The 72,089-nt window shown below is 36.1% G+C and overlaps 1 protein-coding gene across 2 annotated transcripts; it reads left to right on the top strand.

Annotated features, from left to right (window-relative positions):
* Nucleotides 1–6,346: 6,346 nt before the first annotated feature.
* LOC143413302 (uncharacterized) lies at nucleotides 6,347–15,103 on the top strand. Of its 2 annotated transcripts, none has more exons than XM_076876101.1 (4): nucleotides 6,347–6,794; nucleotides 9,632–10,926; nucleotides 12,791–12,883; nucleotides 13,887–15,103. In XM_076876101.1, exons 2-4 carry the CDS (start codon nucleotides 10,909–10,911, stop codon nucleotides 14,202–14,204), a joined length of 429 nt encoding a protein of 142 aa, XP_076732216.1. In that variant the 5' UTR covers nucleotides 6,347–6,794; nucleotides 9,632–10,908; the 3' UTR covers nucleotides 14,205–15,103. Both variants share the same exon structure in this region; 1 of them encodes a protein (XP_076732216.1).
* The last annotated feature ends 56,986 nt before the right edge of the window (nucleotides 15,104–72,089 follow it).

Raw genomic sequence — 72,089 nt, forward strand, 5'->3', positions numbered from 1 at the left:
CCAATCAGCAACACTGAAAATGCTCCTAACAACCACAGAGAGGACAGCTGGCTCAAGCTTTGATCAAAAGGCTGTCACTCCGGGCCTGACACTTCACACCTTCATCCCCTTTAAAAAAAAAAAAAAATCAAAATAAGACGTCAGATGTGAGCTGAATATCATCTGGCTACGTGTCAAAATAGTGAGGTGTGGGATGTTGGAGGGGGCAATGGGAATTGTTCAAACTACATAACAACTCATACCTGCGAGCTCAACAACAGGATGTGTATTAAGACAGTCAAGATGAGCCTACACTCCTAGTCTCTATCAGTACTACAGAACTCCGGAGGGACTAGAAACCATATATCATCAGAGATGGCGGGAAAAAGACAATACTGGTCTTAACAAAAAGCAAGCTTTTATTTAGGGCCGAAAACTCACGGAAAAAAACAACAACAAAGTAACTGAGGGAAAACCTGAACATAGACTAGGAAACTATGACTCTTACCGAGAAAATAGACTATGACTAAACAACATACAAACCATGACTTAATATGGCTGGGAAACTGTGACAAGGGGTAGGGGAGATAACACAGACGACACAACACTGAACACAGCAAGACTGAGGACTAAATACACACATGAGGTGATCAGGGGAAGTGGAGACACATGAGGATACAGCTGACTAGCATGAAACATAATGACAGCACAGGGGAGAGTAAAACTAAATGCAGTGAACAAAGAACACCAGACTCTTTCAAAATAAAACAGGAAACACAGAGAGATAGACATGAAGATAAATCATGACATGAACTTAACATAACCAGACAGACATGAAACATGACAGGTAGATGCACGAATCAGGGAGACTGAGTACAGGGGGAGATGACAGAAACAACTAAGAAATAAAGGACCTCTGGATGTCTGGAGTTTTGATCTCCTCCATACCTGCTTCATACCCTGGAGGACGGGGCTGTGGCTCCCCACACTCCCTAGCAGATCGTTACATGGAGAAACCTTTGGAATGCAAGCATGCTGATCCACACAGGTATGCACACAGGTGTACACACGGGTATTCACAGACGCGGACTACAGCTTTCTTGGATGCTGCCTCAAAGCACATTGTGCCTTGTCTATCTTGCGTGCTGCACAATATCGTTTATTACTTAGTATCTACTGATATTTACTGCTAGCTAGTTTATTGTGATGGTGCCGTTTTTTTTATTATGTTGCTCTTAGTTGTTTGCTTTCTCTTCTGTTTTTTTTTCTCCATACAGGTGATCCAGGTGTTTTGTTTTTTTGTTGTTGTTTTTTTCTTCCCCCCCTTCTCACCGTCTCTTCTCCCCTTTGGTTTTCTTTCTCTCCCTCTCTTTCTTTCATTCTTTCTCCCTGTCCTATCCCCCAGTCATGTCTGTCCCGTTTGTAGCAAATGAAAATAAAATAAATTCATAATTATAATAAAGGTCAATCAAATGGACCAATATGGCAAGGCCATGATGATCCACTTGGTAAAATAAATCCGCCTGGCATCTTTCTTGGCCTTAAGACAACAATTCTGATGGCTAAAGATCCAAATGGGACACAAAAAAAAGAAGAAAAAAAAAAGAAAAAAAAAGAAATAAAGGACTAAATAGCCACCTAGAAATTAACTAGATCAAAAACGGATACAAAATACATAAAACTCAAACACTGGGTCACACGACCCAGCCCATGACAGTTAGTCTCTCATCCAAGATAAGTCTTGCCAGTGTTTAAGCCAGGAGCCATGTTTTTTATTAAATATTCACTAGCTATAGACTGTATGACAGGAACACAGCTGTCATTGATCATCAAATGATATGCATCTGTTAGCTTTAACCTCAGTGGCAAATATTTCCTGGAAATGGATCACAGATCTATGAACATCCATTTAAGAACATTTAAGGCTGTTAAAAAAATGAAAGTTGTATTAGCATCTGGGATGTGGCATCATGTCTGCCGGATGTCCGTATTAGTGTCGCTGTGATGTCTTCCCTGGACTTTTCCCTTTTTGTCAGTACCCAAAAACAAACACACAAAGAATAACAGTATGACCCATGTGGCTCATACCTGACACCAAAGGCCAGTACAAATACGCTCAGCAACAGACAGTCAACAACAGACAGTGCAGATATACATGAATGGTAATAAAGAAAATCATGTTTTAATATTTAAAATCACCTTCTGATGCTTTGAGTGTCACAACAAATGAGTCACTGACTAAAAACTGTTGTATTTAAAAACACATACTTTTCTCATAGCAAGAATATGATTTCGTGGTTGGTAATAGAGCCTCTGACTGGACCGCTACTGGATGTTAGTCGCATCTAATGTTATTTATTTCCCTGTAACTCTGGGTGATAACATTACTGGTTGCTTTTAATGTATTAAACATAGCCCCGGGCTACATTTCCCTAAAACAAGATTTCCTCCTCAGAAATTTGATTCACTCGCCTTCCCTCCTGTCTTTTCTTACTCTTCCATCTGAGCTATTTCCTCCACCCAGCACGTGTCTCTCATCTTAGTCGATTGCCACGCTGACAGATGAAGGGCTAATCTACCAAACAGACCTACTGAGTGAAGGAGTATAAATATACCTGAAGTAGATCTGCACTTGACCATTCGTGGGTCAAATGTTTCAGATTTCCTTGAACATCACATTGAAGCTACTCTCCCATCTGAAGCAAGGAAGATCTTTCATAGATCATATTAGGTTTTTTCCTCTTTCCTCTGTGTTGATTTTACAGTGTCAGCTCTAACTCCTGCCATTATTTTCACTGACACGCAACCCATGTTTTTATGTCATGCCTTTATGGTGTATCGGATGACAGATGAAACAAATTTAATGGAACCACAGATGATGAAACACTATCCAACAGCATGTGTGAGGAAGGACAGAGGGCTTTTTAGGGCTCGACACAGAGCACCTACCTGTCATATCTGTTACAGTGATTCTTCCTCAGCGCAGTGCTGAATCAAGAGCTCACATTTACGCTGAATGTAAAGCAGGCGGCCAGATAAAGCACCTCATTTCCCGCAAACACTTCCCCTATGGCCACAAAATGTCAAACTACCATGTGCTAATTTAGCTCTTTTATGGGCACGCTGGAGCTCTCGGGTGTAGATGCATTTCTAAAGCAGCCACTGAGGAGTGAATTACTTTGCTGTAATGAGATCCCCCCTCAATAACAGGAAATCTGCATGTTTAGTCACTGAACTGTTTGAAGTGCCTGTAGCTGATATTTTCCAGGCAAAAAAAATAGAAAGAAAAGGAAAGAAATGGGATAAAATGACTGTTTCTTCTGACTCAGTAGAAAGGTGACGCATTTGTCCATCAGTGAGCCCAGGACAACATGTCTACAGGGAGTGCAGAATTATTAGGCAAATGAGTATTTTGTCCACATCATCCTCTTCATGCATGTTGTCTTACTCCAAGCTGTATAGGCTCGAAAGCCTACTACCAATTAAGCATATTAGGTGATGTGCATCTCTGTAATGAGAAGGGGTGTGGTCTAATGACATCAACACCCTATATCAGGTGTGCATAATTATTAGGCAACGTCCTTTCCTTTGGCAAAATGGGTCAAAAGAAGGACTTGACAGGCTCAGAAAAGTCAAAGATAGTGAGATATTTTGCAGAGGGATGCAGCAGTCTCAAAATTGCAAAGCTTCTGAAGCGTGATCATCGAACAATCAAGCGTTTCATTCAAAATAGTCAACAGGGTCGCAAGAAGCGTGTGGAAAAACCAAGGCGCAAAATAACTGCCTATGAACTGAGAAAAGTCAAGCGTGCAGCTGCCAAGATGCCACTTGCCACCAGTTTGGCCATATTTCAGAGCTGCAACATCACTGGAGTGCCCAAAAGCACAAGGTGTGCAATACTCAGAGACATGGCCAAGGTAAGAAAGGCTGAAAGACGACCACCACTGAACAAGACACACAAGCTGAAACGTCAAGACTGGGCCAAGAAATATCTCAAGACTGGTTTTTCTAAGGTTTTATGGACTGATGAAATGAGAGTGAGTCTTGATGGGCCAGATGGATGGGCCCGTGGCTGGATTGGTAAAGGGCAGAGAGCTCCAGTCCGACTCAGACGCCAGCAAGGTGGAGGTGGAGTACTGGTTTGGGCTGGTATCATCAAAGATGAGCTTGTGGGGCCTTTTCGGGTTGAGGATGGAGTCAAGCTCAACTCCCAGTCCTACTGCCAGTTTCTGGAAGACACCTTCTTCAAGCAGTGGTACAGGAAGAAGTCTGCATCCTTCAAGAAAAACATGATTTTCATGCAGGACAATGCTCCATCGCACGCGTCCAAGTACTCCACAGCGTGGCTGGCAAGAAAGGGTATAAAAGAAGAAAAACTAATGACATGGCCACCTTGTTCACCTGATCTGAACCCCATTGAGAACCTGTGGTCCATCATCAAATGTGAGATTTACAAGGAGGGAAAACAGTACACCTCTCTGAACAGTGTCTGGGAGGCTGTGGTTGCTGCTGCACGCAATGTTGATGGTGAACAGATCAAAACACTGACAGAATCCATGGATGGCAGGCTTTTGAGTGTCCTTGCAAAGAAAGGTGGCTATATTGGTCGCTGGTTTGTTTTTGTTTTGTTTTTGAATGTCGGAAATGTATATTTGTGAATGTGGAGATGTTATATTGGTTTCACTGGTAAAAATAAATAATTGTTTTTTGTTAAGTTGCCTAATAATTATGCACAGTAATAGTTATCTGCACACACAGATATCCCCCTAAAATAGCTAAAACTGAAAACAAACTAAAAACTACTTCCAAAAACATTCAGCTTTGATATTAATGAGTTTTTTGGGTTCATTGAGAACATGGTTGTTGTTCAATAATAACATTATTCCTCTGTTACGGCCCTAGTTGGGCCTCTTGATACTGCCCTTGTGTGGGTGTGGTGCTTTTCTCCGCCTCCTCCTCTCTTACTCCTACCCCCTCTCTCTCTCTCACTCTCCTCTCTCCCCAGGACACAGCTGCTTCTGATTAGCCTCGTTTGCCACCTGACTCCAGTCAGCAATCACCTCTCTGAAGTCATATAAGCTGGGGATGAGCTGTGAGCAGTGTGGAGTGTCTCTGCTTGGTGTGTAGGTAGCCTGCCTGAAGTGTGGAGTTGTGGAAGCAGTATAGCTGCTTTACGTGAGTAGTGTGGGCTTGTGGGCCTTGGCAGCAGTAAAGCCAGCTGCTGTTAGTGACAGGGTGAGCTTGTGGGCTCCTGGAAGTGCCTCCTCGTGGTGTGGAGTTTTTGTTTGGTTGTTGTGTTCTTTGTTGTTGCAACCTTTTTTCCCTTTTTCGGCATGTTATTGGTAATACGGCGTTGCCGGCTCCTTATGTTATGATTATCTATAATAAAGACTATGTTATTTACTAAGAACACCTGTCTGCTTTCCTTTCATTCTGTCCTGGACTCATTTGTTACTGGTCCCCTCACTCGCATGCCTAGACCCCTTCGGGGGGGACGTAACATCCTCAAAAATACAACTTGCCTAATAATTCTGCACTCCCTTTATGTAAAAAACAAAACAAAAACTATTTTCAATTTTTTGTAGTTTATTGCACTTTTTTGCAATTAATGTAGTTACTATGGACTTAATGCATACATATTATTAAAATATGGGCTATAACAGTTGTATTGATGTATAGCAACTTGAAATGCTCTCACAAATGGCACTACAACATGTAAAAAAATAATATAAGCTCTGGCGGACTTGGTTCTACACTCAAAAAAATGAACTCAGCCTATCTCTGCTTTTACTAAAGTAGATTTTGTTGTTTGTTCTTAATAAACTCGATTTTGCAAAAATTCTTAAAGTGTTTGTGCAAATTTAATGAAATGTTGTTACTTTTTGTTGTTACACAAAGTCATTGAACTGTGTCAACGTAACATTGTTGAGTAAATTCACAGGTTTGTCCCTCTGCACATACTGCTGCGTGCAGAGCCCGCCTAAGTAAGGGCCAATGCGCATGCGCACCACCCTCTTTCTCAAGCTTGCTTTTTCTTTGCCATGTGGACTGGTTCAGCCGCATTTTTGTCCAAAAATCAGGTAAGAAGTCATTTTTCTTGTAAAGCCCGTCTACATATATATGTTCACACGTCAGTTAATGTCGCAAGTGCTACTAAGAAAAGAGTACAGGCAGGGTTTTGCCCGGTAAAGGTTTGCTAACGTGGACTTGCTGCACGTGAGTTTCCAAATGATTTTGGAGGGGACTCCATTGCAATAGCAAAGCTCTGTTTTCAGCCCAAATGTAGTGTAGCGCTAGCGTCGGTATGCGTCGGTACAGGCAGCGCATTCGGTCCGGCACGCACTTTCGCGCCGAGTTTATACTCGGACGCCTGACTGCGTTGCACTTTAGCCAACAACAGTGGAGAAGCGCTCCTCGCTAGCAGACAGGTTAGGGTGTATTTTCTGTCTAATATTTCAGCTTACGTTTTGATGTAGCTTGCAGAAAGCATTTAGTAAGCTGGTGTAAGATGAACTGCATTAATGTTGTACAATGTCCATGGGATTTCTCACTCGACTTTTAATGTCAGATTACACACACATTTACACAATATGCAGTGGTGATGATGTAGATCAATAAATTCATTGTTGTAGCATACAATATTAAAAATAAAACTGATTAATATGAAACATTAACAATGTGCAAATTATTTAGTTTTTTCAGGGACAGTGTAATGAAAATGTCTTTTGTGCTTCTCCCCCAGATACGTTGATGTGGCAGTGCAAATTGTGCAAAAAAGTGGTGTCATCAAGAGCTCTGTTATTAAAACACTACAGGTTAGTTCATAGTAGACAGCAGTATCCATGTGCCTATTCTGATTGTGTCTGTGTTTTCAAAACATGGAATGCTCTACATAGCCACTTAAGCAGATCACATACCCAAAGAACTCTAGACAAGTCTGTGAGTTTGGCAACATTTAACTGCCATTTGTGTTCCTGCTGCAACAAAGCTTCAGAGCAGGAGTATTTTTCTCACATTAACAACCATCTAAAATGTAACGAGACTGTGCATTGCATGTTTGAGGGTTGTTCTTTCAAAACAAATATCTATGGTACATTCAAGTCTCATCGAAATAGGAAACACAATCCTTATACCTTAAAAGACTTTAAAATCGGTATTGCTAACACTATTGTAGGCCAAACATCAGCTGATGACAGTACAGACACTATTGTAGAAGAGGACATAAGTGCAAATATTGATCACGATACAACTACAAGTGAGACTGAAGATTTGGCAAATGTAATAGAACTTAATTTTGCATCTCTTTTACTTAAGTTGGAAAACTATTTTCATGTTCCCAGCATAGCAATTGACGAGTTGCTTTCAGAATTGCACTACCTGATAAGCTGTGCATCAGTGCCTTTGACAAATCAAGTAATTGTAGACATACTCAAGAATCATAACCTTTGTCTAGACCAGCCTGTTATTGAAGAACTGACAAAGGCAGTTTCTTTTAACCCTTTGTTAAAAGCCATAGAAAAGGACAGCACACTTGCCACTGCCTTCAAACGCAGACAGTATTACAGAAAACATTTTGAAGTAATTGATCCAATTGAATACATTCTCGACTCCCAAAGCAAGAGGACCTTTCAGTATATTCCTATTCTAAAATCATTACAGCAGATATTTAAACAAGAAAACATACTGAACAAATTTGTCACTAGCCACAATCAGAATCCTTTTGTAAATAAGGAAAAATATACATCATATAAAGATGGTCTACATTTTCAAAATAATGAGTTTTTCTCAGGCGGTGAACTAAGAATCTCTATTTGTCTTTATGTTGATGATTTCGAAATTTGCAATCCATTGGGGACATCACGGAAAAAGCATAAACTTTGCTCAGTTTACTGGATTTTAGGTAACTTGCCACCAGGTAGTCATTCATCCCTCTCTTCTATTTATTTGGCTCTCTTGTGCAAAAGTGAGGACCTTAGGACCTTTGGCTATCCAAAAATATTTGAGCCACTTTTGCAAGACCTTGTCATTTTAGAGCAGCAGGGAGTGTTCATTGACAATTTAGGGGTCAACTTTAAAGGCACTGTCCAATATGTAGTGGCAGACAGCCTCGGAGCTCATGGATTGGCCGGTTTTGTGGAAAGTTTTTCTGGAGATTACTTTTGCAGGTTTTGTACTGCTACACGCTCAGAGATTGAATCAAAAGCTACAAATAGTGACTTTTCTCTGAGAACTGAGGAGCTCCATCGTGTACACATAGCAACTGCACGTGAGACAGGGGTAGCTTGTTGTGGTGTGAAAAGCTCGTGTGTCTTGGCAGACAGTCTGTCTTTCTTCAAGGTCACTGCAGGTTTCCCCCGTGATCTTGCACATGACCTTTTTGAAGGTATTGTGCCTTTTGAGATAGCTGAGTGCCTTCGAATACTAATAGGCAAGAAGTACATCACTTTTGAAAATCTAAATAGACTTGTTCAGTCATTTCCCTACAAAGGAGGGGATCAGACTAATCGCCCTCAGAAATTGCCTCACAATTTTCATAGTAAAAAAACTGTTGGTGGCAATGCACATGAAAATTGGTGTTTACTAAGACTTCTGCCACTTATTATTGGACAACACATACCTGAAAACGAACCAGCTTGGGGACTTCTACTAGATTTGAAGGATATTGTTGAGCCTGTTGTGTGTCCTGTTCATAACAGTGACTCAGTTGCATACCTGGAGAGTAAGATTTTAGACCACCATCAAAGGTACAAAGAAGTATGCCCAGATAGAAGACCATTGCCAAAACATCACTTTCTGGCTCATTATCCCTCAATAATTCGCCATTTTGGTCCACTTGCCTTATTATGGACAATCAGATTCGAGGCAAAGCACACATTTTTTAAAAAAGTTGCTAGACACACAAACTGCTTCAAAAACATAACCCTGTCTTTGTCAACCAAACACCAGCTCATGATTGGCCATTACATGCATTCATCAGGCTGTAGCAAAGCCACTTTTGAGGTTTCACGAGTCTCGGCAGTCCCAGTTGAACTTCTCAAACGTGAAATTGCACATTGTCTTGCTGAAAAGTACCCTGACACAGCTGTAGTTAGCCTTGCCCAGAGTGTGTCTGTTGCGGGCATCTACTACAGGAAGGGCATGTTAATAGTACATGGATCACTGGGGGGTCTGCCAGAGTTTGCTGAAATCCTGCAGATGTGTATTTTGGCAGATTCGTTGGTGTTTATAGTAAAAAAACTGAGCTCGTGGTACACTGAACACTATGGATCCTTCAAAATTGACCCATCTCCAAAGGAAATTTCTCTTGTTGCACATCAGGATCTGGTGGATTGTTATCCACTTTGTGACTACCAAGTCGGAGCTTCTCGCATTGTTACATTAAAGAGATACATACACTGTTCAGGTAATTTTAATGTCCATGTTGCCGATTTAATTTTTGTGCTGTATAGCAGTTCTTCTCAAAGTTTGGTTCTTAAAAATAGTTGGACCAGAACTTAAATCTACTCGGATATGTTTCAAGCCTTGTAAAAATACTAGAAAAAAAATTGTGCTGCAAAATTCTGAATACCACTAAAAAAATACCTGCTTCACTATTGTAACATGTACTGAAGTTTGGGAACCACCTGCTCATGTTCTTGCACTTATTTTTTAGAGTAACAGTTGGAGATTGGGACATCAGAAATGACAGCCCCAACAAAGCTTCTGATAATCCTGGGGGAGAACAACGCACTCAAGTTAACCCTTCCTTTGGGGATACCAAAGAATGTTAACGAGCTCAAAGCGGAGATTGAAAATCAGTGCGGAGTTTCTGAACAGTTCAGATTGCAGTACATGGACACAGATTTTAATCAGTTCCTTAACATGACATCCACATTTGATCTAAAAGACATGGACAAAATAAAAGTGATTAAAACAGGTGTACCAGAAACATCCACTGGTAGCAATGAAAGCAGTGTGTCCTCATTTAACTTGGGTAGCCCCTGCTCTGGCCACAACCCTGATTATGACACAGATATACTGTCATCGCCAGAATCCAGGTCATCAAGCTCCTCGAGCTCAGCAAACTCCACGCTGCGATCAGAAGCCTGGCCACTGGACTTTCGCATACCTGAGTTTAGCTTCGATGTAGAGCTGCAATTGACAAAAGGCAACCAGGAATTCCAAGCCAATGGAACACTTTTAACCCTAAAACCAAAGCTCAAGTCTGACATTTTAGAGAGCTTGTCTTCAGAAATTATGAAGTACAAAGCTTACCCTTCAGACAGCAATCTTAGTGATGTTTGCCAAGCTTTGGTTGTAAAGCATCCATGCTTGAAAGAGAAGGGTTCAGAAACTGGATTTTCTGCATGGAAGATCAGTTTGAAGTATAAAATGTCAAACTATCGTGGAAAACTGAAGAACTTAGGGTGTAGTGAGTTGCTCATCAATTCTCTCAAAAGAAGAGGGAACAGTAATGTGCATCCCAACCAAGTCAAGAAACCCAGGAGAGCGGAGGTGAATTTCTGCCCTGATTATCCAGCTGGAGAAACCCGAGAGAGTCAGGAAGAAGAAAGGTTGGTGCTGCTTTCAGAGTTCAAGAAGAAGAACAACGATGAAACCATCAAAGCAAAAATGGCCCAAACCTTTCCTCACCGGAGGCAAGAAATTCTTCAGGACATGCCCTTCGTAGCTGACTTTAAAAGCCGATGGCCAGCTCTTTTTTTTTCCACGTGAGGTAACTGAATCAGTTGATCTGCAAATGCACTCCACATGCAATATTTTAAACCCATCACGCTAAACATTTGTTTATTTTACAGATAAATGCTGAATTCCAGCGCATCACTACGGTCCCGCTAACATCCACATTTATGGCTGGACAACAACACAACCAAACTGACCAAAGTCTTCAGAAACAAGGGAGGAACATCTGGACGCAAGATCACAGAAATCATGGCTGCAATTGATGAGGTTTGGAATTAATTTTTTTGAATGCTTCATTCCCTCTTTTAATACATATGATTTTGTTGTCTCCTTCTATTGTAAGGTAAAGTTTAATGTTGGTATTATGGGATTGTTTATTCTTTGTCCTTTTCATGATAGTGTTGTCACAGTAATAAAGTTTTAAGTTGATTTGGATACTTCATAAAAAAAATTGCCAGAATTAAAAGCGGTTTTTACAGGACCGTAGCGTTTCCAAAACGGGATTTGCCGCGGCTCCCTGGGGAGAATTTTGGCATTTACAGTAGAAAAGCTGAAGCTAGAATAAACTGCCATCAGGCACCTTTCAAACCAAGACGGGATAAAGGGAGGTCTCTGAGCGCCCCCCCCCCGCATGTGACGTACAGGGTCACGTATTCAGCGTCAATTGCAGCGACCATGGTAAACAGACAGTAGTTTTAGCTTGGAGCTCACCTGTTGTCTCTCCCGCTCCACGCTCCGCTCTGCGAGTGTTTTTACCACTCAATTGAACCGCTGGCTGTCTCTCACTGTCCCTAAACAGACGAGCAATCTGTCTTCTTAACGGCCAAAAGAACGTAGTATCACTGCGTCCGTCCAGTTGATCATAAACAAGCTGAGCAGCCCATGGTCTGCCTGTGTTATTTACTTCTGCTGTCAACCGAGGCAGCGCGCTGCTCTGGCTCCACTACGGGGGACTTCCCTCTGTGACAAGAACGCTTGATGTGCGTTCAGCGAACAAAGGTGAGGGACTCAAGCGGCAATATTACTACGAGGCAAAACGTATCAGAATCGAGTTTTATCACTTTTCACCTTTGCGCCTTGCCGCATTTACGCGGCTCACAGATTCGGATTTATCACTCTGTAATGATGCGATGGTCTGTCTTATAAAATCAGCTCAAAAGTAAAGCTATTGCACCAACATGCTTTACCTTACAAACAGTTTTGAATCTGGTACTTGTTGGTGTTGTCTGTAATATTCAGATTGTGGTCCTGGATGTCCTCTGCTGTTGGTTGTTTTGTGCCGGGATCACACCGTGCGTTTTTTCGGCCGTCGCACACGGCTGCCCATGCCACACTCTTAGGACTCTAGAGACGTGACACACTGTGCAACACACGAGTTCAGTGACCCAAACTCAAGCAGAGACATGGAAAACATGCAGAACAGTGGGCCCTGAGGACCAGGGTTATGGGAAACCCTGGCTTAGTACTACAACTGTTTTTTCATTTGTCCTTGCAAAACCTCCTGTTCAAGTCCTCCAAACACACCCACGTCACCCCGCTTCTCTTCCAGCGTCACTGGCTGCTGGTTAACTTCAAGGTTCATTTCAAGATCCTGGTTCTGGTCCTTAGGGCCTTACATGGACAAGCACCATCATACAATGGAGATCTTCTCAGTCCCAACGCCCCCAGCAGGTCCCTGAGGTCCAGTGATCAAAGCCTGGTAGTGCACAACAGTCTAAAGACCAAAAGTGACAGATCATTGCTGCTGTGGCCCCCAAACTCTGGAACTCTCCTCCTAAGCCTTAGATCAGTGGACTCAGTGGTTTACTTTAAAAAAAAAATCCTCTGTTAAGGCTGGCTTTGGTGTGACCTCTTGTTCATCCTCTTCCTCACTGGATTCTTCATGCTGCTGTTTTTGGTCGGGTTTCTGGTTTTTTTTGGGATCCTGTGGTTACCTTTTTTTGCTCGTCACATTTTTTCAAATGATAATGTTCCTTCTTTCCTTAATTTTTTTTTATTTTAAATTTTGTTGTTCTTCTGTAGTGTGTCATGGACTTTTTTTCTCAAACCATTATATACATTTATTTTGCTGAAGTTAACTGAAAATGTCTTTAAAGTTTAGCTAAGTCAAATTTGCTTTTATGTTTTACAGAACGACACAGTTGCAATGAGAAGAGTGTGTACGCTGAAAGGACTTGCAGTCTACCTCAATGAAGATCCGAACAGCTTGATCAAAGAATATCAGGCAAGTAATCAAAGAGAAACAATTTCCAGTAATAAAAATTTAACTGACGGTAATTTTTCCTCATACACATTCACTAGATTATAACAAAAAGTTTAAATTAGAACATTATTGGAGATATAAGAGCACGAGCTTATGTGGGAGTGACCCTTGCCATTACAGTTGGGGTGTAATGTGGGCTGAGTGTACTGTCTTTCTGCTTTGTTGCTCTGCCGTGTAATCTAGATGATGGACCAACACCTCTCATCTCGCTCTGAGCTGTCTACTGTTTTGCAGCTTAAAGGGATATTCCACCCCAAAGTGAAAATTGGTCTATTACCATATTACCCAGCGTAAGATAAGTGAGAAAAAATAATTTTGTAACCAGTGTAATAATTCTCCTGATCCGGCAGCAGTCTATTTGCTTTTGCCTAGCATTTAAAAAATGGAGTGAATGGGAACTATAAGCATTTTGGTTGCAAATGACTCTTTAACGGTACGAATTATTCCTGGTGAGCTCAATAATCATGTCGACTTTAAATGAAAAGTAATAAGTAACTTGAAGGATTTGGAGGAGTAGATTTAGACTTGGGAATACATTATGGTTACCACATACAACACTGTAAGCCGCCGCTGCATGGTGCATGGATATTCGAATATGTGTTTATTTATGGAAACCAGAGGCTTTTTCAACCACTGTTGTTGTATCCAAGTGCTATGCCATGGATTACAGGGTGCTTTGGCGTAACCGTAATGTAGACCCAAGTCTAAATCGCCTCCTCCTGCAAATCCGTCGTGTTACTTTTTACTTTTCATTTGCAGTCGACATGATTATTGAGCTCACCAGGAACAATGGGTATAAGATCAGAAATGTACTGTGCTGGTTACAAAATGCTTTTTTCTCACTTATCTAACTCTTGGCAATATGGTAATAGACAAATTTCCACTTTGGGTGGAATATCCCTTTAATTGATAAGAAACCCTGCAACTTGTATTATTATGTTTATTTATTTATTTATTTTTTTAGGATGTGGACTTCCATGAGGCCGAAAGTGAAATGGAGAAGACGCTCATTGGCATCTACGTCATCAAACCAGAAGGAGAGCGTGACCTTGACCCGGCAGAAGACATTGGTATCATAATTGAGGGTGTCGCTGTGCTCAGAGATCTTCCTGATGTTGCCACTGCTGTTGTGTTGTTGTTCGGCCTGATCTACACTTTAAACATGAGCTACCCATCCAACCTCAGGTATACTTTTGAGTTTTTTCAGAAAGTACTGATGGGACTTGATGCTAAGAAGCTATCAAACAAAGTTCAAGTGCTCAGAAACAAACTCCTTGAATAAAGAGGAGGAAGCGGGAGGCCCTTATTGCTTAACTTAGTTTGAATGCTTTACGTTCAGGTATAGTTAAGTTGTTCATAAACACTTTTTTTCATTGTCAGTACTGTTTCTTGGGAACATTCACCAGTTTTAGAGAACAATAATGTTCATTTGCATTTTAGCAAAATACTGTTACTTAAAAAATTGGTGTTGCACTTCTTCTACTGCTACTTGACAACATACAGAAAATGACAGACATTTTAAAAAGTTTTAGCGGTTAGGCCGCTGTGATTTGATATTTCAAAGAATGTGACATTTGGCAGCTGTCTGCAACTTGGGATGTAACCATAACTTGAAAAACTGAGTAGCACTGTTTTAGAGTACAGTTTTTGAACAAAACAGCCAATTTTCACTGTTTTAAATGAGTTTAGTTTGCTCTTTCATGCTTATCAGTGTTTGAAAATAATTCCTGAAACGTCTTGTAAAATGTAGGATTTTTTTTGATAATTTGGATGCTTTCTGGACCTGTTGAAAGACAAGTTGGTTAGCACTTCACTGATCTTTGAAGTAAAATATTGTTTTATGCACAAAGTATTTAGTTAAAGTTGTAACAAGTTGTCTGCATTGATTGCACTTTGTGTTAAGCTACGGCTCTACAGTCTTTTCGGTCTGTCAACAAGTATTTAATATGCACTGAATGTGCTTAGTAAAGACAGGACTTTGTTGGATCATTTTTTTAATCATTTTAGTTTGACGACAAGTTGGTTAGCACTTTATACTGATCTACATTTTCTGCACAAAATATTCACTTGGAATTTGTAACAAGTTGCATTGATTGCACTTTGTGTTAAGCTGTTGTGCTTGGAAAAAAGTATTTTATATGCACTGAATGTGCTTATTAAAGGCAGGATTGTGTTTGATAATTTGGGTGCTGTCTTCATTTCTTCCTAAAAGATCTCCCTAAGATTTACTTAAAAATGTTATGTCAAGTGGTTCCACATAACTGCTTTAAGTAACTTTTAAGAAACTTTGCTATTTTGTATGGAAGTAACCAGTGTAAATGATTTATTTGTAATTGTATTGAATAGAAATTACTTAACATTTTTATGTAATTCAAAAGCAACAAAGTTATGTAGCAGCTACATAACAGTTTTACAAAGATACTACCTAACCAGGTTATGTCCTTCTAAAGCAGAAAAGTTATGTACCAGCTAAGTAACAGTATTACAAAGATATTGCCTAAACAAGTTATGTAGGCTTAAAGCAACAAAGATAAGTATCAGCTAAGCATTGCAATTAAGTTACATTTAGCCAATACACTTACGTAAATCTAACTTAACAGTATTGAGTTCAAACTAAGTAACAACATTTCTTAACAGTTACTTAAAGCAGTTGTGTGGAACCACTTGACATAACTTTTTTAAGTAAATCTAATGTTTTATTTTTTTGAGTGTATGGTAGGTCTTAAAGGGTTAAATAAATATCGTCAAATAATCGAGATCTCAATTTCAGTGAAAATAATCATGATTATCGTTTTTGCCATAATCGAGCAGCCCTACCAGCCAGAGTGGATTCTGGAGTCTTCCCACGCTCCTGTTAGTGATCCTCCATCTGGATGGATGATAACAACCTTCTGAACAATCTAGCAGGTGGAGATGGCCCATATTTATTGGACTGATTTCTGCTTATAACGCCTGATGGACTGAACACATCCGAAGCGGGTGAATAAAGTCACCTACTCGCTAGCTGTGCCATTACCCAGCATACACCTCTCCCTCCATAAATGCAATAAACGATACAAAAGTAATAGCCTATAATTAATTTATCTGCTGTATCTGCTGTTTCTCAGGTAGTTTCTTACATGGTATAATTTATTGTGTTCTATATACGTCACTACAATGTGATTTCGGAAATGTATAAATATACGGACAACAGGCTCTTCTGCGGCAATCTCTTGTCGTCAATAAACAACGTTTAGGAAGCTCTATAGTATTCAATAAGAGGACCCTGGACGTCAATTCTCAACGCAAGGGGGGTACCCTGCGCGTCAATAAGTAAAGCAGAGGGAGCCTGACCATGCGTCACACATTTGACGAGCTGGGAGTGAGAACGTGTTGTTCAAGCAGGTGGCTCCGAAGGGGTTGCTAAGCAACAGTTTAGTTGATTTTTTTTTCTTTTTTTTGTGTCCCGTTTGGATCTTTAGCCATCAGAATTGTTGTCTTAAGGCCAAGAAAGATGCCAAGCGGATTTATTTTACCAAGTGGATCATCATGGCCTTGCCATATTGGTCCATTTGATTGAACTTTATTATAATTATGAATTTATTTTATTTTCAGTTGCTACAAACGGGACAGACATGACTGGGGGATAGGACAGGGAGAAAGAATGAAAGAAAGAGAGGGAGAGAAAGAAAACCAAAGGGGAGAAGAGACGGTGAGAAAGGGGGGAAGAAAGAAAGAAAAACAAACAAAACACCTGGATCACCTGTATGGAGAAAAAAAAAACAGAAGAGAAAGCAAACAACAAAGAGCAACATAATAAAAAAAAACAGCACCATCACAATAAACTAGCTAGCAGTAGATAACAGTAGATACTAAATATTAAACGATATTGTGCAGCACGCAAGATAGACAGCGCACAATGTGCTTTGAGGCAGCAGCCAAGAAAGGTGTAGTCTGCGTCTGTGAACACCCGTATGTACACCTGTGTGCATACCTGTGTGGATCAGCATGCTTGTATTCCAAAGGTTTCTCCATGTAACGATCTGCTAGGGAGTGTGGGGAGCCATAGCCCAGTCCACCAGGGTATGAAGCAGGTATGGAGGAGATCCAGGCCCCAGATATCCAGAGGCCCCAGAGTACAAGGACCCGAGGAGGACCACCAAAGGGGGGGAACCGTGCCACCCTCCTGGGAAGAGCTGAGTAGAGCCCCAAACGAGAGGTCACCCAGCAGCTACGGAACAGAGGCCAGAGGGGGTTGCAGTGGCGTGCCCGCGGGCTCTGCCGGCAGCCAGCTGTGCCAGAGAGGACCGAGCTTCAGGCCCAGAGGCCAGAGGCCTGAGGGTATCCCACCCCCCGGAAGGAGCCCAGCCGGGCCACAGGCGCCCAGCCCCGCCAATCGGCCACCAGGAGTGAGCCGGTACATACATGAGCGCCCAGCCCCAGACGACAAGGACCACCAACACACCAACGTCTGAGGGCATCAGCCACCGGCAGGGAGTGTGGTGAGGGGAGATAGGCCTCCGTACTTTAGAGGGCCTGAGATGTACCCAGAGAGGTTGAGTCTAAGGCCCAACCTGACACATAGACACAGACGAACAGGCACACGCGGACACAAACGTGCATTCCCACTAGGGCTGCACGATTAATCATTAGAAAATCGCGATCTCGATTCATACTTATGTGCGATCTCATTTCCAAATGACAACGATTAAAAAAAAAAAAAAAAGACGACGACGACGATTGTACCGCATTTTGATCCGGGACGTACTCTGCATGAAAACAAGCGCTCACTCTTCCTGCTCAACAAATGACAAGGGCGGAGCCTTATACCACGTGATACAGAAGCTGTGCCGTGTGATGCTAATATTAGCAGGGAAAAAACAACGGAGAGCATGTCAGGGATGACGAGAAAGTGACAGGAGAAAATCCGTTCCGGTCAACCACCCAAACATCAATAACGGGAACCTTATACAGCGCTTCCCTATACACGTCGAACTCAAAGAAATTACGGAGGCTATCACTTATCACCTGACCAAAGATATGGCTCCCATCAACACTGTGCAAAACGAGGGATTTAGGAAAATGATCAACACCCTAGACAAACGCTACACAGTGCCGTCCCGCAACTATTTTTCTATTGTTGCACTTCTTGCTCTATACATGCAGTGTCGAGCAACGGTGGAGACGGAATTTCAAGCAGTACAACATTTTGCGGCAACAACAAAACGTGAGACATTTGTTGTTTTTATGTTTATTTATTGTTTTTATGTTCACTCTCAACTGTTACGAAGTTGATGTGCAGTTAATAAGTGCAATAAATATTTATACTGGAAAAGAAAATCGTGAGAGAATCGTGATCTCAATTCTAAGCCAAAAAATCGTGATTCCCATTTTATGCAAAATCGTGCAGCCCTAATTCCCACCCCATATGCACAACCAAATACTCGGCACTCACCCAACGTGTAGACAGACACAAATAGACACTGCACAGACAGTCGTACTCCCCAAACATACTCTATATCCCAGGTCCAGGTACCCCCGCCCTCAGAGGGGCAAGCCGCACCTAGACCCAGGAGGTGTAACCCTTCTCTCTGGGTTGGAGGCAAGCGGGCCACCTCCTTATCTGCAGTAGCAGGGAGGCCCCGCATCCCAGACCCCAGTCTGACGGCCAGCACCTCCTCCCAGCCCCCCAGCCCTGACGGCTAACAGAACCGGGGTGAGTGAAGACCTCAAACCTCTCTACGCCCGCTCATATGTAGTGTTGCTGTGTGCTGTTGTAAAGAGCGTTGCATTTAAAACTCAGGAGAGCATGGTACTTGCTTCCTCTCAGAGAGCAGCACGGCTCCTCCCGAAAACCCTTAGTGTCTAAATGCATTTAAAATTGAGGGTAGGGCACCAGCGCCAGAGGTGGGTTGGAGTACACCGACCATCCTCTGGATGCTGTAAAACGTGCCCACCCCCAAGGCCCTATATGTATGTGTTATGTGAGAGTGTGAATAATGTGGATGTCTAGGTTGCAGAATAAAATTGAGGCACAGGCGGCCAGAAGGGGACAGAGGGGGAGTGCCTCCCCTGCACCCTGGTGACAAACCTGCACCCCAAGCCCTGCGTGTGTGGGTGGGTGTTGTAGAGCGGGAATAGGGAGGCAGCTGAGGATGGGGAGGGAAGAAAGGGAGGGGCAATCGGCCCCTCCCTGGGGCCAGTTCCCCCGCTGACCCCAGCAGGCACCCCCAACTCTGGAACCCACCAGGGCAAGGGGGCCCAGGCCCATCCGGACTGGGGCCCGCAGCAGCAGCACCGCCCAGCCCCACAGAGTCCGGGGCAGCCCACCCGACACCACCCCAGAGAAAACTGCACCCACCCCATCATCCAATCATCTCCCAAACTACACAAGACAATAGACACCCAGGTTGAGTTCATTCTCCACCTCTCCTATATCTCTCCCCCCATCTGCAGAGTGAGCTCCTGTAGTGAGGAGACCACCTACAAAGATATAACAACCTCCCCACCAGTTAGAGAGCCCCCTAATTGGGCCGATGCACCAGAGGTCCCCTGCACTGGGGCTGAGCCCCCATGCACCCACCCGCCCACTGCTCCGGCGACACAACAGCCAGGACCCAAGCCCCCAAGGCCCGGCCAGCACCCCAGACCGGGGGGCGGAGCACCCCCAGACCCCCAAGCCTCCACGCCTTTCCCGGACCCTCCCAGGGGCAGCCAGGCTACCAGGCCAGTAACCAACGTCCGCCAGCACAGATCCTCCCCCATCTCCGCTGTACGCAGCCACAAGGAAAACACCATTTAAGAGCCCCCAGAGCTCCTAACCAGGTCATGGCCACATCCCACAGGTTAGGCCCTCTAGGGAAACGTCCCTAGGGACTCCCCAGACGCCCTAAGGCCATCCCTACCCCCATATCAACCACAATAGCGAAGGCAGGACCAAACCATGACCCCCCACCCCCACTAGGTGATGAAGCCGATCAAAGGAGCCCAAAGGGATTGATCAAATGTGATGGCAGAGGTTGTATCAAGACTAATGTGATCTATTAGATGGTTTTTATATTGGTTAGAATTAAGATTAAGTTTAGTTGATTTTATTGAAGTGGGCGGTGCCAATCTGACGTTCGGCTGACACAGATGAAAGAACAGCGTGATGTCACAGAAGAGATTTGTTAAGAGGGTGGCTCCTAACATCTTAAAAAAAATATCCTTAAATAGGCAAGAAAGTTGTATGGTTCAACCATTTACTTGACACCTTTAGCATCAAAAGCTATGAACAGAAGTTCAACCCTGTCTTCAACAAAGCGAATCTAAATTCTCAACAAAGAGACACAGATTTAAACACAATGGAAGAAACAATGGAACATGACATAGATAGAAGAGCATCTCTAAATTCTGAAACAAATTCAAACACAATAGATCCGGAAGTGCACATGGATTTTATAATCAGCTGTCTAATTAAACTGCTAACAGATATCCAGGACAGTTCTGCAGAAGGAGAAACCTCTTTGGAAAATTATGTAACCCCAAATAAATCCTCTGTTAAACTTGAAGCCTGCGGGCCACTGAAAAACCAGTGGGATGCAAAAAAAGAAGAGGATAAGGCATGGCTGAAAAGACTTATTCAAGCTTTTATTTCGCAGCTTGCGAAGATATCAGAGTACGAGCCTTCCTATTCTCTCCAAAAACATCTTTTGGATTTAGTTGGGCCTCAACTCGAGGGAAATGATTTACCTTTAGGCCTAGAAAGACAGGAACATTTTGCCAGTATTGCTAAATCAATTTGCACTAGTCTTAGCGAACGCAAACCGGGAGTTGATTTACTCGATTTAATTAATCCACAGAAACCTGGGGCTGACAAAACAGTTGCCTTAATATTCCAAAAAAAATGTTTTGGCAGCAAATTATATCCATCCGTTAGAATTGTTTCAACAGAAAGAAAAATACAGATTTTTGGTGAAAATCTGTGTGTATGAACTTGTTTTGAAGGTTGTAAAAAAAATCAGGGAACGTCATCAGTGAGGAATTACTTTTAGCTATCTCCAACCGGCTTACTGCGAAAATCTGGGATGCAATCACGTATGACTTTTATAAAATGCCCTTAGCAAAATTCAAAAACTTCAACAAGGCGATTTTCAAGGCCCTGTGTAAAAGGTCGCCTGCAAGATCTATTCTGGAAAATATGAGATTTGATCCAGGCCTCGACGAAGTTGTTAAAATTTTCATAGACGAGGCAGCCAAAAAATCCAAGGTACGTCGATTTTTCGCATTCATTTGGAAAATGTTTTGCTGCACCAGGAGACAAAGCCCCAAGGAGGAATCTAATGATGACTCTGATCCGGACCCGGAACAAAAACCAAAAACTGACAATCCCAAAACACCAGCGCACTGGAGAGACAGTGACATCTCACAGACTATTGACAGAATGGGAAAGAAACAAAACTACAGATTTTAAGTGGAAATCTGTATTATGGAACTTGTTATCCATGTTGTAAAAAAAAATCAGGCTTTGTCATCAGTCTGGAAAACATTTCAGCTATCACCAACTGGCTGTCTACTAAAGTCTGGCCAAAAATCAGGCATTTATCTCATAAAATCCCCTTAAAGAAGTTTGAAAACTTACACAAGGCGATTTTCAAATTCCTATGTCTGTCACGGTCTGGCTGGCAAACCGTGGGGATATGGGGGAAGGAGGACCCAAAAACGCATGGTTCTGCGATGCAAACAGTGCACTTTATTTATAGTGAAGGTAACAGATGCACAATAAATCCCCTTTGCTCCCTAGACTCCCATGTGTGTGTTCCCCTCCGACGTCCGTGCTCGTGCTCCCAGCAGTTGTGTTTCTGCACACCCTGTGCGTGCTGCCCTTCTGGTCCCTCGTTCCACCTGCAGGACAATACAGAAGCAGCCGTTAAACACTGAACCCGCGTGCACACACGATCCGCACTTCCTAATACTACACACTGACTTGGAGTCTTAGCTTAATGATCCCGCGCCGGTGGGAGCTCCAACACTCTCCTTAGTAGCTCCCCCGACAAGCCCTGATCACCAACAATTGTGTGGCAGGAACTTCAGGTGTGGCCAGTCCTCCTGCAGCGCCACACCCATCAGGCCTGCATGTGGCTCCATCCTCCAGCCACACATGTACACACCCTGCCTCTACATATGAGTGGAACACAGAACACAGCATAGTGCAGAAAAACACACATCCCCAAATAACAACAACAGCACTAATAATAATAATAATACCAATAATAATAATACTAATAATAATGCATCCTGCTCACGGACCCCCGAGTCCTCCAGAGCCGGGTCCGTGACAATGTCAAAGGTGCAAAAATGCAAAAACAATTCTGCTATTGATGGTATCAAATCAGGATGTCATCAACAAAGAAATTTTTAACTTTTTCATGAAAAAGGCAGCCAAAAAATCCAAAGTACATCGATTCTTCGCATTCGCTGGCAAAATGTTTGGTTTCACCAGCAGACCAAATGTGGTTTCCCCAATGGATTCTCCACTTTGCCAAAGCCAGAGTGAGTCTGATGAGTCTAATGATGATTCTGACCTGGACCAGTCCCGTACTATTTGCCTTTTGAATGAATCTGATGCTGTCAATTCACAGGAAAAGCCAAAAAAAACAAAAAACTAAACTAAAAAAAGATCAATCACCAGAAAGAGAAACAGTGGAACACATATGGAACAAATTGGAGAGGGACACTCTGTCAGTGTGTCATGGCAAAATACCAATCTTTCCTTTTTTAACCATACAAACCTCAGCTTCCCCAGCTTTATTTAACTCTGATTCCCTCCAAAAACCTTTTCAGTTGGGCCAACTTCAGGTCCAGCAGGATTTCTCTATCAGTGAAGATTTAATGGCAGGCAGCCAAAGTTTCCATCATGTAGGGAAAACATAAAACTAATTAGAGACTTTAGATTGGCTAGTGTTAAAATCATAATGGCTCTTTAATCAATCCAGTGATTGTTGAAACCTATAGAACAGTCGCAGCAGATGGCCGCCCCAAACTGAGCCTGGTTCTGCTGAAGGTTTCTTCCTATTAAAGGGAGTTTTTCCTTCCCACTGTCGCCAAAGTGCTTGCTCAGAGGGGTTTGTCTGTTGGCTTTTCTTTTTAACACTGTAAGGTAACAAACTCACAGTAATACACTGTAAAGTTGTTATCTTACAGTAGGGATGTCGAACTCCAGGCCTCGAGGGCCGCTATCCTGCAGGTTGTCGATGTGTCCTTGAGCCAACACAGCTGATTTAAATGGCTAAATTACCTCCTCAACAAGTTCCCCAGAGGCCTGGTAATCAACTAGTCATTTGATTCAGGTGTGTTCACCCAGGGTAATATCTAAAACCTGCAGGATACCAGCCTTCGAAGAACACAACTATGTGTGTTAATTAGCTTAGTCAGGTTGTATTCAAGTTGAGTGAAATCATGGTAGTACCAAATGATTCTCTTCTTGCAGCTGTGTATAGATAGATAGCAGGTGTGTTAAGAGCAGTGATATTTACATTATGACTAAATGTCTGTCAGAATGGTCCGCATCACACATTACTCACTTTCTCTCTCTTTGAGGATTGTTTGATCATTTAAATACTAATTGTTCCAGCAACAAAGCCGAAACTCAGACTAAACTATCCACTGTTGGGATTTAAATATATATGCTTAAAAGGCCCTGGGACCATTTTGTGGCTTTTGCATTTTTCAATTCCAAGCCATTTGCACTGTGTTGAATGGAATATAGCCAAATTGAGGGTGACACTTTGGAGTCTTGGCCTTAAATATTTTTATTTGTCCACCAGGTGGCGCCCTTTGTTCATATTTTCAGCATTGAACGAACTCAAGCCAAAAATTCTGATTTTGAGCGTGTCTTTCAGGTTTAAAAAGTGGAAAGAAAGAGTGGTGTTGTGTGTCACTATCGATGACCTTTATATAAAGGTCTTTATGTCTAAAAAAAAGAAAAAAGACACAAACACACTTTTTTTTCCAAAAGTATTTAAAAGTATTTCCTCTCAGACGGCCACACTCCAATGCAAACAAATTAAATATAAAAGCAAGGACCAAAAGCAAATTAGATTTTATTTTTCCCTTCAAAATCACTTTTTAAATACAGCTGCGGTTGAATGACCTATGACCCGGAAGTAGTCATTGATGGAAAGCTAAGACACCGCATTTCTAAATAGACGCAATGAGCAGAAAATGGAGCTTCTCTCCTCTCACACTGTCATGGATCATGTAGCGACACCAATTATCTGCAAATTGTGAGCGAAGAGGAGATCGATGGGAACAGCCACAGGATGATTTCAACAAACTGACGGACAATGACTATGCTCCGGAAGCAGCGTACAGCGTCTGACTCGGCGTGTGCAAAAAATGCGCACTACTGATGGGATTTCCGGCTCTTTCGATTTGGCTCACTAAAAAGAGCCGGCTCTTTTGGCTCCGAACCAGCTCTTCAGGTTGTTTTGTTGCTTTAATTAATTTATTATTAACAATAATATAAAATTATGCACAAAAGGAATTACTGATGTACAAAAAAAAGTGGTTTGATTTATATATGTTTATATATATATGCGGTGGCCCCTAGAGACAAAACACGTACAAACTCCAAAAAGCACATACAAACTCCAAAACACATTTCTAGCATGAACTAAACTTCCAAAACAGAGCTACCTAGATCACTTAAATTACACAATTGACTATGTGCGCGTTAGCATATGCTACTTCCGGTGTGGAAACTCCTTTGGGGAGCTTTGTTTCCGGTGTCCTATTCGCGCCTGGTTTACGGTCCAAAACAAGTTAAGCAAATGAATGAATCAAGCGGCGATTTACATTTCTATAGATGTCTTGGGCATTTACCCAATATATCTGTAAATGATGTTCATCGACTTGTCGATATTTTTCCCCCGCGCCTCGGAGCAAAAGAGAAAAGGGATTCAAATGTTATATTTCTCAGCTGTCCGTCGATTATCGCGGGTGTTATGTTCTAAAAATAACCAGCGATAGGTGAAATCAAGTTGCCAATTTTATTTTTTGATGGTGCAAAACGTATCGTGGACATACAGTACTGCACTTCAGAGTCACACTCCTAGCGATCGATGCAGCAATTCTGTACTGTACAGGAGAGACGTCACGGAGGAGATCGTCTGTAGCGATCAGGACGCAGGACACAATGTGACGTAAAAAAAAAAGCATGCAAACTTGCACTAAAAAATCCGCGAAACAGCGAGGTGAAAGGTGAACCGCGTTATAGCGAGGGACCTCTGTAATTTTTAAGGTAAGTCACAACATACCCTTCGTAAATACTAATGTATAGAAACCGTTACCAGCAATCATTCATTTTTTGTGTGGCTTTTTTCACGGTTTGTTAACATGCTGTGTAGGTGTGTACTTGACTAGCTGATATCGACATAATGGGGGAAACATCTGATTTGACTATTCTTCACCTGTAGTATGAATGCTGAACATTTGCCTGTTTAAATCATAAGACCAGTCATTATACAGAGATACTTCTGAATGTGGACGATGTGTCTTCTGCATGCAGTAATGCAGTTCTGCTTGTGTTGAGTGACGTAAACAACTGATCGATCTAAACGCTTTAAACGTCAAAATTGATCATTAGATTTTTTATGACACAACAGCGGTGAGTGTTCCCACCTTCTGCTCTTTGTAACTTCACGCAATCTTTCTGTTTTCGAGTTTTGGACATGATTTTGGAGTATATCTTCGCAGTAGCGATTGACCGCAAAGTAAAGCTACGGGAAATGCACAACCCCACATCTGGTCTCAAACCAGGAAGTTAGCATTGTCTTGTGCACATAGTCAATTGAAAGCATGAAGAAGGGGAGAGAAAGATGGCGGAATAAGCGGATGTACAATCTGCGGGTCTGATTAAGAAACGTGATTTTGATGTCCTGTAAAATACTTTACTGACAAACTGTTACTCCAAAGGAAGTAGAACGCAAGCGAAACCCCCTGGAAGTTACTTTGACAGACCTTCAGGCAGACACAAAGATAAACTTAGAGCGATAAAAATGGCTAACCCCAAGCTAACAGGTAGCCTCTCCGACCATGATTACAACCTTGCTGCTATGCGAGAAGCATGTGAGGATGAAGATATAGAAGAGATGGAACTTCAGAAAGAGATCGGAAGACCCATAGGTGACCACACTCCGTTACCAAGTCCCAATCCCAAAAAAATGAAAAGCAAAATAACTGAGAAGCAGGTGAGCATCGAGAATGTATATGAAGTTTTACTTGGCTTCACAAAGAGATGCGAGGAAAGGTTTGATTCGCTTGAAAAGAAGTTGGAAGCCTTCGAACAACGCATTGAAGTAAATACACAGGCGACCCAAAAAAACAGAGAGGAAATTGACAAGCTGACGACGAAGGTGGAGTCGCTGATGAAGGAAAACAAAGAATTAAAGGAGAGCTGTCGGGAGAGTGCACGTTACCGCAGAAGATGGGACCTCAGAATTTTGGGTCTGACGGAGAAGGACAATGAGAATACACGTGAAACAGTGATCGGCATTCTAACAAGAGTGGTTCCTGTATCAGTGGAAAAACTGCAGCTCATGGTTGATACAGTACACCGACTGGGGAAGAAAGACAATGCAGTGAGCAACAAGGTGCCAAGACCAATCATCATACAGTTCAGCATGAGGACGGCAAGGGATGAAGTATGGAGGAAATCCAAAGAGGCCAGGGTCTGCAAAGAACTGAACATAAAATTTAAAGAAGACTTCTCCAAAGAAGACTGTGAAGCTCGGATCAAGCTGTGGCCCAAGGTGCAGGAAGCTCGAAACAACGGCAAAAGAGCATTCCTAAAGGAGGGTTATGCAATAATAGACGGTAAAAGGATCGATCTGTGAGATGCACTTGAAGAAGTCACTACAAGTTAACCATAAAATGTGGGTATGTATGTGTGTATATATATGTTTATATATACATATCTGTTAAAAATACACAAATAAAAAATAGGAGAGGGTCAAAAAGCAAAGTCGTAGTTAAATGTGAGCTATACAGAGCTAAAATTGCCGCATATAGAAAGGGGTACCCATATGGAAAAGATATATATAAATCTTATAAAGTTTGTATCTGTCTTGTGTGAAACTTGTATGAAAAGCATATAAGAGTGAAAACAGATATAAGATCCCGTGAAAAATTATATAATGAAACTTGTATGTTTTGGATACTTACTAAAACAATGTATGAAAGTAATGAGAAAGTGGCCACTTTCATGAGTAAATCATGTAAGCCTTATATGATTTACTCATGAAAGTGGCCACTTTCATGAGTAATCACATATAAGTTTTTACTATTTCTTTTCCATATGGGTAGGGTCGGAGTACTGTTATGATTACATAGGTAGGACACTAGGCTTATTCCTGCTTCAAGCACTTCTTTTTCTTCTAGTAAGTGCCAAGGAAGCCGTTACTGTTCTTGTTTTGTATTTTGTTCTTGCGTTTTTGTTTTTTCTTTATCTTATAGATGGCTGTTCTATTAAGTTCCTTAAATGTTCGAGGCTTAAAAAACAATGTCAAACGTAAGGCCATGTTTTTATTCTGCAAGGAAATTAAGGCAAACATTTTGTTTTTACAAGAAACACATTCTGGTAAGGAAGAGGAAACATTTTGGAAACATCAATGGGGAGATAGTATTCTTTATTCACATGGTACTACTCACTCAGCAGGAGTTATGATCTTATTCAACAAATTTGCAGGGAGAGTTATTGATCATAAAAGCGACGGAATGGGGCATTGGATCATGGTGTTGGTAGAAGTCTGTGAACAGAAAATTATTCTTATTAACGTGTATGGATACAATAACAGGTCGCTAAATAGAAATATGAGAATAGGGTGAGAAGTTCGGCCATCCGGGAGGGGCTTAGAGTAGAGCAGCTGCTGCTCCACATCGAAAGGAGCCAGCTGAGGTGGTTCGGGCATCTGGCAAGGATGCCCCCTGGGCGCCTCCTGGGCGAGGTGTTCCAGGCATGTCCCACCGGGAGGAGGCCCCGGGGCAGACCCAGGACACGCTGGAGAGATTATATCTCTCGGCTGGCCTGGGAACGCCTTGGTATTCCCCCGGACAAGCTGGAGGAGGTGGCTGGGGAGAGGGAGGTCTGGACCTCTTTGCTTAGGCTGCTACCCCCGCGACCCGACCTCGGATAAGCGGATGAAGATGGATGGATGGATGGAAATAGAAATATGATGTCTAACTTAAGTAAATTAATTGCAAAGTGGAGTACTACATATGGTTCTACCCAGGTGATAACTGGAGGCGATTTTTGGCTCCTAACTCATGGCTTGACAGACAACCACAAAGAGGAAATCAACCAGAACACGATAGCATTATTTGTGACTTTTGTATGACAACCAATATGATCGATTATTGGAGGATGACAAACCCAAATACGAAGAAATATACTTGGTTTAGTCCATCAAATAAAAACGTATGTTCAAGATTAGATTATTGGCTTGTCTCCCAAACAGTATCATCATATGTTACGAAATGTGAGGCCCAGTCAACCCCACTTACTGATCATTGTCTGATAAGTCTCTTATTATCTCTACGTAAACAACAAAGATCTGACAACATATGGAAATTTAACAATAGTTTATTACAAAACGAAGACTTCTGTAAACAAGTTAAAGAACTTAAATCAGAAATTAACAATATGAGCATGACTAATGTCAGTAAATGGGAATGGTTTAAATATAGTGTGAAACAATTAGCTATAGAAACGGGAAAGAAAGTGTCTGCCCTACGCGTATGTGAACAGAAAAATCTAATTGAACAAATTCATTTATTATGTGGTAAACCCTGTATGACTGCGGAAGAGTCAGAACGCTTACAATCTTTACAAAATAAGCTAGATGAGGTGTACTTGATTAAAGCTAAAGGAGCATATGTAAGGTCTAGAGCCAAGTGGATTGAACATGGAGAAAAAAATTCATCTTATTTCTATAGTCTAGAGAAGCGTAGACAAACAAAGAAAAAAATAACTAAATTGAGTAAGGATGGTACTATAATTGAGGAACCAAACAAAATAAGTGAGGAAATTAACATGTTTTATAGTAATCTGTATAAATCAAGAACTGAAAAAGAAAATGCAGATATCTTTTTTGATATGATTAAAGATCAGGTTAAAAAATTGGAAGAGGATGATAAAACATGGTTAGAAGAAGATTTGAAAATATCCGAATTAGATACCGCTCTAAAACAAATGAAAAATGGAAAATCGCCTGGAATTGATGGTTTAACGATTGAATTTTATAAAACCTTTTGGCAAGACATTAAAGATTTGTTATTTAATGGCTTTTTGGATTGTTTAAAAAATGAAGAACTATCCCCAACAATGAAAACAGGATTAATAACCTTATTACCCAAACCAAACAAAGATTTACAAATGCTAGACAATTGGAGACCCATAACACTTTTATGTAACGACTACAAATTATTAACCTTAGTATATGCAAATAGGCTTAAAAGCGTCTTAACCAAATTGATTGATGAGTGCCAATCAGCGTTTATTAAAGGAAGGCAGATTCATAATAACATAAGATTAATATTAGATATGATTGACTATCGATCCTTTATTAATTCAGAAAGTTTAATACTATTTATTGACTTTTTTAAAGCATTTGATTCAATAGACCATAATTTTTTATTTAGATCTTTAGAACTTTTTAGATTTGGAAACAAATTTTGCAAAGTGATCAAACTGTTCTACAAGCAAATTTATAGTTATGTTTCGCTCAATCCAGGCATAACATCTAGGATAGACATATTCTGTGGAATTCGACAGGGTTGCCCAATTTCTCCAAAATTATTTATTCTTTGCACTCAATTAATGGCTTACCTCATTGTGAACCATTCAGACATCGAAGGAATAAACATTTTTGATATTGAACTGAAAATAAGTCAGTTTGCAGACGACACAGTAATATTTTTAAAGGATAAATCAATACTCGAGAAAGCATTGAATGTCATTTCAATTTTTTCTAAAGCTTCAGGCTTGTGTCTGAACCTAAAGAAGTGTGAACTTTTGCCACTTTATGATTGTTTGGAAAATAGCATGAGGACGATTCCAGTGAAAAATGAAGTTAAGTATCTAGGCATCTATTTAGACAAAGACATCAACACTAGAGAATCAAAAAACCTAAAAGACAAAATTGATGGCATGTCCAAAACACTAAATCATTGGTTGACGAGAGATATTACAATTTTTGGATGCAATCTATTATCCAAATCAGAGGGCGTCTCAAAGATGGTTTATCCAGCATACTCACTATACATTACCCCGAAAAGTATTAAAAAGATTAACTCTATAATCTATCAATTCATTTGGCGCAATAAAACACATTACATTAAAAAATCACAACTTGTCAAAGATTACGCTAAAGGTGGTATAAAGTCAATTGATTTTCAATCAATGGTTGGAGTATTTAAAATAAACTGGATAAAAGCCTTCCTCTTGAAACCTGACTCCATATGGTTCCATATCCCAAAAAATATTTTCAAAAAGGTGGGAGGGTTGGATTTTCTCCTGAAATGTGATTTTGATATATTGAAGTTGCCTGTGAAACTGTCAGAATATCATAAGCAGGTCTTGTCTTATTGGAAGATGGTGTTTGCCCATAACTTTTCACCACATTGCTTCACCTTGTGGAATAACAGAACAATTACAATTAATAAGAAGTCATTGTTTATTAAAGAGTGGTTTGAAAAAACATAATCTTTATAACAGACTTACTTGATGAAAGGGGTCAGTTTCTCTCAGTGGGTGTTTTTAATGCTAAGTTTAACATTCAGTGTTCCCTTAGAGAATATGACAAGGTTTGTAAGGCAATCCCCTTACCTCTGTTGAGTTTGATTCAAGGTTATTTGTATTACTCTAAGGCACAAATTAGTCTACCTTCTTTACATCTAAACCAGATTCCTTTGATGGATAAAAACTGTAATAATAAAACCATGAACAAGATATTTAAAAACAAATTATTTCACGACTTTAACAGTAACACAAAACTAAAAGGGAGTAATGTTAAAATAACGAACAAATATAGGCACTTTTTAAAATGGCCTATCCCCCCCAAAGTCAAAGAAATGCAATTTAAAATAATTAATGGATATTACCCAGCAGCTGAAATGCTTAAAAAAAGGTTTGGGTTTGAGGTAGAGCCATGTGGATTTTGTTCACAAAATGCGGAAAGTATTGATCATTTGTTTTTTTCCTGCTCAGTAACAACTGACTTTTGGCAAGATCTAGTAGACTGGTTGAGTATAAGAACAGATGGGATGACCCCACTGACTCTAACACAAGTTTTATATAATAATGGTGATCCATCTAAGGAACTGTCCATGCTACACAAGGTGGTGATAATTATGGGCAAATACCACGTACACAAATGCAAATGGCAAAGTAAAAGACCTTCCCTAACTGTATTGAAAATTGAATTAAAATCTTTTTTGTCATCTTTAGAATTACTGAGGGATTCATGTAAAGAGGCTGCTTTGATATGCGACAATGGGACTCAATCTCTATCCTTTTAATGATTGTGTTTTTGGTGTACTAAGTAAGCCACATGTATGTTAAAGTGTTCGCAGAAAGGAAACTGTTATATGTCATAAAAATGGCCTTCATATATTTATGTAGGCCTATATGTATATATGTGGTTTTTTGTTTTTTTGTTTTTTCCGTTTGGTTTCTTATTCAACCTTTTCAAGATGTTGTTGCACAAATGTTGTCTCCCAACGAGAGATTGTAATATGTGCATAAATGTAATTAAAGTATTAAAAAAAAAAAATTGAAAGCATGAAAGCATATGTGTATTGTTTATGTATTTATACACAAGCATTCATATATAGTCAAATAATTTTAAAAAAAAAAAGTTCATTTACCTGTTATTACCACACACCAAATCCGGTCGTTGGTACTTGCTGGCTTGTGTAGCCACTAGGTAACAAAAGCTCAACACTGCCCCTAGCATCCTGGAGCACTTCTGTTGTCTTTTGTACGTGTTTTGGAGTTTGTACGTGCTTCGGAGTTTGTACGTATTTTGGAGTTTTTACGTGTTTTTACGTGCTTCAGGGTTTGTACGTGCTTCAGAGTTCGTACGAGATTTGAAGTTTGTATGTGCTTTGTCTACAGGGGCCACCGTAAATATACTTTTATTTATTCCCTCCACATAAAATGTAATAAATAAATCATATAATACAAAAATCAACTATTCACATTTCAACTTTGAACTATTTAAATGTTCAGCTTTTTCCTTTTACAAATTTAAAGTGAAACAACACAAAATACTGCAAAACACAACACAATTAAATATAAATTAAAATATGAAAACAAAAACAACATGCATAATCTCTGTCATATGGGCCTGCATGAATAAACTTTCTGAATCCTTTATCATCCGCAACTGAAAATGAAAACTGTCAAAAATGTTCCTCAATGTAAACTCATCCTGCGAAAGATGTAAACAGAAACCTGCTTCATTGGCGCATATGTTTTGGAATTGTCCCTGTATAACAACATACTGGAATAATGTCTTTCAAACCTTGTCTAAGATTCTAAAAAAAAACCCCACTTAAACCAGACCCAATCTGTGCTTTATTTGGAGTGAAGCCGTTTAATTTTACTAAACTGGAAACAAAAAGTGCATCCTATCACATAAGCGTTAATACAAGATGTAATGAGACATTTGCAGCTGGAAAGAATTAAACTCCTACCTAGGGGGAGGTTGGAAGAATTCCATTCAACCTGGCAACCTTTTATAGATCTCTTCAATACAGCACAGATATAAACTATCACTGAGCCTCATTGGTAGTCCGATATATAACATTCTCTGTCCAACTTTCTTTTGTTGTTTGTTGTTATTCTGTTCAATTTTTACTGTATATATGTAATCAGTTATATTTGAATCTTTGTCATCTTTATGGAAAAGAAAACTGGGAAACCAAGTAAAGAGGTTTGGAAAAAAAAATAGTAGATAAATTATTGTTGTACGTTCTCAAAAGCACATATGATGAGCTGTGTTAATGTGCCAGCAACATCTTATAACAGCTTAATGATAATATATGAAACAAAATTATTTTTACTTACTGCAATACGGGCAGAATCAATTATCTGGCCAACATTTCTGTTTTTCAGGACACTTGCCCCCACTGGCTATCCAATGATTCTACTTTTTCTTTTAGCTTTTTTTTGGTGGACAGACTTCCGAAGCAGACACAGCAGGTTCTTCTGCTTGCCTGATTGGGAGTCTGGCAAGATGTACAGGGCCTGAATTTGGGGCGTGTCATGTTGAAACAAAAATTATTACACACAGAAAAGGCAGCAGAGAGACAAAAGGCAAATTATAGGTTAACAAGCACACTGACCAAAACAAAAAAGATGAAGAGTTAAAGAGACAAATATGCAGATAGAAACAGAGAGACAGACCAATAAGGACAGCAGTAAGAACAGATACAAACACAGTAACGTGGCTCTTAAATGTGCCTTTAGGAGTTTCTCAAAAATCAGATGTAGGAAGCAATAATAGGCTGATTGCTGAAGAACCTGTTGAGAAAAAAAAAAGCATTCAGAATTCAGAAGCACCTTATACGCCAGTGTTCTCTTTATCTGTGTTGCCACATTGGGAGATATTTTGAGGACTGGCTACCATAGACAGGTGGAGAGGAATTTATTTGTGTTGATGCAAGTTTGACTTGTTTTAAATACAAGTATGAATATATACATTAAAACCCTTTGTGAACTGTAAAGGGTTGGTGTAGTGTAACGATTTAGATAAACCCTGTTTACTGTCCATTTGTATTTCATTTGCATTTGCAGCATAGATGATCGGTCTGCTATTTATTGATTATGATGATGTGGTGTGGCAAGATATATGCACTTAAATGTCAAGTCATTCGCTGTTCCACGAAATTGCTCATCTTAACCCATAGAACTGCTAAAAGCAACTCTTTCGGTATTTTTTGCATTTTAAATTAGAAAAATAATATAAAAAAATCTACAGATTCAGATTCTTACTTACCTGTGGTACGATCGAGTACGGTGACATCACTGCCGCTGATCTAATATGAAACAACACTTTCTCAAAAAAAAAAAAAACAGAAAAGTGAGTCACCGTGTATTCTTTAACAGCACCGAAGATTTTTGCCTAATGAAAAAGTTCTTTTTTATTTAATTCAATTTAATATGTAAGAGCGAGATTGTCCGAAGCAGATGGTAAAATGACTGCATGTATTCAGAGGAGATATTTACAATAGAACACAAGGTAATTCATTTTTACAGTAAGTTCACAGTATTTCATGCTGAGTGCTTGGGCGCATGTAGTTCACTGGATTGGAGAGGTCTATAACTTTATTTAAAAAACAAACAAACAAACAAACATTTTTGGAAAAAAAAAAGAAGAGTTGAACATTTATTTTGAAGAGTCTGAGATCTTTTTAACCTGACTGGAACTCAGACACTCGGAGCACATGGGACACGATGTCTCCCTCTCCAGCAACCTGGAACAAAGTTCTGCTGGTGACCAACTTGATGGCTCTTCCCTGGTTAGCCCCTACGACGCCTAGCATTTTGTATGCCCTGCAAAGGGATTGACCCGCGAATCCTCGACATCCCACTTCGATGGGTTGGCATCTTGCCCGCCAGTCATTACTCCGGCACTCTTCCACTAACTCGGAATACTTTGCCCTCTTTCTCTCATGAGCTTTATCAACGTCTTCGTCGAACTGGAGCCACTCCTTCTCCTTGCTAGCTTGAGGCCACTGCACCCGACGATGTTCTGATGACTTGTGAGCTTCAAGGGCCTGCATCACCTGGAGGCTCCGGGGAGTGTGGGGTGACTCCGGGCCTGGTTCCTCCTTCGTCTCACCAGGTGTGCTTCCTGCGCACTGTGATGCCAACACCTTCTCCTCATACTTCATTTTGGCCTGGTGGATCCGCAGGCCATGTCGGTTCTTGCATATCTTGCCTCATATGCATTCCGCGGTCGTTGTCATATTACCATTGCCAAGTGTCGTATTTCTTTGATCCATCCGGTGGGATTCTCTTCCACCCCCCTCTTGGGAATCCCTGGGGGCATGCCGTTCGCCATCTCGATCGCCAGGTTGTCTTCGGTGTTAGGGCACAACAAGAAGTGCTTCAGCGCCTGACAGTTGTCCAGAATTAAAAGAGCCGTTTGAATAACAGGAGTCATAAAACTAAACATGATTGATGAGTGAATTCATTGCTCTTACTCTGCTGTACTGTCCACACTTCTGAAAGAACTTGCCAGCCTGCAGGTGTTTCTTCTCTCCCTCAAAGTAGAGAGTGATGCTCTGATAGTCCTCCTGTATGGCCTCAGAGCCTGATGAACACAAAACCCACCAGCCATGAAACAACAGTGAAAACTACGCATAATTAAACAGAATGACCTCCTTATGCTTTTGCCGGATGGGCCTTGGGTTACGCGTAAATGGGCCTAAGATAGGACCTCGGGCTCTCCGTTGCTCCTCGTCTTCCTTGCTCCTTCTCCATCGTTCTCCTGCGCCTCGCTAGTAAAAGAGCAGCTGCTTGGCCTGCCTATTACGCGAACACCGCCCTCCAGTTGGACCTCGGGCTCTGCGTTGCTCCTCGTCCTCCTTGCTCCCTCTACATCGTTCTCAAGGGCCTCGCTAGTGAAAGCGCAGCTGTTTGGCCTGCCCATTACGCAAACACCGCCCTCCGTTTATGCTCCTCGCTAGCGTACGCTTATGTCTGCGGAGGGCCGGTTTCGCGAACACCCCCTTCAGTGAGGACCTCGGGATCTCCGTTGCTCCTCGTCCTCCTTGCTCCTTCTCTACCGTTGTCATGCGCCTCGCTAGTGAAAGAGAAGCTGTTTGGCCTGCCTATTACACGAACACCGCCCTCCAGTTGGACCTCGGGCTCTCCGTGCCTCCTCCTCCTCCTTGCTCCCTCTCCATCATTCTCAAGTGCCTCGCTAGTGAAAGAGCAGCCGTTTGGCCTGCCCATTATGTGAACACGGCCCTCCGTTTATGCTCCTCGCGAGCGTATGCTTAGGTCTGCGGATGGCCGGTTTTGCGAACACCGCTCTCTAGTTGGACCTTGGGCTCTCCGTTGCTCCTCGTACTCCTTACTCCCTCTACATCGTTCTCAAGCGCCTCGCTAGTGAAAGAGTAGCTCTGCGGCCTGCCTAATACGCGAACACCGCCCTCCGTTTGGACTTCAGACACTCCTTGCCTCCTCCTCATCCTTGCTCCCTCTACATCATTCTCAAGCGCCTCGGTAGCGTACGCTTAGGTCTGCGGAGGGCGGGTTACGCGAACACAGCCCTCCGTTTGGACCTCGGACCCTCGCTCTCACGGGCCCCGCTGGCGAGCCCTTAGCTTTGGGGAGGGCGGGTTTTGCGAACACCACCGTCTGTGAGGAACCCAGTACCTCCCACACACACACACAGGAGGCAGTGAGGAGTAGAAGGAGGTTGTTGCTATGCCTGCGTCACGAAACCAGGGCTCATTGTGTGTGCGCCCGGAGCAGCTACGGGGGAAACACATGGGACAACCAACCAGTTTGGGGCCATGGTTTATTCAACGTGTATTTTCAGTGTGGTTTAACTTGCTAATCTGATCTGAAATACTTTCCTTGAATGTGCCTTAATTTCACCTCTTTTTTCTTTCTTCTTTTCTTAGCTTACTGAAAATGTTGGCGACCAAAGGCTGGATCCAGGGATGTGTGCTGCTTGTGCTACTGGCGTTATGTGGGCAAACTGCTCGCTGTCAACATCGATACAAAGGTAAAGTGCAATCCCAGGGTTGTGTGCTGCTTGTGGTACTCGCTTTATGTGGACAAACTGCTTGCTGTCAACATCAATACAAAGATAACAAATGAATAGCCTAGTGTAACGTAGTGTTTTATGGTTTTTTTTTTCTGGAATGATTCAAATGTTACCATCATTTCCCCAACCCCGCAGGCTCTGCGACCCGTGAAGAACTGAGACTCCTTCTGGTCGGTAAAACAGGATCGGGAAAGAGTGCAGTCCGGAAACACCATCCTGGGGGATGCGATCGCTTTCAAAGAAGACGTTTTGCCCGAGTCTGTCACCGATGGCTGTCTCAGAATCAGAATCAGAATACTTTATTGATCCCTGGGGGAAATTATTTTTTGTTACAGTGCTCCATTTTAAACCAACATTAAGACAAGACAGACAATACACTAACTAACTAAGAAAAGAGGCAGAGGGCAAAGACGGAAGAAATATCGCTGTAATCGACACTCCAGGGCTGTCTTCTGGATGAAATAGATGAAATGGTGGATTTCAGTGGAGGAAACCACTACACCGACGAGATGTATAAGGCGGCCCAGAAGAAACTCGAAGGAGAAAGGCTGAAGGGGAGAAAGGAGGAAGAACAAAGAAAAAGGGAAGAAGAGGAGAGGATCGAATTGAAGGAGCGGTGTAAATTCTTCGGCCTCCCCTCCTTGGGATTATTAGGTGCAGGAGCGTACTTCACATCTTATGTTCTCATGGGGCTCGGTGGAGCCCTTGGATATTCTCAGTTAAATTGCACACTGTCAATGTTCGCTTAGCTAAACCCACCCCGTTTCTCCTTGTTAAACTATGAAGGCTGAGTTTCATTTCACTTGTTTTCTAGGATTTCTAGATCCAATGCAGTCTATGTACTTACTTACTTACTTACTTACTTACTGAATGTTTGCCTATGCTGTAGCTGTTCTATGAAGTCGCTATAACAACAAAACAACAAAAAAAAAATAGAAAAAGATGGACTCTGCACCCCTGCGTCGCGACGAGGAGGACCGTTCCTCGGACGGCTCAACTGACAGTTCCTCGGAAGAGGGGGAGATACTGTCCAACGCGGAGTGTGGTGCGGCGGCGGCGAGCGAGCGGCAAGACGCCGAGCTTGACGGTTGGGCGTCTTCTTTACTCGTACTGTGAAAACTGCGGTGTATCATCTACTCGACCTAGTGTTCAACGAGTACTGCAACATGGAAGCGGACGACGTCAAGGTCGGTACCGTGGCGGAGACGCCAATGGAATTTGAATGAAAACAACGGAATTTGAATGAAAACAACGGAATTAGAATGTAGAGAACAGAGTTTGAATGAAAACAACGGAATTAGAATGTACATAACCGAGTTTGAATAAAAACAACAGAATTAGAATGTACAGAACAGAGTTTGAATGAAAACAACGGAATTAGAATGTAGAGAACAGAATTTGAATCAAAACAATGGAATTTGAATGAAAACAACAGAATTGGAATGTACAGAACAGAGTTTGAATGAAAACAACGGAATTAGAATGTACAGAACAGAGTTTGAATGAAAACAACGGAATTAGAATGTACAGAACAGAGTTTGAATGAAAACAACGGAATTAGAATGAACAGAAAGGAGTTTGAATGAAAACAACGGAATAAGAATGTACAGAACAGAGTTTGAATGAAAACAACAGAATTAGAATGTACAGAACAGAATTTGAATCAAAACAATGGAATTTGAATGAAAACAACGGAATTTGAATGAAAACAACGGAATTGGAATGTACAGAACAGAGTTTGAATGAAGACAACGGAATTAGAATGTACAGAACAGAGTTTGAATGAAAACAACAGAATTGGAATGTACAGAACACAGTTTGAATGAAAACAAAGGAATTAGAATGAACAGAAAGGAGTTTGAATGAAAACAACGGAATAAGAATGTACAGAACAGAGTTTGAATGAAAACAACAGAATTAGAATGTACAGAACAGAATTTGAATCAAAACAATGGAATTTGAATGAAAACAACAGAACTGGAATGTACAGAACAGAGTTTGAATGAAAACAACGGAATTAGAATGTACAGAACAGAGTTTGAATGAAAACGGAATTAGAATGAACAGAAAGGAGTTTGAATGAAAACAACGGAATAAGAATGTACAGAACAGAGTTTGAATGAAAACAACAGAATTAGAATGTACAGAACAGAATTTGAATCAAAACAATGGAATTTGAATGAAAACAACGGAATTTGAATGAAAACAACGGAATTGGAATGTACAGAACAGAGTTTGAATGAAGACAACGGAATTAGAATGTACAGAACAGAGTTTGAATGAAAACAACAGAATTGGAATGTACAGAACACAGTTTGAATGAAAACAAAGGAATTAGAATGAACAGAAAGGAGTTTGAATGAAAACAACGGAATAAGAATGTACAGAACAGAGTTTGAATGAAAACAACAGAATTAGAATGTACAGAACAGAATTTGAATCAAAACAATGGAATTTGAATGAAAACAACAGAACTGGAATGTACAGAACAGAGTTTGAATGAAAACAACGGAATTAGAATGTACAGAACAGAGTTTGAATGAAAACGGAATTAGAATGAACAGAAAGGAGTTTGAATGAAAACAACGGAATAAGAATGTACAGAACAGAGTTTGAATGAAAACAACAGAATTAGAATGTACAGAACAGAATTTGAATCAAAACAATGGAATTTGAATGAAAACAACGGAATTTGAATGAAAACAACGGAATTGGAATGTACAGAACAGAGTTTGAATGAAGACAACGGAATTAGAATGTACAGAACAGAGTTTGAATGAAAACAACAGAATTGGAATGTACAGAACACAGTTTGAATGAAAACAAAGGAATTAGAATGAACAGAAAGGAGTTTGAATGAAAACAACGGAATAAGAATGTACAGAACAGAGTTTGAATGAAAACAACAGAATTAGAATGTACAGAACAGAATTTGAATCAAAACAATGGAATTTGAATGAAAACAACGGAATTAGAATGTAGAGAACAGAGTTTGAATGAAAACAACAGAATTAGAATGTACATAACCGAGTTTGAATGAAAACAACAGAATTAGAATGTACAGAACAGAGTTTGAATGAAAACAATGGAATTAGAATGTAGAGAACAGAATTTGAATCAAAACAATGGAATTTGAATGAAAACAACAGAATTGGAATGTACAGAACAGAGTTTGAATGAAAACAACGGAATTAGAATGTACAGAACAGAGTTTGAATGAAAACAACGGAATTTGAATGAAAACAACAGAATTTGAATGAAAACAACGGAATTAGAATGTACAGAACAGAGTTTGAATAAAAACAACTAAAGTAGAATGAACAGAACAGAATTTGAATCAAAACAATGGAATTTGAATGAAAACAACGGAATTTGAATGAAAACAACGGAATTAGAATGTAGAGAACAGAGTTTGAATGAAAACAACGGAATTAGAATGTAGAGAACAGAATTTGAATCAAAACAATGGAATTTGAATGAAAACATCGGAATTTGAATGAAATCAACGGAATTTGAATGAAAACAACGGAATTGGAATGTACAGAACAGAGTTTGAATGAAGACAACGGAATTAGAATGTACAGAACAGAGTTTGAATGAAAACAACAGAATTGGAATGTACAGAACACAGTTTGAATGAAAACAAAGGAATTAGAATGAACAGAAAGGAGTTTGAATGAAAACAACGGAATAAGAATGTACAGAACAGAGTTTGCATGAAAACAACAGAATTAGAATGTACAGAACAGAATTTGAATCAAAACAATGGAATTTGAATGAAAACAACGGAATTAGAATGTAGAGAACAGAGTTTGAATGAAAACAACAGAATTAGAATGTACATAACCGAGTTTGAATGAAAACAACAGAATTAGAATGTACAGAACAGAGTTTGAATGAAAACAACGGAATTAGAATGTAGAGAACAGAATTTGAATCAAAACAATGGAATTTGAATGAAAACAACAGAATTGGAATGTACAGAACAGAGTTTGAATGAAAACAACGGAATTAGAATGTACAGAACAGAGTTTGAATGAAAACAACGGAATTTGAATGAAAACAACAGAATTTGAATGAAAACAACGGAATTAGAATGTACAGAACAGAGTTTGAATAAAAACAACTAAAGTAGAATGAACAGAACAGAATTTGAATCAAAACAATGGAATTTGAATGAAAACAACGGAATTTGAATGAAAACAACGGAATTAGAATGTAGAGAACAGAGTTTGAATGAAAACAACGGAATTAGAATGTAGAGAACAGAATTTGAATCAAAACAATGGAATTTGAATGAAAACAACAGAATTGGAATGTACAGAACAGAGTTTGAATGAAAACAACGGAATTAGAATGTACAGAACAGAGTTTGAATGAAAACAACGGAATTAGAATGAACAGAAAGGAGTTTGAATGAAAACAACGGAATAAGAATGTACAGAACAGAGTTTGAATGAAAACAACAGAATTAGAATGTACAGAACAGAATTTGAATCAAAACAATGGAATTTGAATGAAAACAACGGAATTGGAATGTACAGAACAGAGTTTGAATGAAGACAACGGAATTAGAATGTACAGAACAGAGTTTGAATGAAAACAACAGAATTGGAATGTACAGAACACAGTTTGAATGAAAACAAAGGAATTAGAATGAACAGAAAGGAGTTTGAATGAAAACAACAGAATAAGAATGTACAGAACAGAGTTTGAATGAAAACAACAGAATTAGAATGTACAGAACAGAATTTGAATCAAAACAATGGAATTTGAATGAAAACAACGGAATTTGAATGAAAACAACGGAATTAGAATGTAGAGAACAAAGTTTGAATGAAAACAACGGAATTTGAATGAAAACAACAGAATTTGAATGAAAACAACGGAATTAGAATGTACAGAACAGAGTTTGAATAAAAACAACTAAAGTAGAATGTACAGAACAGAATTTGAATCAAAACAATGGAATTTGAATGAAAACAATTGAATTTGAATGAAAACAACAGAATTAGAATGTAGAGAACAGAGTTTGAATGAAAACAACGGAATTAGAATGTACATAACCGAGTTTGAATGAAAACAACAGAATTAGAATGTAGAGAACAGAATTTGAATGAAAACAACGGAATTAGAATGTACAGAACACAGTTTGAATGAAAACAAAGGAATAAGAATGTACAGAACAGAGTGTGAATGAAAACAACGGAATAAGAATGTACAGAACAGAGTTTGAATGAAAACAACAGAATTAGAATGTACAGAACAGAATTTGAATCAAAACAATGGAATTTGAATGAAAACAACGGAATTAGAATGTAGAGAACAGAGTTTGAATGAAAACAACAGAATTAGAATGTACATAACCGAGTTTGAATGAAAACAACAGAATTAGAATGTACAGAACAGAGTTTGAATGAAAACAACGGAATTAGAATGTAGAGAACAGAATTTGAATCAAAACAATGGAATTTGAATGAAAACAACAGAATTGGAATGTACAGAACAGAGTTTGAATGAAAACAACGGAATTAGAATGTACAGAACAGAGTTTGAATGAAAACAACGGAATTTGAATGAAAACAACAGAATTTGAATGAAAACAACGGAATTAGAATGTACAGAACAGAGTTTGAATAAAAACAACTAAAGTAGAATGTACAGAACAGAATTTGAATCAAAACAATGGAATTTGAATGAAAACAACGGAATTTGAATGAAAACAACGGAATTAGAATGTAGAGAACAGAGTTTGAATGAAAACAACGGAATTTGAATGAAAACAACAGAATTTGAATGAAAACAACGGAATTAGAATGTACAGAACAGAGTTTGAATAAAAACAACTAAAGTAGAATGTACAGAACAGAATTTGAATAAAAACAATGGAATTTGAATGAAAACAATGGAATTTGAATGAAAACAACGGAATTAGAATGTAGAGAACAGAGTTTGAATGAAAACAACGGAATTAGAATGTACATAACCGAGTTTGAATGAAAACAACAGAATTAGAATGTAGAGAACAGAATTTGAATGAAAACAACGGAATTAGAATGTACAGAACACAGTTTGAATGAAAACAAAGGAATAAGAATGTACAGAACAGAGTGTGAATGAAAACAACGGAATAAGAATGTACAGAACAGAGTTTGAATGAAAACAACAGAATTAGAATGTACAGAACAGAATTTGAATCAAAACAATGGAATTTGAATGAAAACAACGGAATTAGAATGTAGAGAACAGAGTTTGAATAAAAACAACGGAATTAGAATGAACACAACGGAATTTGAATGAAAACAACGGAATTAGAATGTACAGAACAGAGTTTGAATGAAAACAACAGAATTAGAATGTACAGAACAGAATTTGAATCAAAACAATGGAATTTGAATGAAAACAACGGAATTAGAATGTAGAGAACAGAGTTTGAATGAAAACAACAGAATTAGAATGTACATAACCGAGTTTGAATGAAAACAACAGAATTAGAATGTACAGAACAGAGTTTGAATGAAAACAACGGAATTAGAATGTAGAGAACAGAATTTGAATCAAAACAATGGAATTTGAATGAAAACAACAGAATTGGAATGTACAGAACAGAGTTTGAATGAAAACAACGGAATTAGAATGTACAGAACAGAGTTTGAATGAAAACAACGGAATTTGAATGAAAACAACAGAATTTGAATGAAAACAACGGAATTAGAATGTACAGAACAGAGTTTGAATAAAAACAACTAAAGTAGAATGTACAGAACAGAATTTGAATCAAAACAATGGAATTTGAATGAAAACAACGGAATTTGAATGAAAACAACGGAATTAGAATGTAGAGAACAGAGTTTGAATGAAAACAACGGAATTAGAATGTACAGAACAGAGTTTGAATGAAAACAACGGAATTAGAATGTACAGAACAGAGTTTGAATGAAAACAACAGAATTAGAATGTACAGAACAGAATTTGAATCAAAACAATGGAATTTGAATGAAAACAACGGAATTTGAATGAAAACAACGGAATTAGAATGTAGAGAACAGAGTTTGAATGAAAACAACGGAATTAGAATGTAGAGAACAGAATTTGAATCAAAACAATGGAATTTGAATGAAAACAATGGAATTTGAATGAAAACAACGGAATTGGAATGTACAGAACAGAGTTTGAATGAAGACAACGGAATTAGAATGTACAGAACAGAGTTTGAATGAAAACAACGGAATTTGAATGAAAACTACAGAATTTGAATGAAAACAACGGAATTAGAATGTACAGAACAGAGTTTGAATAAAAACAAGTAGAATGTACAGAACAGAATTTGAATAAAAACAATGGAATTTGAATGAAAACAATGGAATTTGAATGAAAACAACGGAATTAGAATGTAGAGAACAGAGTTTGAATGAAAACAACGGAATTAGAATGTACATAACCGAGTTTGAATGAAAACAACAGAATTAGAATGTAGAGAACAGAATTTGAATGAAAACAACGGAATTAGAATGTACAGAACACAGTTTGAATGAAAACAAAGGAATAAGAATGTACAGAACAGAGTGTGAATGAAAACAACGGAATAAGAATGTACAGAACACAGTTTGAATGAAAACAACAGAATTAGAATGTACAGAACAGAATTTGAATCAAAACAATGGAATTTGAATGAAAACAACGGAATTAGAATGTAGAGAACAGAGTTTGAATAAAAACAACGGAATTAGAATGAACACAACGGAATTTGAATGAAAACAACGGAATTAGAATGTACAGAACAGAGTTTGAATGAAAACAACAGAATTAGAATGTACAGAACAGAATTTGAATCAAAACAATGGAATTTGAATGAAAACAACGGAATTAGAATGTAGAGAACAGAGTTTGAATGAAAACAACAAAATTAGAATGTACAGAACAGAGTTTGAATGAAAACAACGGAATTAGAATGTAGAGAATAGAATTTGAATCAAAACAATGGAATTTGAATGAAAACAACAGAATTGGAATGTACAGAACAGAGTTTGAATGAAAACAACGGAATTAGAATGTAGAGAACAGAGTTTGAATGAAAACAACGGAATTTGAATGAAAACAACAGAATTTGAATGAAAACAACGGAATTAGAATGTAGAGAACAGAGTTTGAATGAAAACAACGGAATTAGAATGTACATAACCGAGTTTGAATAAAAACAACAGAATTAGAATGTACAGAACAGAGTTTGAATGAAAACAACGGAATTAGAATGTACAGAACAGAGTTTGAATGAAAACAACAGAATTAGAATGTACAGAACAGAATTTGAATCAAAACAATGGAATTTGAATGAAAACAACGGAATTTGAATCAAAACAACGGAATTAGAATGTAGAGAACAGAGTTTGAATGAAAAAAACGGAATTAGAATGTAGAGAACAGAATTTGAATCAAAACAATGGAATTTGAATGAAAACAACGGAATTTGAATGAAAACAACGGAATTGGAATGTACAGAACAGAGTTTGAATGAAGACAACGGAATTAGAATGTACAGAACAGAGTTTGAATGAAAACAACAGAATTGGAATGTACAGAACACAGTTTGAATGAAAACAAAGGAATTAGAATGAACAGAAAGGAGTTTGAATGAAAACAACGGAATAAGAATGTACAGAACAGAGTTTGAATGAAAACAACAGAATTAGAATGTACAGAACAGAATTTGAATCAAAACAATGGAATTTGAATGAAAACAACGGAATTAGAATGTAGAGAACAGAGTTTGAATGAAAACAACAGAATTAGAATGTACATAACCGAGTTTGAATGAAAACAACAGAATTAGAATGTACAGAACAGAGTTTGAATGAAAACAACGGAATTAGAATGTAGAGAACAGAATTTGAATCAAAACAATGGAATTTGAATGAAAACAACAGAATTGGAATGTACAGAACAGAGTTTGAATGAAAACAACGGAATTAGAATGTACAGAACAGAGTTTGAATGAAAACAACGGAATTTGAATGAAAACAACAGAATTTGAATGAAAACAATGGAATTAGAATGTACAGAACAGAGTTTGAATAAAAACAACTAAAGTAGAATGAACAGAACAGAATTTGAATCAAAACAATGGAATTTGAATGAAAACAACGGAATTTGAATGAAAACAACGGAATTAGAATGTAGAGAACAGAGTTTGAATGAAAACAACGGAATTAGAATGTAGAGAACAGAATTTGAATCAAAACAATGGAATTTGAATGAAAACAACAGAATTGGAATGTACAGAAGAGAGTTTGAATGAAAACAACGGAATTAGAATGTACAGAACAGAGTTTGAATGAAAACAACGGAATTAGAATGTACAGAACAGAGTTTGAATGAAAACAACGGAATTAGAATGAACAGAAAGGAGTTTGAATGAAAACAACGGAATAAGAATGTACAGAACAGAGTTTGAATGAAAACAACAGAATTAGAATGTACAGAACAGAATTTGAATCAAAACAATGGAATTTGAATGAAAACAACGGAATTTGAATGAAAACAACGGAATTGGAATGTACAGAACAGAGTTTGAATGAAGACAACGGAATTAGAATGTACAGAACAGAGTTTGAATGAAAAAAAAGGAATTAGAATGTACAGAACAGAGTTTGAATGAAAACAACGGAATTAGAATGAACAGAAAGGAGTTTGAATGAAAACAACGGAATAAGAATGTACAGAACAGAGTTTGAATGAAAACAACGGAATTAGAATGAACAGAACAGAGTTTGAATGAAAACAACGGAATTAGAATGTACAGAACAGAGTTTGAATGAAAACAACAGAATTGGAATGTACAGAACACAGTTTGAATGAAAACAAAGGAATTAGAATGAACAGAAAGGAGTTTGAATGAAAACAACGGAATAAGAATGTACAGAACAGAGTTTGAATGAAAACAACAGAATTAGAATGTACAGAACAGAATTTGAATCAAAACAATGGAATTTGAATGAAAACAACGGAATTTGAATGAAAACAACGGAATTAGAATGTAGAGAACAAAGTTTGAATGAAAACAACGGAATTTGAATGAAAACAACAGAATTTGAATGAAAACAACGGAATTAGAATGTACAGAACAGAGTTTGAATGAAAACAACGGAATTAGAATGAACAGAAAGGAGTTTGAATGAAAACAACGGAATAAGAATGTACAGAACAGAATTTGAATCAAAACAATGGAATTTGAATGAAAACAACGGAATTTGAATGAAAACAACGGAATTAGAATGTAGAGAACAGAGTTTGAATGAAAACAACGGAATTAGAATGTAGAGAACAGAATTTGAATCAAAACAATGGAATTTGAATGAAAACAACGGAATTTGAATGAAAACAACGGAATTGGAATGTACAGAACAGAGTTTGAATGAAAACAACAGAATTAGAATGTACAGAACAGAATTTGAATAAAAACAACTAAAGTAGAATGTACAGAACAGAATTTGAATCAAAACAATGGAATTTGAATGAAAACAATTGAATTTGAATGAAAACAACGGAATTAGAATGTAGAGAACAGAGTTTGAATGAAAACAACGGAATTAGAATGTACATAACCGAGTTTGAATGAAAACAACAGAATTAGAATGTAGAGAACAGAATTTGAATGAAAACAACGGAATTAGAATGTACAGAACACAGTTTGAATGAAAACAAAGGAATAAGAATGTACAGAACAGAGTGTGAATGAAAACAACGGAATAAGAATGTACAGAACACAGTTTGAATGAAAACAACAGAATTAGAATGTACAGAACAGAATTTGAATCAAAACAATGGAATTTGAATGAAAACAACGGAATTAGAATGTAGAGAACAGAGTTTGAATGAAAACAACAGAATTAGAATGTACATAACCGAGTTTGAATGAAAACAACAGAATTAGAATGTACAGAACAGAGTTTGAATGAAAACAACGGAATTAGAATGTAGAGAACAGAATTTGAATCAAAACAATGGAATTTGAATGAAAACAACAGAATTGGAATGTACAGAACAGAGTTTGAATGAAAACAACGGAATTAGAATGTACAGAACAGAGTTTGAATGAAAACAACGGAATTTGAATGAAAACAACAGAATTTGAATGAAAACAACGGAATTAGAATGTACAGAACAGAGTTTGAATAAAAACAACAGAATTAGAATGTAGAGAACAGAATTTGAATGAAAACAACGGAATTAGAATGTACAGAACACAGTTTGAATGAAAACAAAGGAATAAGAATGTACAGAACAGAGTGTGAATGAAAACAACGGAATTTGAATGAAAACAACAGAATTTGAATGAAAACAACGGAATTAGAATGTACAGAACAGAGTTTGAATAAAAACAACTAAAGTAGAATGTACAGAACAGAATTTGACTAAAAACAATGGAATTTGAATGAAAACAATGGAATTTGAATGAAAACAACGGAATTAGAATGTAGAGAACAGAGTTTGAATGAAAACAACGGAATTAGAATGTACATAACCGAGTTTGAATGAAAACAACAGAATTAGAATGTAGAGAACAGAATTTGAATGAAAACAACGGAATTAGAATGTACAGAACACAGTTTGAATGAAAACAAAGGAATAAGAATGTACAGAACAGAGTGTGAATGAAAACAACGGAATAAGAATGTACAGAACAGAGTTTGAATGAAAACAACAGAATTAGAATGTACAGAACAGAATTTGAATCAAAACAATGGAATTTGAATGAAAACAACGGAATTAGAATGTAGAGAACAGAGTTTGAATAAAAACAACGGAATTAGAATGTACATAACCGAGTTTGAATGAAAACAACAGAATTAGAATGTACAGAACAGAGTTTGAATGAAAACAACGGAATTAGAATGTAGAGAACAGAATTTGAATCAAAACAATGGAATTTGAATGAAAACAACAGAATTGGAATGTACAGAACAGAGTTTGAATGAAAACAACGGAATTAGAATGTACAGAACAGAGTTTGAATGAAAACAACGGAATTTGAATGAAAACAACAGAATTTGAATGAAAACAACGGAATTAGAATGTACAGAACAGAGTTTGAATAAAAACAACTAAAGTAGAATGTACAGAACAGAATTTGAATCAAAACAATGGAATTTGAATGAAAACAACGGAATTTGAATGAAAACAACGGAATTAGAATGTACAGAACAGAGTTTGAATGAAAACAACGGAATTAGAATGTACAGAACAGAGTTTGAATGAAAACAACGGAATTAGAATGTACAGAACAGAGTTTGAATGAAAACAACAGAATTAGAATGTACAGAACAGAATTTGAATCAAAACAATGGAATTTGAATGAAAACAACGGAATTTGAATGAAAACAACGGAATTAGAATGTAGAGAACAGAGTTTGAATGAAAACAATGGAATTAGAATGTAGAGAACAGAATTTGAATCAAAACAATGGAATTTGAATGAAAACAACGGAATTTGAATGAAAACAACGGAATTGGAATGTACAGAACAGAGTTTGAATGAAAACAACAGAATTAGAATGTACAGAACAGAATTTGAATAAAAACAACTAAAGTAGAATGTACAGAACAGAATTTGAATCAAAACAATGGAATTTGAATGAAAACAATTGAATTTGAATGAAAACAACGGAATTAGAATGTAGAGAACAGATTTTGAATGAAAACAACGGAATTAGAATGTACATAACCGAGTTTGAATGAAAACAACAGAATTAGAATGTAGAGAACAGAATTTGAATGAAAACAACGGAATTAGAATGTACAGAACACAGTTTGAATGAAAACAAAGGAATAAGAATGTACAGAACAGAGTGTGAATGAAAACAACGGAATTTGAATGAAAACAACAGAATTTGAATGAAAACAACGGAATTAGAATGTACAGAACAGAGTTTGAATAAAAACAACTAAAGTAGAATGTACAGAACAGAATTTGAATAAAAACAATGGAATTTGAATGAAAACAATGGAATTTGAATGAAAACAACGGAATTAGAATGTAGAGAACAGAGTTTGAATGAAAACAACGGAATTAGAATGTACATAACCGAGTTTGAATGAAAACAACAGAATTAGAATGTAGAGAACAGAATTTGAATGAAAACAACGGAATTAGAATGTACAGAACACAGTTTGAATGAAAACAAAGGAATAAGAATGTACAGAACAGAGTGTGAATGAAAACAACGGAATAAGAATGTACAGAACAGAGTTTGAATGAAAACAACAGAATTAGAATGTACAGAACAGAATTTGAATCAAAACAATGGAATTTGAATGAAAACAACGGAATTAGAATGTAGAGAACAGAGTTTGAATAAAAACAACGGAATTAGAATGTACATAACCGAGTTTGAATGAAAACAACAGAATTAGAATGTACAGAACAGAGTTTGAATGAAAACAACGGAATTAGAATGTAGAGAACAGAATTTGAATCAAAACAATGGAATTTGAATGAAAACAACAGAATTGGAATGTACAGAACAGAGTTTGAATGAAAACAACGGAATTAGAATGTACAGAACAGAGTTTGAATGAAAACAACGGAATTTGAATGAAAACAACAGAATTTGAATGAAAACAACGGAATTAGAATGTACAGAACAGAGTTTGAATAAAAACAACTAAAGTAGAATGTACAGAACAGAATTTGAATCAAAACAATGGAATTTGAATGAAAACAACGGAATTTGAATGAAAACAACGGAATTAGAATGTAGAGAACAGAGTTTGAATGAAAACAACGGAATTAGAATGTACAGAACAGAGTTTGAATGAAAACAACGGAATTAGAATGTACAGAACAGAGTTTGAATGAAAACAACAGAATTAGAATGTACAGAACAGAATTTGAATCAAAACAATGGAATTTGAATGAAAACAACGGAATTTGAATGAAAACAACGGAATTAGAATGTAGAGAACAGAGTTTGAATGAAAACAACGGAATTAGAATGTACAGAACAGAATTTGAATAAAAACAACTAAAGTAGAATGTACAGAACAGAATTTGAATCAAAACAATGGAATTTGAATGAAAACAATTGAATTTGAATGAAAACAACGGAATTAGAATGTAGAGAACAGAGTTTGAATGAAAACAACGGAATTAGAATGTACATAACCGAGTTTGAATGAAAACAACAGAATTAGAATGTAGAGAACAGAATTTGAATGAAAACAACGGAATTAGAATGTACAGAACACAGTTTGAATGAAAACAAAGGAATAAGAATGTACAGAACAGAGTGTGAATGAAAACAACGGAATAAGAATGTACAGAACACAGTTTGAATGAAAACAACAGAATTAGAATGTACAGAACAGAATTTGAATCAAAACAATGGAATTTGAATGAAAACAACGGAATTAGAATGTAGAGAACAGAGTTTGAATGAAAACAACAGAATTAGAATGTACATAACCGAGTTTGAATGAAAACAACAGAATTAGAATGTACAGAACAGAGTTTGAATGAAAACAACGGAATTAGAATGTAGAGAACAGAATTTGAATCAAAACAATGGAATTTGAATGAAAACAACAGAATTGGAATGTACAGAACAGAGTTTGAATGAAAACAACGGAATTAGAATGTACAGAACAGAGTTTGAATGAAAACAACGGAATTTGAATGAAAACAACAGAATTTGAATGAAAACAACGGAATTAGAATGTACAGAACAGAGTTTGAATAAAAACAACTAAAGTAGAATGTACAGAACAGAATTTGAATCAAAACAATGGAATTTGAATGAAAACAACGGAATTTGAATGAAAACAACGGAATTAGAATGTATAGAACAGAGTTTGAATGAAAACAACGGAATTTGAATGAAAACAGAATTTGAATGAAAACAACGGAATTAGAATGTACAGAACAGAGTTTGAATAAAAACAACTAAAGTAGAATGTACAGAACAGAATTTGAATAAAAACAATGGAATTTGAATGAAAACAATGGAATTTGAATGAAAACAACGGAATTAGAATGTAGAGAACAGAGTTTGAATGAAAACAACGGAATTAGAATGTACATAACCGAGTTTGAATGAAAACAACAGAATTAGAATGTAGAGAACAGAATTTGAATGAAAACAACGGAATTAGAATGTACAGAACACAGTTTGAATGAAAACAAAGGAATAAGAATGTACAGAACAGAGTGTGAATGAAAACAACGGAATAAGAATGTACAGAACAGAGTTTGAATGAAAACAACAGAATTAGAATGTACAGAACAGAATTTGAATCAAAACAATGGAATTTGAATGAAAACAACGGAATTAGAATGTAGAGAACAGAGTTTGAATAAAAACAACGGAATTAGAATGAACACAACGGAATTTGAATGAAAACAACGGAATTAGAATGTACAGAACAGAGTTTGAATGAAAACAACAGAATTAGAATGTACAGAACAGAATTTGAATCAAAACAATGGAATTTGAATGAAAACAACGGAATTAGAATGTAGAGAACAGAGTTTGAATGAAAACAACAGAATTAGAATGTACAGAACAGAGTTTGAATGAAAACAACGGAATTAGAATGTAGAGAACAGAATTTGAATCAAAACAATGGAATTTGAATGAAAACAACAGAATTGGAATGTACAGAACAGAGTTTGAATGAAAACAACGGAATTAGAATGTAGAGAACAGAGTTTGAATGAAAACAACGGAATTTGAATGAAAACAACAGAATTTGAATGAAAACAACGGAATTAGGATGTACAGAACAGAGTTTGAATAAAAACAACTAAAGTAGAATGTACAGAACAGAATTTGAATGAAAACAATGGAATTTGAATGTACATAACCGAGTTTGAATAAAAACAACAGAATTAGAATGTACAGAACAGAGTTTGAATGAAAACAACGGAATTAGAATGTACAGAACAGAGTTTGAATGAAAACAACAGAATTAGAATGTACAGAACAGAATTTGAATCAAAACAATGGAATTTGAATGAAAACAACGGAATTTGAATGAAAACAACGGAATTAGAATGTAGAGAACAGAGTTTGAATGAAAACAACGGAATTAGAATGTAGAGAACAGAATTTGAATCAAAACAATGGAATTTGAATGAAAACAACGGAATTTGAATGAAAACAACGGAATTGGAATGTACAGAACAGAGTTTGAATGAAGACAACGGAATTAGAATGTACAGAACAGAGTTTGAATGAAAACAACAGAATTGGAATGTACAGAACACAGTTTGAATGAAAACAAAGGAATTAGAATGAACAGAAAGGAGTTTGAATGAAAACAACGGAATAAGAATGTACAGAACAGAGTTTGAATGAAAACAACAGAATTAGAATGTACAGAACAGAATTTGAATCAAAACAATGGAATTTGAATGAAAACAACGGAATTAGAATGTAGAGAACAGAGTTTGAATGAAAACAACAGAATTAGAATGTACATAACCGAGTTTGAATGAAAACAACAGAATTAGAATGTACAGAACAGAGTTTGAATGAAAACAACGGAATTAGAATGTAGAGAACAGAATTTGAATCAAAACAATGGAATTTGAATGAAAACAACAGAATTGGAATGTACAGAACAGAGTTTGAATGAAAACAACGGAATTAGAATGTACAGAACAGAGTTTGAATGAAAACAACGGAATTTGAATGAAAACAACAGAATTTGAATGAAAACAACGGAATTAGAATGTACAGAACAGAGTTTGAATAAAAACAACTAAAGTAGAATGAACAGAACAGAATTTGAATCAAAACAATGGAATTTGAATGAAAACAACGGAATTTGAATGAAAACAACGGAATTAGAATGTAGAGAACAGAGTTTGAATGAAAACAACGGAATTAGAATGTAGAGAACAGAATTTGAATCAAAACAATGGAATTTGAATGAAAACAACAGAATTGGAATGTACAGAACAGAGTTTGAATGAAAACAACGGAATTAGAATGTACAGAACAGAGTTTGAATGAAAACAACGGAATTAGAATGTACAGAACAGAGTTTGAATGAAAACAACGGAATTAGAATGAACAGAAAGGAGTTTGAATGAAAACAACGGAATTAGAATGTACAGAACAGAATTTGAATCAAAACAATGGAATTTGAATGAAAACAACGGAATTTGAATGAAAACAACGGAATTAGAATGTAGAGAACAAAGTTTGAATGAAAACAACGGAATTTGAATGAAAACAACAGAATTTGAATGAAAACAACGGAATTTGAATGAAAACAACAGAATTTGAATGAAAACAACGGAATTAGAATGTACAGAACAGAGTTTGAATAAAAACAACTAAAGTAGAATGTACAGAACAGAATTTGAATGAAAACAATGGAATTTGAATGAAAACAATTGAATTTGAATGAAAACAACGGAATTAGAATGTAGAGAACAGAGTTTGAATGAAAACAACAGAATTAGAATGTACAGAACAGAATTTGAATCAAAACAATGGAATTTGAATGAAAACAACGGAATTTGAATGAAAACAACGGAATTAGAATGTAGAGAACAGAGTTTGAATGAAAACAACGGAATTAGAATGTAGAGAACAGAATTTGAATCAAAACAATGGAATTTGAATGAAAACAACGGAATTTGAATGAAAACAACGGAATTGGAATGTACAGAACAGAGTTTGAATGAAGACAACGGAATTAGAATGTACAGAACAGAGTTTGAATGAAAACAACAGAATTGGAATGTACAGAACACAGTTTGAATGAAAACAAAGGAATTAGAATGAACAGAAAGGAGTTTGAATGAAAACAACGGAATAAGAATGTACAGAACAGAGTTTGAATGAAAACAACAGAATTAGAATGTACAGAACAGAATTTGAATCAAAACAATGGAATTTGAATGAAAACAACGGAATTAGAATGTAGAGAACAGAGTTTGAATGAAAACAACAGAATTAGAATGTACATAACCGAGTTTGAATGAAAACAACAGAATTAGAATGTACAGAACAGAGTTTGAATGAAAACAACGGAATTAGAATGTAGAGAACAGAATTTGAATCAAAACAATGGAATTTGAATGAAAACAACAGAATTGGAATGTACAGAACAGAGTTTGAATGAAAACAACGGAATTAGAATGTACAGAACAGAGTTTGAATGAAAACAACGGAATTTGAATGAAAACAACAGAATTTGAATGAAAACAACGGAATTAGAATGTACAGAACAGAGTTTGAATAAAAACAACTAAAGTAGAATGAACAGAACAGAATTTGAATCAAAACAATGGAATTTGAATGAAAACAACGGAATTTGAATGAAAACAACGGAATTGGAATGTACAGAACAGAGTTTGAATGAAGACAACGGAATTAGAATGTACAGAACAGAGTTTGAATGAAAACAACAGAATTGGAATGTACAGAACACAGTTTGAATGAAAACAAAGGAATTAGAATGAACAGAAAGGAGTTTGAATGAAAACAACGGAATAAGAATGTACAGAACAGAGTTTGAATGAAAACAACAGAATTAGAATGTACAGAACAGAATTTGAATCAAAACAATGGAATTTGAATGAAAACAACGGAATTAGAATGTAGAGAACAGAGTTTGAATGAAAACAACAGAATTAGAATGTACATAACCGAGTTTGAATGAAAACAACAGAATTAGAATGTACAGAACAGAGTTTGAATGAAAACAACGGAATTAGAATGTAGAGAACAGAATTTGAATCAAAACAATGGAATTTGAATGAAAACAACAGAATTGGAATGTACAGAACAGAGTTTGAATGAAAACAACGGAATTAGAATGTACAGAACAGAGTTTGAATGAAAACAACGGAATTTGAATGAAAACAACAGAATTTGAATGAAAACAACGGAATTAGAATGTACAGAACAGAGTTTGAATAAAAACAACTAAAGTAGAATGAACAGAACAGAATTTGAATCAAAACAATGGAATTTGAATGAAAACAACGGAATTTGAATGAAAACAACGGAATTAGAATGTAGAGAACAGAGTTTGAATGAAAACAACGGAATTAGAATGTAGAGAACAGAATTTGAATCAAAACAATGGAATTTGAATGAAAACAACAGAATTGGAATGTACAGAACAGAGTTTGAATGAAAACAACGGAATTAGAATGTACAGAACAGAGTTTGAATGAAAACAACGGAATTAGAATGTACAGAACAGAGTTTGAATGAAAACAACGGAATTAGAATGAACAGAAAGGAGTTTGAATGAAAACAACGGAATAAGAATGTACAGAACAGAGTTTGAATGAAAACAACAGAATTAGAATGTACAGAACAGAATTTGAATCAAAACAATGGAATTTGAATGAAAACAACGGAATTTGAATGAAAACAACGGAATTGGAATGTACAGAACAGAGTTTGAATGAAGACAACGGAATTAGAATGTACAGAACAGAGTTTGAATGAAAAAAAAGGAATTAGAATGTACAGAACAGAGTTTGAATGAAAACAACGGAATTAGAATGAACAGAAAGGAGTTTGAATGAAAACAACGGAATAAGAATGTACAGAACAGAGTTTGAATGAAAACAACGGAATTAGAATGAACAGAACAGAGTTTGAATGAAAACAACGGAATTAGAATGTACAGAACAGAGTTTGAATGAAAACAACAGAATTGGAATGTACAGAACACAGTTTGAATGAAAACAAAGGAATTAGAATGAACAGAAAGGAGTTTGAATGAAAACAACGGAATAAGAATGTACAGAACAGAGTTTGAATGAAAACAACAGAATTAGAATGTACAGAACAGAATTTGAATCAAAACAATGGAATTTGAATGAAAACAACGGAATTTGAATGAAAACAACGGAATTAGAATGTAGAGAACAAAGTTTGAATGAAAACAACGGAATTTGAATGAAAACAACAGAATTTGAATGAAAACAACGGAATTAGAATGTACAGAACAGAGTTTGAATAAAAACAACTAAAGTAGAATGTACAGAACAGAATTTGAATGAAAACAATGGAATTTGAATGAAAACAATTGAATTTGAATGAAAACAACGGAATTAGAATGTAGAGAACAGAATTTGAATCAAAACAATGGAATTTGAATGAAAACAACGGAATTGGAATGTACAGAACAGAGTTTGAATGAAGACAACGGAATTAGAATGTACAGAACAGAGTTTGAATGAAAACAACAGAATTGGAATGTACAGAACACAGTTTGAATGAAAACAAAGGAATTAGAATGAACAGAAAGGAGTTTGAATGAAAACAACGGAATAAGAATGTACAGAACAGAGTTTGAATGAAAACAACAGAATTAGAATGTACAGAACAGAATTTGAATCAAAACAATGGAATTTGAATGAAAACAACGGAATTAGAATGTAGAGAACAGAGTTTGAATGAAAACAACAGAATTAGAATGTACAGAACAGAGTTTGAATGAAAACAACGGAATTAGAATGAACAGAAAGGAGTTTGAATGAAAACAACGGAATTAGAATGTACAGAACAGAGTTTGAATGAAAACAACGGAATTAGAATGTACAGAACAGAGTTTGAATGAAAACAACGGAATTAGAATGTACAGAACAGAGTTTGAATGAAAACAACGGAATTAGAATGAACAGAAAGGAGTTTGAATGAAAACAACGGAATAAGAATGTACAGAACAGAGTTTGAATGAAAACAACAGAATTAGAATGTACAGAACAGAATTTGAATCAAAACAATGGAATTTGAATGAAAACAACGGAATTTGAATGAAAACAACGGAATTGGAATGTACAGAACAGAGTTTGAATGAAGACAACGGAATTAGAATGTACAGAACAGAGTTTGAATGAAAAAAAAGGAATTAGAATGTACAGAACAGAGTTTGAATGAAAACAACGGAATTAGAATGAACAGAAAGGAGTTTGAATGAAAACAACGGAATAAGAATGTACAGAACAGAGTTTGAATGAAAACAACGGAATTAGAATGAACAGAACAGAGTTTGAATGAAAACAACGGAATTAGAATGTACAGAACAGAGTTTGAATGAAAACAACAGAATTGGAATGTACAGAACACAGTTTGAATGAAAACAAAGGAATTAGAATGAACAGAAAGGAGTTTGAATGAAAACAACGGAATAAGAATGTACAGAACAGAGTTTGAATGAAAACAACAGAATTAGAATGTACAGAACAGAATTTGAATCAAAACAATGGAATTTGAATGAAAACAACGGAATTTGAATGAAAACAACGGAATTAGAATGTAGAGAACAAAGTTTGAATGAAAACAACGGAATTTGAATGAAAACAACAGAATTTGAATGAAAACAACGGAATTAGAATGTACAGAACAGAGTTTGAATAAAAACAACTAAAGTAGAATGTACAGAACAGAATTTGAATGAAAACAATGGAATTTGAATGAAAACAATTGAATTTGAATGAAAACAACGGAATTAGAATGTAGAGAACAGAATTTGAATCAAAACAATGGAATTTGAATGAAAACAACGGAATTGGAATGTACAGAACAGAGTTTGAATGAAGACAACGGAATTAGAATGTACAGAACAGAGTTTGAATGAAAACAACAGAATTGGAATGTACAGAACACAGTTTGAATGAAAACAAAGGAATTAGAATGAACAGAAAGGAGTTTGAATGAAAACAACGGAATAAGAATGTACAGAACAGAGTTTGAATGAAAACAACAGAATTAGAATGTACAGAACAGAATTTGAATCAAAACAATGGAATTTGAATGAAAACAACGGAATTAGAATGTAGAGAACAGAGTTTGAATGAAAACAACAGAATTAGAATGTACAGAACAGAGTTTGAATGAAAACAACGGAATTAGAATGAACAGAAAGGAGTTTGAATGAAAACAACGGAATTAGAATGTACAGAACAGAGTTTGAATGAAAACAACGGAATAAGAATGTACAGAACAGAGTTTGAATGAAAACAACAGAATTAGAATGTACAGAACAGAATTTGAATCAAAACAATGGAATTTGAATGAAAACAACGGAATTTGAATGAAAACAACGGAATTGGAATGTACAGAACAGAGTTTGAATGAAGACAACGGAATTAGAATGTACAGAACAGAGTTTGAATGAAAAAAAAGGAATTAGAATGTACAGAACAGAGTTTGAATGAAAACAACGGAATTAGAATGAACAGAAAGGAGTTTGAATGAAAACAACGGAATTAGAATGTACAGAACAGAGTTTGAATGAAAACAACAGAATTGGAATGTACAGAACACAGTTTGAATGAAAACAAAGGAATTAGAATGAACAGAAAGGAGTTTGAATGAAAACAACGGAATAAGAATGTACAGAACAGAGTTTGAATGAAAACAACAGAATTAGAATGTACAGAACAGAATTTGAATCAAAACAATGGAATTTGAATGAAAACAACGGAATTTGAATGAAAACAACGGAATTAGAATGTAGAGAACAAAGTTTGAATGAAAACAACGGAATTTGAATGAAAACAACAGAATTTGAATGAAAACAACGGAATTAGAATGTACAGAACAGAATTTGAATCAAAACAATGGAATTTGAATGAAAACAACGGAATAAGAATGTACAGAACAGAGTTTGAATGAAAACAACAGAATTAGAATGTACAGAACAGAATTTGAATCAAAACAATGGAATTTGAATGAAAACAACGGAATTTGAATGAAAACAACGGAATTAGAATGTAGAGAACAAAGTTTGAATGAAAACAACGGAATTTGAATGAAAACAACAGAATTTGAATGAAAACAACGGAATTTGAATGAAAACAACAGAATTTGAATGAAAACAACGGAATTAGAATGTACAGAACAGAGTTTGAATAAAAACAACTAAAGTAGAATGTACAGAACAGAATTTGAATGAAAACAATGGAATTTGAATGAAAACAATTGAATTTGAATGAAAACAACGGAATTAGAATGTAGAGAACAGAGTTTGAATGAAAACAACAGAATTAGAATGTACAGAACAGAATTTGAATCAAAACAATGGAATTTGAATGAAAACAACGGAATTTGAATGAAAACAACGGAATTAGAATGTAGAGAACAGAGTTTGAATGAAAACAACGGAATTAGAATGTAGAGAACAGAATTTTAATCAAAACAATGGAATTTGAATGAAAACAACGGAATTTGAATGAAAACAACGGAATTGGAATGTACAGAACAGAGTTTGAATGAAGACAACGGAATTAGAATGTACAGAACAGAGTTTGAATGAAAACAACAGAATTGGAATGTACAGAACACAGTTTGAATGAAAACAAAGGAATTAGAATGAACAGAAAGGAGTTTGAATGAAAACAACGGAATAAGAATGTACAGAACAGAGTTTGAATGAAAACAACAGAATTAGAATGTACAGAACAGAATTTGAATCAAAACAATGGAATTTGAATGAAAACAACGGAATTTGAATGAAAACAACGGAATTAGAATGTAGAGAACAAAGTTTGAATGAAAACAACGGAATTTGAATGAACAGAACAGAATTTGAATGAAAACAACGGAATTAGAATGTACAGAACAGAATTTGAATCAAAACAATGGAATTTGAATGAAAACAACGGAATTTGAATGAAAACAACGGAATTAGAATGTAGAGAACAAAGTTTGAATGAAAACAACGGAATTTGAATGAAAACAACAGAATTTGAATGAAAACAACGGAATTAGAATGTACAGAACAGAGTTTGAATAAAAACAACTAAAGTAGAATGTACAGAACAGAATTTGAATGAAAACAATGGAATTTGAATGAAAACAATTGAATTTGAATGAAAACAACGGAATTAGAATGTAGAGAACAGAGTTTGAATGAAAACAACAGAATTAGAATGTACAGAACAGAATTTGAATCAAAACAATGGAATTTGAATGAAAACAACGGAATTTGAATGAAAACAACGGAATTAGAATGTAGAGAACAGAGTTTGAATGAAAACAACGGAATTAGAATGTAGAGAATAGAATTTGAATCAAAACAATGGAATTTGAATGAAAACAACGGAATTTGAATGAAAACAACGGAATTGGAATGTACAGAACAGAGTTTGAATGAAGACAACGGAATTAGAATGTACAGAACAGAGTTTGAATGAAAACAACAGAATTGGAATGTACAGAACACAGTTTGAATGAAAACAAAGGAATTAGAATGAACAGAAAGGAGTTTGAATGAAAACAACGGAATAAGAATGTACAGAACAGAGTTTGAATGAAAACAACAGAATTAGAATGTACAGAACAGAATTTGAATCAAAACAATGGAATTTGAATGAAAACAACGGAATTTGAATGAAAACAACGGAATTAGAATGTAGAGAACAAAGTTTGAATGAAAACAACGGAATTTGAATGAAAACAACAGAATTTGAATGAAAACAACGGAATTAGAATGTACAGAACAGAATTTGAATCAAAACAATGGAATTTGAATGAAAACAACGGAATAAGAATGTACAGAACAGAGTTTGAATGAAAACAACAGAATTAGAATGTACAGAACAGAATTTGAATCAAAACAATGGAATTTGAATGAAAACAACGGAATTTGAATGAAAACAACGGAATTAGAATGTAGAGAACAAAGTTTGAATGAAAACAACGGAATTTGAATGAAAACAACAGAATTTGAATGAAAACAACGGAATTTGAATGAAAACAACAGAATTTGAATGAAAACAACGGAATTAGAATGTACAGAACAGAGTTTGAATAAAAACAACTAAAGTAGAATGTACAGAACAGAATTTGAATGAAAACAATGGAATTTGAATGAAAACAATTGAATTTGAATGAAAACAACGGAATTAGAATGTAGAGAACAGAGTTTGAATGAAAACAACAGAATTAGAATGTACAGAACAGAATTTGAATCAAAACAATGGAATTTGAATGAAAACAACGGAATTTGAATGAAAACAACGGAATTAGAATGTAGAGAACAGAGTTTGAATGAAAACAACGGAATTAGAATGTAGAGAACAGAATTTTAATCAAAACAATGGAATTTGAATGAAAACAACGGAATTTGAATGAAAACAACGGAATTGGAATGTACAGAACAGAGTTTGAATGAAGACAACGGAATTAGAATGTACAGAACAGAGTTTGAATGAAAACAACAGAATTGGAATGTACAGAACACAGTTTGAATGAAAACAAAGGAATTAGAATGAACAGAAAGGAGTTTGAATGAAAACAACGGAATAAGAATGTACAGAACAGAGTTTGAATGAAAACAACAGAATTAGAATGTACAGAACAGAATTTGAATCAAAACAATGGAATTTGAATGAAAACAACGGAATTTGAATGAAAACAACGGAATTAGAATGTAGAGAACAAAGTTTGAATGAAAACAACGGAATTTGAATGAACAGAACAGAATTTGAATGAAAACAACGGAATTAGAATGTACAGAACAGAATTTGAATCAAAACAATGGAATTTGAATGAAAACAACGGAATTTGAATGAAAACAACGGAATTAGAATGTAGAGAACAAAGTTTGAATGAAAACAACGGAATTTGAATGAAAACAACAGAATTTGAATGAAAACAACGGAATTAGAATGTACAGAACAGAGTTTGAATAAAAACAACTAAAGTAGAATGTACAGAACAGAATTTGAATGAAAACAATGGAATTTGAATGAAAACAATTGAATTTGAATGAAAACAACGGAATTAGAATGTAGAGAACAGAGTTTGAATGAAAACAACAGAATTAGAATGTACAGAACAGAATTTGAATCAAAACAATGGAATTTGAATGAAAACAACGGAATTTGAATGAAAACAACGGAATTAGAATGTAGAGAACAGAGTTTGAATGAAAACAACGGAATTAGAATGTAGAGAATAGAATTTGAATCAAAACAATGGAATTTGAATGAAAACAACGGAATTTGAATGAAAACAACGGAATTGGAATGTACAGAACAGAGTTTGAATGAAGACAACGGAATTAGAATGTACAGAACAGAGTTTGAATGAAAACAACAGAATTGGAATGTACAGAACACAGTTTGAATGAAAACAAAGGAATTAGAATGAACAGAAAGGAGTTTGAATGAAAACAACGGAATAAGAATGTAGAGAACAGAGTTTGAATGAAAACAACAGAATTAGAATGTACAGAACAGAATTTGAATCAAAACAATGGAATTTGAATGAAAACAACGGAATTTGAATGAAAACAACGGAATTAGAATGTAGAGAACAAAGTTTGAATGAAAACAACGGAATTTGAATGAAAACAACGGAATTAGAATGTACAGAACAGAGTTTGAATGAAAACAACAGAATTGGAATGTACAGAACACAGTTTGAATGAAAACAAAGGAATTAGAATGAACAGAAAGGAGTTTGAATGAAAACAACGGAATAAGAATGTACAGAACAGAGTTTGAATGAAAACAACAGAATTAGAATGTACAGAACAGAATTTGAATCAAAACAATGGAATTTGAATGAAAACAACGGAATTTGAATGAAAACAACGGAATTAGAATGTAGAGAACAAAGTTTGAATGAAAACAACGGAATTTGAATGAAAACAACAGAGTTTGAATGAAAACAACGGAATTAGAATGTACAGAACAGAGTTTGAATGAAAACAACAGAATTGGAATGTACAGAACACAGTTTGAATGAAAACAAAGGAATTAGAATGAACAGAAAGGAGTTTGAATGAAAACAACGGAATAAGAATGTACAGAACAGAGTTTGAATGAAAACAACAGAATTAGAATGTACAGAACAGAATTTGAATCAAAACAATGGAATTTGAATGAAAACAACGGAATTTGAATGAAAACAACGGAATTAGAATGTAGAGAACAAAGTTTGAATGAAAACAACGGAATTTGAATGAAAACAACAGAATTTGAATGAAAACAACGGAATTAGAATGTACAGAACAGAGTTTGAATAAAAACAACTAAAGTAGAATGTACAGAACAGAATTTGAATGAAAACAATGGAATTTGAATGAAAACAATTGAATTTGAATGAAAACAACGGAATTAGAATGTAGAGAACAGAATTTGAATCAAAACAATGGAATTTGAATGAAAACAACGGAATTGGAATGTACAGAACAGAGTTTGAATGAAGACAACGGAATTAGAATGTACAGAACAGAGTTTGAATGAAAACAACAGAATTGGAATGTACAGAACACAGTTTGAATGAAAACAAAGGAATTAGAATGAACAGAAAGGAGTTTGAATGAAAACAACGGAATAAGAATGTACAGAACAGAGTTTGAATGAAAACAACAGAATTAGAATGTACAGAACAGAATTTGAATCAAAACAATGGAATTTGAATGAAAACAACGGAATTAGAATGTAGAGAACAGAGTTTGAATGAAAACAACAGAATTAGAATGTACAGAACAGAGTTTGAATGAAAACAACGGAATTAGAATGAACAGAAAGGAGTTTGAATGAAAACAACGGAATTAGAATGTACAGAACAGAGTTTGAATGAAAACAACGGAATAAGAATGTACAGAACAGAGTTTGAATGAAAACAACAGAATTAGAATGTACAGAACAGAATTTGAATCAAAACAATGGAATTTGAATGAAAACAACGGAATTTGAATGAAAACAACGGAATTGGAATGTACAGAACAGAGTTTGAATGAAGACAACGGAATTAGAATGTACAGAACAGAGTTTGAATGAAAAAAAAGGAATTAGAATGTACAGAACAGAGTTTGAATGAAAACAACGGAATTAGAATGAACAGAAAGGAGTTTGAATGAAAACAACGGAATTAGAATGTACAGAACAGAGTTTGAATGAAAACAACAGAATTGGAATGTACAGAACACAGTTTGAATGAAAACAAAGGAATTAGAATGAACAGAAAGGAGTTTGAATGAAAACAACGGAATAAGAATGTACAGAACAGAGTTTGAATGAAAACAACAGAATTAGAATGTACAGAACAGAATTTGAATCAAAACAATGGAATTTGAATGAAAACAACGGAATTTGAATGAAAACAACGGAATTAGAATGTAGAGAACAAAGTTTGAATGAAAACAACGGAATTTGAATGAAAACAACAGAATTTGAATGAAAACAACGGAATTAGAATGTACAGAACAGAATTTGAATCAAAACAATGGAATTTGAATGAAAACAACGGAATAAGAATGTACAGAACAGAGTTTGAATGAAAACAACAGAATTAGAATGTACAGAACAGAATTTGAATCAAAACAATGGAATTTGAATGAAAACAACGGAATTTGAATGAAAACAACGGAATTAGAATGTAGAGAACAAAGTTTGAATGAAAACAACGGAATTTGAATGAAAACAACAGAATTTGAATGAAAACAACGGAATTTGAATGAAAACAACAGAATTTGAATGAAAACAACGGAATTAGAATGTACAGAACAGAGTTTGAATAAAAACAACTAAAGTAGAATGTACAGAACAGAATTTGAATGAAAACAATGGAATTTGAATGAAAACAATTGAATTTGAATGAAAACAACGGAATTAGAATGTAGAGAACAGAGTTTGAATGAAAACAACAGAATTAGAATGTACAGAACAGAATTTGAATCAAAACAATGGAATTTGAATGAAAACAACGGAATTTGAATGAAAACAACGGAATTAGAATGTAGAGAACAGAGTTTGAATGAAAACAACGGAATTAGAATGTAGAGAACAGAATTTTAATCAAAACAATGGAATTTGAATGAAAACAACGGAATTTGAATGAAAACAACGGAATTGGAATGTACAGAACAGAGTTTGAATGAAGACAACGGAATTAGAATGTACAGAACAGAGTTTGAATGAAAACAACAGAATTGGAATGTACAGAACACAGTTTGAATGAAAACAAAGGAATTAGAATGAACAGAAAGGAGTTTGAATGAAAACAACGGAATAAGAATGTACAGAACAGAGTTTGAATGAAAACAACAGAATTAGAATGTACAGAACAGAATTTGAATCAAAACAATGGAATTTGAATGAAAACAACGGAATTTGAATGAAAACAACGGAATTAGAATGTAGAGAACAAAGTTTGAATGAAAACAACGGAATTTGAATGAACAGAACAGAATTTGAATGAAAACAACGGAATTAGAATGTACAGAACAGAATTTGAATCAAAACAATGGAATTTGAATGAAAACAACGGAATTTGAATGAAAACAACGGAATTAGAATGTAGAGAACAAAGTTTGAATGAAAACAACGGAATTTGAATGAAAACAACAGAATTTGAATGAAAACAACGGAATTAGAATGTACAGAACAGAGTTTGAATAAAAACAACTAAAGTAGAATGTACAGAACAGAATTTGAATGAAAACAATGGAATTTGAATGAAAACAATTGAATTTGAATGAAAACAACGGAATTAGAATGTAGAGAACAGAGTTTGAATGAAAACAACAGAATTAGAATGTACAGAACAGAATTTGAATCAAAACAATGGAATTTGAATGAAAACAACGGAATTTGAATGAAAACAACGGAATTAGAATGTAGAGAACAGAGTTTGAATGAAAACAACGGAATTAGAATGTAGAGAATAGAATTTGAATCAAAACAATGGAATTTGAATGAAAACAACGGAATTTGAATGAAAACAACGGAATTGGAATGTACAGAACAGAGTTTGAATGAAGACAACGGAATTAGAATGTACAGAACAGAGTTTGAATGAAAACAACAGAATTGGAATGTACAGAACACAGTTTGAATGAAAACAAAGGAATTAGAATGAACAGAAAGGAGTTTGAATGAAAACAACGGAATAAGAATGTACAGAACAGAGTTTGAATGAAAACAACAGAATTAGAATGTACAGAACAGAATTTGAATCAAAACAATGGAATTTGAATGAAAACAACGGAATTTGAATGAAAACAACGGAATTAGAATGTAGAGAACAAAGTTTGAATGAAAACAACGGAATTAGAATGTAGAGAACAGAGTTTGAATGAAAACAACAGAATTAGAATGTACAGAACAGAATTTGAATCAAAACAATGGAATTTGAATGAAAACAACGGAATTTGAATGAAAACAACGGAATTAGAATGTAGAGAACAAAGTTTGAATGAAAACAACGGAATTTGAATGAAAACAACAGAGTTTGAATGAAAACAACGGAATTAGAATGTACAGAACAGAGTTTGAATGAAAACAACAGAATTGGAATGTACAGAACACAGTTTGAATGAAAACAAAGGAATTAGAATGAACAGAAAGGAGTTTGAATGAAAACAACGGAATAAGAATGTACAGAACAGAGTTTGAATGAAAACAACAGAATTAGAATGTACAGAACAGAATTTGAATCAAAACAATGGAATTTGAATGAAAACAACGGAATTTGAATGAAAACAACGGAATTAGAATGTAGAGAACAAAGTTTGAATGAAAACAACGGAATTTGAATGAAAACAACAGAATTTGAATGAAAACAACGGAATTAGAATGTACAGAACAGAGTTTGAATAAAAACAACTAAAGTAGAATGTACAGAACAGAATTTGAATGAAAACAATGGAATTTGAATGAAAACAATTGAATTTGAATGAAAACAACGGAATTAGAATGTAGAGAACAGAATTTGAATCAAAACAATGGAATTTGAATGAAAACAACGGAATTGGAATGTACAGAACAGAGTTTGAATGAAGACAACGGAATTAGAATGTACAGAACAGAGTTTGAATGAAAACAACAGAATTGGAATGTACAGAACACAGTTTGAATGAAAACAAAGGAATTAGAATGAACAGAAAGGAGTTTGAATGAAAACAACGGAATAAGAATGTACAGAACAGAGTTTGAATGAAAACAACAGAATTAGAATGTACAGAACAGAATTTGAATCAAAACAATGGAATTTGAATGAAAACAACGGAATTAGAATGTAGAGAACAGAGTTTGAATGAAAACAACAGAATTAGAATGTACAGAACAGAGTTTGAATGAAAACAACGGAATTAGAATGAACAGAAAGGAGTTTGAATGAAAACAACGGAATTAGAATGTACAGAACAGAGTTTGAATGAAAACAACGGAATAAGAATGTACAGAACAGAGTTTGAATGAAAACAACAGAATTAGAATGTACAGAACAGAATTTGAATCAAAACAATGGAATTTGAATGAAAACAACGGAATTTGAATGAAAACAACGGAATTGGAATGTACAGAACAGAGTTTGAATGAAGACAACGGAATTAGAATGTACAGAACAGAGTTTGAATGAAAAAAAAGGAATTAGAATGTACAGAACAGAGTTTGAATGAAAACAACGGAATTAGAATGAACAGAAAGGAGTTTGAATGAAAACAACGGAATTAGAATGTACAGAACAGAGTTTGAATGAAAACAACAGAATTGGAATGTACAGAACACAGTTTGAATGAAAACAAAGGAATTAGAATGAACAGAAAGGAGTTTGAATGAAAACAACGGAATAAGAATGTACAGAACAGAGTTTGAATGAAAACAACAGAATTAGAATGTACAGAACAGAATTTGAATCAAAACAATGGAATTTGAATGAAAACAACGGAATTTGAATGAAAACAACGGAATTAGAATGTAGAGAACAAAGTTTGAATGAAAACAACGGAATTTGAATGAAAACAACAGAATTTGAATGAAAACAACGGAATTAGAATGTACAGAACAGAATTTGAATCAAAACAATGGAATTTGAATGAAAACAACGGAATAAGAATGTACAGAACAGAGTTTGAATGAAAACAACAGAATTAGAATGTACAGAACAGAATTTGAATCAAAACAATGGAATTTGAATGAAAACAACGGAATTTGAATGAAAACAACGGAATTAGAATGTAGAGAACAAAGTTTGAATGAAAACAACGGAATTTGAATGAAAACAACAGAATTTGAATGAAAACAACGGAATTTGAATGAAAACAACAGAATTTGAATGAAAACAACGGAATTAGAATGTACAGAACAGAGTTTGAATAAAAACAACTAAAGTAGAATGTACAGAACAGAATTTGAATGAAAACAATGGAATTTGAATGAAAACAATTGAATTTGAATGAAAACAACGGAATTAGAATGTAGAGAACAGAGTTTGAATGAAAACAACAGAATTAGAATGTACAGAACAGAATTTGAATCAAAACAATGGAATTTGAATGAAAACAACGGAATTTGAATGAAAACAACGGAATTAGAATGTAGAGAACAGAGTTTGAATGAAAACAACGGAATTAGAATGTAGAGAACAGAATTTGAATCAAAACAATGGAATTTGAATGAAAACAACGGAATTTGAATGAAAACAACGGAATTGGAATGTACAGAACAGAGTTTGAATGAAGACAACGGAATTAGAATGTACAGAACAGAGTTTGAATGAAAACAACAGAATTGGAATGTACAGAACACAGTTTGAATGAAAACAAAGGAATTAGAATGAACAGAAAGGAGTTTGAATGAAAACAACGGAATAAGAATGTACAGAACAGAGTTTGAATGAAAACAACAGAATTAGAATGTACAGAACAGAATTTGAATCAAAACAATGGAATTTGAATGAAAACAACGGAATTTGAATGAAAACAACGGAATTAGAATGTAGAGAACAAAGTTTGAATGAAAACAACGGAATTTGAATGAAAACAACAGAATTTGAATGAAAACAACGGAATTAGAATGTACAGAACAGAATTTGAATCAAAACAATGGAATTTGAATGAAAACAACGGAATTTGAATGAAAACAACGGAATTAGAATGTAGAGAACAAAGTTTGAATGAAAACAACGGAATTTGAATGAAAACAACAGAATTTGAATGAAAACAACGGAATTAGAATGTACAGAACAGAGTTTGAATAAAAACAACTAAAGTAGAATGTACAGAACAGAATTTGAATGAAAACAATGGAATTTGAATGAAAACAATTGAATTTGAATGAAAACAACGGAATTAGAATGTAGAGAACAGAGTTTGAATGAAAACAACAGAATTAGAATGTACAGAACAGAATTTGAATCAAAACAATGGAATTTGAATGAAAACAACGGAATTTGAATGAAAACAACGGAATTAGAATGTAGAGAACAGAGTTTGAATGAAAACAACGGAATTAGAATGTAGAGAATAGAATTTGAATCAAAACAATGGAATTTGAATGAAAACAACGGAATTTGAATGAAAACAACGGAATTGGAATGTACAGAACAGAGTTTGAATGAAGACAACGGAATTAGAATGTACAGAACAGAGTTTGAATGAAAACAACAGAATTGGAATGTACAGAACACAGTTTGAATGAAAACAAAGGAATTAGAATGAACAGAAAGGAGTTTGAATGAAAACAACGGAATAAGAATGTACAGAACAGAGTTTGAATGAAAACAACAGAATTAGAATGTACAGAACAGAATTTGAATCAAAACAATGGAATTTGAATGAAAACAACGGAATTTGAATGAAAACAACGGAATTAGAATGTAGAGAACAAAGTTTGAATGAAAACAACGGAATTAGAATGTAGAGAACAGAGTTTGAATGAAAACAACAGAATTAGAATGTACAGAACAGAATTTGAATCAAAACAATGGAATTTGAATGAAAACAACGGACTTTGAATGAAAACAACGGAATTAGAATGTAGAGAACAAAGTTTGAATGAAAACAACGGAATTTGAATGAAAACAACAGAATTTGAATGAAAACAACGGAATTAGAATGTACAGAACAGAGTTTGAATAAAAACAACTAAAGTAGAATGTACAGAACAGAATTTGAATGAAAACAATGGAATTTGAATGAAAACAATTGAATTTGAATGAAAACAACGGAATTAGAATGTAGAGAACAGAGTTTGAATGAAAACAACAGAATTAGAATGTACAGAACAGAATTTGAATCAAAACAATGGAATTTGAATGAAAACAACGGAATTTGAATGAAAACAACGGAATTAGAATGTAGAGAACAGAGTTTGAATGAAAACAACGGAATTAGAATGTAGAGAATAGAATTTGAATCAAAACAATGGAATTTGAATGAAAACAACGGAATTTGAATGAAAACAACGGAATTGGAATGTACAGAACAGAGTTTGAATGAAAACAACAGAATTGGAATGTACAGAACACAGTTTGAATGAAAACAAAGGAATTAGAATGAACAGAAAGGAGTTTGAATGAAAACAACGGAATAAGAATGTACAGAACAGAGTTTGAATGAAAACAACAGAATTAGAATGTACAGAACAGAATTTGAATCAAAACAATGGAATTTGAATGAAAACAACGGAATTAGAATGTAGAGAACAGAGTTTGAATGAAAACAACAGAATTAGAATGTACATAACCGAGTTTGAATGAAAACAACAGAATTAGAATGTACAGAACAGAGTTTGAATGAAAACAACGGAATTAGAATGAACAGAAAGGAGTTTGAATGAAAACAACGGAATTAGAATGTACAGAACAGAGTTTGAATGAAAACAACGGAATAAGAATGTACAGAACAGAGTTTGAATCAAAACAATGGAATTTGAATGAAAACAACGGAATTTGAATGAAAACAACGGAATTGGAATGTACAGAACAGAGTTTGAATGAAGACAACGGAATTAGAATGTACAGAACAGAGTTTGAATGAAAAAAAAGGAATTAGAATGTACAGAACAGAGTTTGAATGAAAACAACGGAATTAGAATGAACAGAAAGGAGTTTGAATGAAAACAACGGAATAAGAATGTACAGAACAGAGTTTGAATGAAAACAACGGAATTAGAATGAACAGAACAGAGTTTGAATGAAAACAACGGAATTAGAATGTACAGAACAGAGTTTGAATGAAAACAACAGAATTGGAATGTACAGAACACAGTTTGAATGAAAACAAAGGAATTAGAATGAACAGAAAGGAGTTTGAATGAAAACAACGGAATAAGAATGTACAGAACAGAGTTTGAATGAAAACAACAGAATTAGAATGTACAGAACAGAATTTGAATCAAAACAATGGAATTTGAATGAAAACAACGGAATTTGAATGAAAACAACGGAATTAGAATGTAGAGAACAAAGTTTGAATGAAAACAACGGAATTTGAATGAAAACAACGGAATTAGAATGTACAGAACAGAGTTTGAATAAAAACAACTAAAGTAGAATGTACAGAACAGAATTTGAATGAAAACAATGGAATTTGAATGAAAACAATTGAATTTGAATGAAAACAACGGAATTAGAATGTAGAGAACAGAG

Source organism: Maylandia zebra, linkage group LG17 (genome assembly GCF_041146795.1).
Source record: "Maylandia zebra isolate NMK-2024a linkage group LG17, Mzebra_GT3a, whole genome shotgun sequence".
Classification (NCBI taxonomy): domain Eukaryota; kingdom Metazoa; phylum Chordata; class Actinopteri; order Cichliformes; family Cichlidae; genus Maylandia; species Maylandia zebra.

What these genes read in the sequence shown, in the direction of transcription:
- LOC143413302 (XM_076876101.1), top strand. An exon ending in GCTTGATCAAAGAATATCAG is followed by an intron (nt 12,884 to 13,886) that starts GCAAGTAATCAA and finishes TTATTTTTTTAG; the next exon opens with GATGTGGACTTCCATGAGGC.